This window comes from Rhamphochromis longiceps, linkage group LG23 (assembly GCF_057381845.1).
Source record: "Rhamphochromis longiceps isolate RC_006_pf linkage group LG23, R_longiceps_female_GT1.1, whole genome shotgun sequence".
Lineage (NCBI taxonomy): Eukaryota > Metazoa > Chordata > Actinopteri > Cichliformes > Cichlidae > Rhamphochromis > Rhamphochromis longiceps.
The window spans coordinates 42,314,004-42,378,302 of NC_140578.1; the positions used below are offsets into that span (position 1 = coordinate 42,314,004).

The 64,299-nt window shown below is 41.4% G+C and overlaps 2 protein-coding genes across 2 annotated transcripts; one reads left to right on the forward strand and one right to left on the reverse strand.

Annotated features, from left to right (window-relative positions):
- Nucleotides 1-3,797: 3,797 nt before the first annotated feature.
- On the forward strand, nt 3,798-4,690 carry LOC146642691 (gamma-crystallin S-like). The gene is made up of 3 exons (XM_085399246.1): nt 3,798-3,806; nt 3,881-4,123; nt 4,418-4,690. The coding sequence occupies exons 1-3, from the start codon at nt 3,798-3,800 to the stop codon at nt 4,688-4,690; spliced, it is 525 nt and encodes a 174-aa protein (XP_085255372.1).
- Nucleotides 4,691-5,365: 675 nt separating this feature from the next.
- On the reverse strand, nt 5,366-60,678 carry LOC146642692 (voltage-gated delayed rectifier potassium channel KCNH8-like). The gene is made up of 15 exons (XM_085397606.1): nt 60,366-60,678; nt 35,830-36,063; nt 35,589-35,720; nt 34,056-34,201; nt 33,108-33,366; nt 31,167-31,324; nt 28,678-28,885; nt 26,109-26,486; nt 25,392-25,591; nt 24,347-24,596; nt 19,290-19,504; nt 14,703-14,977; nt 8,315-8,424; nt 8,008-8,054; nt 5,366-6,240 (listed from the first exon to the last, which is right to left on the reverse strand). The coding sequence occupies exons 1-15, from the start codon at nt 60,439-60,441 to the stop codon at nt 5,491-5,493; spliced, it is 3,438 nt and encodes a 1,145-aa protein (XP_085253732.1). The 5' UTR covers nt 60,442-60,678; the 3' UTR covers nt 5,366-5,490.
- Between the last annotated feature and the right edge of the window lie 3,621 nt (nt 60,679-64,299).

Here is a 64,299-nt window from a genome sequence, read left to right on the forward strand (position 1 = left end):
TAAACTTGGCTACCGTGATTGATATAATTTGGATATAATTTGATATTTTTATACATACAATGGGTGATCATCTTTATCGGTATCATATTCTTCCAAAATCAGTTTTCGAAGTATTTTCATGAACTTACTCATTCCTGAGCATTGCTGTAGATCTATAGTAAAACTATTCCACAGTTTTACCCCATAAATAGTGACGCAAAAGGTTTTAACCTTTGACCGTGCTTTAAGAATCCTTAGATTCAATTTCCCCCTCAATTCATAGTCTCCTTCTCTGTCATAGAACATCCTCTGTATATTTCCTGGTAACATATTGTATCATGAAGCGGACAATTCAAAATTCAGCGGAGAATACTGGTGTCCAGCCGTCTTCCTGTGTTTTTCTCACAGTGTAAAAACAAGTCGTTTTCTTGAGTTTGTGGTCCCTGATTATAAAAACCCGGGACAGCTTCACGGGGAGCTTGCTGTACTCTGTGTGTAACATGTTAATGCTATTGGATTATAGCTCATTGTGTTTCCATTGTCTTTACAAGATGATAAATGGGGAATATTATCTCCCTTGCTTTTAAGGAAAGCAATAAAACCCTGGACTTTCCCCATTATTTATTTCACATATATACACCGTCCATCCATCGGTTATATGTTTGTTTGTGTGTGCGTCCAAATAGCAGGCCTGGGTTTTCCCAACAGTGTGGTCAGCATGTCTTGATTTATTCTAGATGGAAGAATAGTCACCTATCATTACCACTCAGCCCGTCTGCCTTCCTGTCGCACCTCCTCTGTGGTTTTGCTCTCTCTCTCTCCCTGTGTGCTGTGTGTGTGTATATGTATGTGTATATGTGTGTGCATGTGCCCGCACTGACAACACTTGTCTGTCCTACATCATCTTAAGTATCTTTGACAGCTCACCACAGGTCACTCACCATGAGCATAAGGTGTGTGTGTGTGTGTGCGTGTGTGTGTGTGTAGGTATGTGCAGCAGTTAAAGGGTGCTTTCAGAAGGCTCCAGCGGGAACAAGCCGGCTCTCATAACCTGTAATGGCAAATATTGATGTTACACGTGCTTTAACGTGCTTAAAAGACCACGCGGTGTGTTCTTGATTGACTTATATGGCATAAAGTGAGATGTCTGCAATCTGTTTTAAAGCAGAACAAAGTTTCAGTGCGGCCGACTGAACGCCTCAAAGTTACTGCAGAACAAACCATTACATCACAAATAAGAATCAAGTCTCTTTTTTTCTCTTTTTTTTTTTTTTTTTTGCTTTGCGCATTTTAAGAAGACACTTGTCAGATCAGTCACATACAAATTATAATCGTCAATAATAATCAATAGTCACTCTTTGGCTTCTCTATTAAATGGATTAATCTTGAAAGAGATGCAAAACTTTTCATATGTAACTCACAGAGGCTACGTTTTACTCACAGGCCCACAAGATAAAGATATTTCTATAACTTAATATCTAATATGATAAAAAGAAAATGAAACAAAGCCAATTGGAAATGTTTAATATTAACATTCAAAATCAGTTATTAAAATAAAGACATGTACTGTCCGTCTGTTTGGTGACACTTGTCACTGGCGCAGGAGCACTGCTCTAAAAAAAATGAGAGACTGTACATAAACTGGACCTGTCATAAGCTTGTGCTTTTCTGTGCAAATGCTGCCTCACTGTGGTGCCAAGGGGGAAATTATATGTTTGCTACTGAGGGTGTGTACACTAGTCCAGAGCTTAAGCTTTAGGTAATTATCAGGTAATAAAACTAAATACAAAACTAAAAGAAGATGTTTGTTTTTTTTACCTAATTGAAATAAAAATACAATAAGAAAATGTGTGTTAAACAAAATTAAACAGATGGAATATACTGTATATAATAAAAATAATGACTCAATCAATCAATACATACATGTACAGGAAATGTCTACCAAAGCCACCTGTAGTTCCTTTGTCTGTCTTCCGTGGTTCACTGTGGCTTTGACAGAAATATAGATAAATTAAATTGTGTCACCTGTACAGAGCACAAGAATAAAGAACTCATTTCAAATGTTTTTAAATGGCCTATGTAACTATTACTGAGCTATCATGAATTTAAACAAATAAATTTACATTGCTTGTTTTGATTCCCAAAAACCACAAACACAAGTAAGAAGAGGAGCAAGGAGAAGACCCATCATGGAAAGGCAGGTTTCTGCACGCACCACAGGCAGATAAAAGAAATGGATGGCATCCAGAAATCCTACCAGTGGCTGGACAAAGCTGGACTGAAAGACAGCACAGAGGCACTAATCATGGCAGCACAAGAACAAGCTCTGAGCACAAGATCCATAGAGGCTGGGGTCTATCACACCAGGCAAGACCCCAGGTGCAGGCTGTGTAAAGTTGCCTCTGAGCCAATCCAGCACATAACAGCAGGGTGCTAACAGGAAGGGCATACACGGAACGCCATAACCAAGTGGCTGACATAGTATACAGAAACATCTATGCCGAATATGGCCTGGAAGTCCCGAGGTTCTGGTGATGGCTTTCCAATGGACATAGTAGTGGTGGACAAGCAGAAGAAGACGGCCGTAGTGAGAGACGTAACGATACTGAATGACAGCAACATCAGGAAGAAGGAACACGAGCTGAAGAAGTACCAAGGGCTCAGAGAAGAGCTCAAGAAGATGTGGAGAATGAAGGTAACAGTGGTCCCGGTGGTAAACAGAGAGCTCAGTGCAGTGATTCCCGAGCTAGGCGATTGGCTCCAGCAGATCCCTGGAACAACATCCAAGAGCGCCGTCCTAGGATAAGCAAAGTTACTGTGCAAGAACCTTAAGCTCCCAGGTCTCTGGTAGAGGACCTGACCTTGAAGGATAAAGACCCCCCGCAGGGCAAGGGTGTAATTTGATATAAATATAGATTTCATAATCTCTATATAAAATATGACAAAATCACAAATCAGGGGAAAAAAACAACAACTGTGCTTTAGTTGGTTTAAGTTCTTTAACAACCTTTGTTGAGTGATATCACCAAAAACCAGCTGTTAAGCCAGCCTTGTTCATGCCTATGTAAAGCCTGTGTAAATGCTTCTGCTTTGATGTGAGCACAGCGTGTATGTGTTAAGTCTGAAAAGTGAGTACTGACTGCAGAGATGAGGAACTGCTGCCATCTCTGCACTGAGATGAAAAGAAAACAGATTATCCACAGAAATATGCAACTAAGTGAGCAGACTAACCAGTGGATTTCCAGTGTGAAAAGTTTACAGCCCGAACCGTGAGCTGAAGTTGGGAGATTTTATGCTACACAGCAAGAAGTGCATCATCTTACTTCTAATATGAAATTCAGAACTGAAGTATTGAAGCTCTGGATGACAGTGCAGCATTTTGGACTGAAGAGGAAGAAGTATCACACTGACTGGATGGCAATACACCTCAGCAGTTCAGCTAATGGGAGTTCTACTTTAGCTTAGAGTTGCTATGATTAAGTGCAGTTTAATATTTATGCAATCATCCATCAGTGTGTTATTTGTAACTGTGTGCGTGTGTGTAGTTCGCACTGTGTGCAGTATGTTTACAGTTTTCTGTAAAGAGTTGGTCAGTGCCTGAGGTCTTTATGTGGTCTAATCCCACAGCCTCTTTCTGGAAAACACGAGTAGCAGTGGAACCACTGACTCAAATTTTGGATCTCATTCTCATGACCAAGCAATTGTGTGAGTTTCAGAGGGCTCTGAAGCTATAAAAGAGGGCAATATGAGCACATACACGTTACATTATTGTAGCTATTTCAAGGGAGGCTAAACAGTGAAGCACAGTCGGTCCCAAGATGGGCAGGGTGAGTAGAACAACATTTAGATCTGGCATGTAAAATCATTAATACCAGGTTATCACTCACATACAATCCCCCAGATCATCTTCTACGAGGACAAGAACTTCCAGGGTCGCAGGTACGAATGCGACAGCGACTGCACCGACTTCCACTCCTATCTGAGTTGCTGCAACTCGGCCCGTGTGGAGAGCGGGACCTGGGTCATCTACGAGAGACCAAACTACTTGGGTTACCAGTACGTCCTGAAGAGAGGGGAATACCCCAACTACCACAGCTGGAACGGCCTCAATGACAGAGTCAGCTCTTGCAAGATGATTCACTTTGTAAGCCATCTCAACACATCAGGTGCCTCGTACCAAGAGGTCAAAGACACTGTGGTTAGTGGGAAAGTGGCTGTGTAAGATCCTACACATCTCAGGGGACATTGGGGAATTTTATAGCATTTTAAAAACGCCACTTCATTTTCACATAAATGAATCTTGAAATCTGGATCGGTGGAATAAATCCATGATAAGAAACAACGTATTTTGTAGTGACATCAATCAAACCTAGCTTCATTGTTTTCCCAACCCCCTCCCCTCTACCTACCATCTTCTTCTGTATCCCGCTTCACTCAGGCCCCTGGAGACCCCTACAAGATCCAGCTGTATGGCAAAGCCGATTTCTCCGGTCAGGTGTTTGAAGCGAGCGAGGACTGCGCCTCTGTGCTGGAGACGTTTCACTGGAGAGAGGTGCACTCCTGCAGGGTCCTGGGAGGCTGGTGGGTCTTCTACGAGCACCCCAACTACAAGGGCCGCCAGTACCTACTGGAGAAAGGCGAGTACCGCAGGCCTGTGGACTGGGGCGCTGTCTGCCCCACTGTGCAGTCGTTCAGACGGCTGACTGAGTAAAAGAATTCCAATTATTATTATTTTTTTAACCTTTTCTTTGGCTTTCGATTAGCTAATAATTTGCATCAATGCAGCTGCTAAATAGCTAAAATAAAAACTGAATGATGAGGCATTGCGAAGTTGTTTCATCCCTGTGTGTTAGTGTGGTGCTTTAAAGTGTGGAGATAAAAAAGTCTACCCTGTGTGACCACAGCTAAATTATTTAAAGCTGTATTAAAGAAGTTATTAAAAGGGACTCGGGGGTCTAGTTGAGGGGGTTGTGGGTGCTGTAACACCATTTAACGGATTTTATGTTCACAGATTTTCCCAAATTAAAAACATAAGGCACCACTTCGGTGTTTATGCAAAATTCAAGCTATTTTAAATCAGGGCTAAACTTGGCAAAGTATGCTCATGTCCTTTAGAAAGCTCCAATCATTGCTTTTGCATGAGTTGTGTAAGAGCTGCATTCATTTTCAGTCAGTCTAACATTACTGCTGTGTGTTGCACACCTTTCAAATCATTTTACAGACTGGTATCCTAACAGAAACCAGTGCTAGCACAGTAAAAGGAGAAAAAACATGCTTTTAGTATACACTTAGAAGTCTTTCCTTTATATGATTGACTGTAAATAAATCAAATGAAACTGTAAAACAAACGTTTATTCTCAGATCTTCTTGAAGGTGCTCATGATAACAGTTTCCAACAGTTTAAAATCAACATATTTACATTGTAACCCGCATGCCAAACTTTGTCATGCAGTAGGATGTGTGGCATGCTGCTCCTGTCTCTTAGTCGAGTGTCCCAGTCTTCCTGTGTGCTCACATCGAGGACTGTCCCTCATCTACGAGGCTAAGCTGGGTGGTGTGCTCCCCCCACTCCACCCTCTGCAGGTCCAGGAGGGGCTCTCGGGAACGTGACGCCATGCTGGAGGTTTGGAGAGAAATCTGAGGCTGGATGTCAGACTGGGAAAGGGAATGAGGATAAGACTGGGACATGAAGTGGGTCTCTGACTGGAGGTGGGACTCAGAATGGGATTGGAGTGGGAAGTGGAGCCGAAGCCGTGATTGCGGCTCTGATAAATCCACCAGAAGGGAAGTGATGGATAATGGGTGGCTTGATGAAGAAAGAGAAGGGATGGAGGTGGAAGAGGAGGGATGTGGCACGATTGTGTGCTCGTGGGGAGAGCTGTTGAGCGAAGGGGGAGCCGAGCGGTGAGAGACCGGGGGAGTGGTACTGGTTTGGTGAGAGAATGGAGGACTATGGGGGGAAGGAGAAGAAGAAAGTGGATCGAACTCTCCTTGAAACACCTTGGTCATGCTCAGCTGTGGAGAGGGCGGTTCATGCATCATGGACGACGGAGGATTTTGATCATCAGGACAGTGCACAGGTGCATGCTGGGTATTGAGGTGTAGGGCCAGAGAGCAGCTGAGTGGGGACACGCTGGGCGAGGGAGTCACGGCACTGGGAGTCAGCAGTGCGGACGGGTTGTGAAAGAGAGGCCTGAGAAGTCGCGTCATTTCCTGCAGCTCCTGACTCACAATGGATACTTGATGGGAGAGGACAGACATCTAGAGGACGAGATGAAAGGATGTGAAAGCAAAAATAATATTACTGGTAATCCCATATAAATACAGCATTTCTCAGTAACACATAATTACAAGAAGCTTTTATCCCAGACACTCGTGTCGAGATAACCCTGCAGGGATTTGTGTCTCCTCCTTGAAGGGAACCGAGGATCTCATGCTCACTGGCCAAACGTGTAAGCTCCTCTAAAATGGCTTATAACTGTTTCTTAATATATTCATTGGTCAGTGTCACAAATAATTATGAAGAATGATGTCATTCATTCATTCATTTGTTCTTTCATTTGGTCTAATTAACTCCCTGCCCTAATGAGTCTTATTAAAACCAGTAGCAAGTGATTAATTTTTACTGTCATCATGCAACACAAGTTACACCAAATTATATACAGATGAAGTCTCTTTATGTCTCTAACAAATCATAAATAATAAAGCAAATAACAAATAAAAAGAGCTGATGAATTCCATCATCTCACCGCCCGAGAAAAGAAACTCTTCTCCAAATCCAAATCCACACTGTCAAAGTCTATTTATTTAAAATTGTGAAAGTACACAAATAATTAGGCAAACAGGAAAAAACCTTATGCCTCAAGCTTAAAAACAAGTACTGAAATATCCATATTCATACGTGTTTCACATTTTGAAATCCCTGAAGCGCACAAAGGTGCTTAAAGTAAGTAAAGTTGTAGAGCTAGCTTACTTTTTTTTAAACAAACCAATCTCAACCTGGGGCTATGGTAGGTATTTGGTGGGGTGGGGGTGGGGGAATGATTTGGCCCAGATTTTTGCTGGATGTACTCCCTCTAGGAGTACACTAGCTTGTGCCCCAGGGACCATTCACATGTCAGGGGACTGTGGTTTGATCACATAATGTAGTGTATTTAAAAATAACAAGGAAAAACGACACACATGCAGTGCATGAAATGTACCTTTCTAGCATTTGGAGTCATCGACTGGATTGATCCCTTTAATTATCACAGAACTGCTTCTTTGTTAAAGCCACAAAGAAACTGAATAAAGTTTTGATGGACAATTTTTTTGCCCTGAAGTAATAAACAAAATCTCTTGACAAACAGCTACATCTTAGGCCCCTGAAGGTTCTTATCTACATCACGTTATGACATCATCACGTTGTTTGTCGACCACCTACCAACGACCTGTTCTTAACCTTTAAGCACCTAATATCTAATGAAAGAATTACATAACTTTCATGTAATGGCAGTCAAATCTGTTGAAGCTGAATTATACAAGATATATTATAATGTCACCATGTTACCTAGCAACTGCCTAGCAACAGGCTTAAATCATCAATTTTTAGGATTTGGTGCACCTAGAACACTTTATCGAAGAATTGCATTATTTTCATGGGGATGTACTACTACTACTACAACTACTACTACTACTACTTCTACTACTACTAATACTACTACTACTACTACTACTAATAATAATAATAATATTAATTACTAACTTCATGCAGTTCTTAGCATTAATAGATTCATATCTTAAAGTGTTGGCAAAGTCTGAACCTGAACCAACTGAGCCACTTTACATGCATTTTGTTGAGACTGTCCTTAGAAACAACAAGTTAGACAGAAAGTTAAACTCTTACAGCTGCACAACCGTGTTCTACATGGTTGTGTAATAAATCATTAGCTGCCACAAGTGCCCAGTAAAATAATGTGGATGTAACCACAGATTAAGAGCCTGCTGAAAAAAATGTTTTGTTTTTCATGACACTATAACAAGCCTTACCTCATATTTAAGCTTTGTAATGGTTTGCATGGTTTCATCGCGGGCCCCTGTGGACACACAGATATACACACTTACACACAATGCATTAATTCTGAGTGAATCAGGACTTTGGAAGCTGGTATGAAGGATGATGTAAAAATGTGGCCTTCAGAAGTCTGATACCCACTGAGCTGGACACAATAACAAAAACATCCACCATATAAACGAATGTTGTTCAGTAGCAACATAATATTCACAAAGGCTCTATCCATCAAAAAACTTCAGTATTACTGTGCATTAGTTTTTACCGGCTCTTCCTGCTCTTTACCTGAGGTGGCTGAATCCGGGCCGGGCAGAAAGCTCTGGGTTGCACTGGGAGAAAAATCAAATCTCGGAATTGAACCGCTCTGGTTTTCTGTCTCGATCCCATCCACAAACCTGAGGGAAGACGGGGAGGCGGTGAGAGTGCATTTCACGCAAGACAACAAGATAACACAATAAAATTGGATTTACCATTTACAGATAATTGCCAGTTAGTATAATAAGAGACTCCAGAAAAAAAGGGGGCAGTTTGGGGAACTATTTTATCTGAATGTGAGAATTCAGCTATCAAAACCTGCTGGTTAATGACACAGAGACACCACATGGTGGCAGCAGACTCTGCCAACAAACTGCAATACTGGGTAAAAATGACACATTAAAAGCTGCAGTTATACATCCAGGCAGGTATACTGGAAATGACTTTTACTTGTTTAAGACAACATACGAGATCCCTCCTTCCTTACGTAAATTGACATTATACATAATGTCAATTTACATGAGCAAGTTCCAACAAAATAAATCATTCGTTGAGTCCAGAAAATCTTTTATTATATCACACAGAACTCCTTTAGAGTTTCCAGGAGTGTGATTAAGGCACTCCCCAAAACCTTTCAGTTATTTTATATTCTTAACAGCAAACACTTTCTTTTCAGAGTAGAGTAGTCGACAAGATTCATTAGCCTGGGAGGCACGAACCTGCTCAATAAAAAGTTGTTATTATTTTCCTATTAGGATCTAAAATATGCATGAAAGTGGTGCATGAGAAAAGATCGAGCTGTGCCCTGTCCTCTGAGGTGCGTGCATTTGCTCAGTGAATTTCAAAGTGAGTGGAACCTGGATGACAAACCAAAAATCCGTAGGCAGCATGCAAAAATAAGTATAAATGTAATAAGCGCCATCGATTTAAAGTCTATAGTTTTGTAGTTGAGTTCTTTTATGGGAAACTTACAACCAATCAAAAATGATCAAAGCGTCCTCGCTCCACACTGCTGTCTGTTCTGAGAGTGCTTCAGCTCTGAGAGGAAAGTCTCTCGGATCTATTATCTGCTAGACTCCTGCAGATCCCAGACCTCCATCTGCTTTCTACAAAGCCCGCAAAATTCACAGAGATGTCAAAGGCTCACCACGCCTCTCCAAGAACTCATCATTATAAAGAGGGTTTATGGAAAGGCTGCCCAGCTGTCAACAGTCAGTGGGTCAAAGGTCGTGCTCAGTGTGAGCAGATGACGGAGAGAGGCTGCGCACCTGTGTACTAATTACACTCCTGCTCACGCACAATCATACACAGAGTGTGTGACTGTAAGCGCTCCCTCATTCACTCATCTGCTATTTACTCCTGCTAGGAATTTGAGTTTTTGGACGCTAATGAGTCACCACCGACAGATGTAGTATTGCATAACGCTAATGTGCGTGCCTATTATCTCACGAGGTAGGAGGAAAGTAGCGTTACATTGTGGGATCTTTAGCAAAATGAGGTGTAAGGTGAAACTTACTTTTTTTTTTAGGACTTTATGTAGAAATTGGACACAAACTACCAAAAACAGAAGCGTGGATTGAATCAAAATAAGGTTTTTTATGTGGATATAATGTAAGCAGTCCGAGAGCGCAAACCACCATGGTGGCTCATTCTCCGGGGAGCATTTACTTTTAAGGGGATAGTGTGTAAATAAACATTATGTATGAGTAGCTAATGGATACTGACTTGTAAATAAGGGCGTTAATAACGTGAGATTATTATATAACGTTATACTACAGTATATTTCTAAGTAAGTAAGCGGCTCATTTTTTCTCTTGACAATACTTTAAAGATACGACACACTTTGAGGCCAACTTGAAAAAACGTAAAGGTTCGGTCAAATATGACTTGATGCAAACTATTAAGTGATATTTAGAATGCTCATTCACCACAACACGTTCTCATCCCAACAAAATTGTCAGTATGTTACGTGTTTGGAGCTGGTTGAATCTATACATGTAAATGTGTTTTGGGGAATGAGAATGCTCTTTTCACCAGTGTCATTTCCTAAATGTTGCCAATACAAACAAAGGCAGTAGAATTTTAAGTTTTAAAGATAAAAGACATATTACATTTGACCTTATTTGACCTTGAAGAAGAGGTCAGAGTTTAAAAAATAACATGATATTTTAAACTATATACAGTACTTTGTATATGTTGACACACACCACACTTGCAAGAATCATAGTTTCTAAATTCTAAGTAATTCAATGATTTATTGGTCAATTTTTGACCAATAAATCATTGAGTTGACCTTGAAGACCTTGGTAGATGTGAACCAATTTTAATGGACTGTTAACACGACCCCGCTCTACACCCCTACAAAGTTTCATCAGAATTCATTCAAAAGCTTTCCAGCTATCACGGTTACAAACAGAAAGACATTCAAATGCTACCAAAAACATAACCTCCTCCTCGACAAGTTTGCGACAGTTGCTTAGACATGATCTTACTTCCTGTTCAACAGCTTCGTCCTTTCTATAAAAACCTCAAATCCATCTGCCAGCTTTTTGTGAGACATAGTCGAAAGATTAACAGCGCCCATTCTGGTGAAGATTAAAAAAAAAAACAAAACATCCTTTGAAGTAATTTGGTGAAGTTACATTGGACATGACACATCTCAGCTTTGGGACTTCCCATAGCATTACCAGACACTTCAGTCCCCAAATCCAATTACCATGTTCTTCCTCTAAGCATGTGGTGTTATTTATTCATCTAATTTTGGTGAGTTTCCCAGTTTTGAAGATATTGGCTGTAGAGATGTCTGCCTTCTCTTGAATATAATTAAACTAAACAGCGCTTAGATGGAATTGAAAGGATGAAAAAGGATGACTGGGAAAAAAAAATCAGCAGCAGCATCTCATTTCAGAAATCATGACCCACTTATTCAAAATAAAATATGCGAACTTTGTTGGGAGCAGTTTCATATAAGAACTATTCTCTTTGCTACGTCCACCAGTCATATTGCTCTGCAGTGCAGACCCGTGAAGAGAGCTGCGTGCTTGTAATAGGATGTATTAAAGGCAAGAATTGAAACCCGCCTCAGTTGGACTGTAATGTTAGGTAGAGTATATACGCCAAAACATAGAGAATTCCTCCAAAAAACAAGAGCACGCATAGAGAGATTGTGTGATTTCATTCTTGGATAAGTCTCTACTTTATGAAAGCCATTTCTGAAACCACTCTGAGACTCTGCCTTTATATAAAACACAGAGGGACAACTAGACTTTTTCCTCTTCGATATTAAAAAAAAAAAATCTTCTGAAAGAAAGCATTTTGAGAATCTGCATACATTTAAAATTTGTAACATCATTTTAGCTACACACAAACGACTTTTAAAGCAGTAATATACAACACCACCGTAGCGTCACTGACAAAAGAGAGGGGGGAAATTTTTCAACCCCTTATTTTAAGAAACCCATATGAAATGAAGACAGAAACATTTTGAAAGGAAATGCTTAGATGCAGAAAATGAACAAATGCAAGTATGTAGTGTAGCTCTAATGACAGCTGGGGTACCCCACCATCCTTTCTGTGGTCGGGATCCAACCACAAAATTTCATCAACATCACAAAGGATTTTATTCCCTCACCAGGCAGCATGGGAAATATGCCCTGGTGTGTCTAATCCAGCCTTGAATATCCTCTATGGAAGCATCCCTATCGGCCTCTTTCATGGAATTTAAGAGGTTTTCTATTGAGGGATTTCTGTCAGAAATCTTCCACTGCTATGATGAGAAAAATTCCACTACTCTGCAGTGAGGTGCAAAGGATGTGAGGGTCAGGGCAAAAAAGATTTGTCAATGTGAGGTGGTCATAGAACCAAGCAAAACCCGAGCAGACTGACGGAAACCAACATCTTAACACATGATAATGTACTTTTCACTGCTTTTGTCGTCTTCTATTTTCTTGACAGAAAGTGTGGACAGTCCATGGAACAGTGAAGGCACTTAAAGTGTAGATGCACTGTTTGTCCACCTTCCTCATTTTCTTTACTTCTTTCACTTTCAGTTTATTTATTTATACAGTTCCAAATCACAGCAACAGTCACCTCAAGTCGCTTAATATTGCAAGGTAGACCCTACAATAATACAACAGAGAAACCCCAACAATCATATGACCCCCTGTGAGCAAGCATTTTGGCAACAGTTGGAAGGAAAAACTCCCTTTTAACAGGAAGAAACCTCCAGCAGAACCAGGCTCAGGGAGAGGTGCACATCTTCTACTGGCAGACCTTCCTTCCTCATTCTCACTGGCCCATCATTCACCATCATCTGTAAACAAATGCCCCAATTTATAGGGATCTAATTCATGTGGCTTTTTTTTCACATGATTAAAGGTGAATTCTTTGACCTGTATACCATGTGTGCTTTCTGAAGGAACACAGGAGGATATGTTGCAGTGAATGATTTATCAAATTTTAAGTGGATAAAGCAGGATAATTAAGCCTTGCCAATGCCCCAAACTTATCCGTATTGAAAATTGATGCCTACCATCAATAAACTTTCAACCAAATTGTTAGTATGGAATGTATTAATATATATGAGGCTGTATGCATACTTTTGGCCCTGTTTGCATTGGAGAAAACCCCAAATAAATCCAAGCTCATGCACCGAATTCTTGTTTTTAAAGTCATTAAAGATGTATGCTGTGCAATCATTCCACCCAGGAAAAAAGAAAGGTTCAAAGAATTCATTAAAAGCCTTAATTTATCATGCTGTTCATGCAAACTTCTGACCACAACTGCATGTGTGCAAAAAGGGTTTAACACACAGAAACTAGTGAATATGTTTTGAAGTTTATAGAATGATGAACATCATTTGAGATGTGAGGTACGCCTAATAGCTTTTTAGCTTCTTGTACTGTGTTGGCCGTTTGGAAAAACTTACAAAAAATGTTGAAATTGTTCTTAAAACCACTGAATGCTTGTTGTGTTTGTACATCACTCCCTTGTATGTTCCCTGAAAATGGTTGAAAGTGTATTTACCATGTTTAACAAGTTTCAGTCGATCAAAAGTTGCTAAATTACAACTTCACTTCCTGTTCGGCAGCTTTACCGGTGGTTTGTCTTTAATGGACAAACACTGTTGAAAAAAATATCTATAAGATAACCTTTGAAAGGCTTGATTTTAAGATTGGTAAGCAAGGCCGACAGGGTGCCTGACTGCTGCTCAAGCCAAAGTGCATTGAACCCCTATGGTGCTTTCTCCGAGTGGTAGACCTCATTTATGCTAGGCCTGGCTGGGCTCGAGAATGAGCAAAGGCCCAACCAAATGGTGCTTGTTCTCGAGCCCCTACCCAGGGCCTGGCTCCAGGATGAAGCTCCAGTGATTATGTCTTGGTCAGGGTGAACTATTCCCTTGATCTTGTCAGCATCTAAGGGGTTTTCTGAATCTCTCTTAATCTGGACCCTCACATAGGACCAATTTGTCCCGAATAAAGGGCCAAACTTCTCAGGCTGAATGGTTGCTATCCCAACATGGGCAAGCAAACCCCTCCACCATGGTAAGATAGCAATTCATGGAACAACGTCCTACTGGGAGACCGGGTGCACACTTCTGATATGCCAGAGCATGTCTGTGATCTGCCTGTCAGCCAGCATGGCATTACCTTTGTATCCACCCTGAAGAGCTGTAGGTGGTAGGAGAAAAAGGGTCTGGGTTTCTCAGCTTAGCCTGCTGACTAATCCAGACATGGATACGAAGTAGAAAATGGATTTAAGACTATTTTTACCAACTTTGGTGAACATTAGAAAAAAAATGTGTTTTTAAACAATTTTAACAGTTTCATTTAAAAAAAAATCCAACAAGACAGTAATTCATATGTTTGTGTGCTTTGAACTCAACTTTATTGAAGAAATCTGTGCCATTTTTTTTTTTTGAATGAAACGTGATTAAAAAGCCATGTGCCAAGAATCACCCTCCATCTGCGACCCAGTGCTGGCATTTGGGTATAAGGCATTAGATGAAGAAAAGGTAGAGACAGTGTGGGTGTCTGAGCTGCTTTACTGGTTGTGCCCAGTTTACTAAAACCAATCATTAAAGGTAGGTGACTTTTTTTCTTTTTAAAAAAAAACACAACTGTAATCCTGCTTTTACATGTTTTTTTGTAAAACTGACACAGTGGCACAATTTATGCTCGTCTGCGCCCTCACACAGCTGAGCCAAAATAAATTGATTCCCCAAGCCCAGAGTCTGCTGCCACCTCTCTAGGGACTCCATGCAAATTAGCCTGTGGATGGTTTGTGTTTATGAATAATGTCACAAGTGACAAGCAATTCAGGCCAAATTCCCACTGAGGATTATTTACCAGTGAATGAACTCCTCCAGGCGAATCTAATGCTAAGTACCGAGTCAATAAATCCGTGAATGGCTCCCTACCGAGGGCTGAGGTCCGGCTGCAGGCAGCTGAAGCTCACAACAGGGATCTGCAGGCTGGAGGGCCGGACGGGATCACTTGCTGGCCGGAAGGGCCTCGGCGGCAGAAGCGGGGAGCGAAGAGGGGAGCGGAGGGGGGAACGCAGGCCGCGGCCCAGCCTGCCAAGGGATGACATCTTGGGCAGAGGGGAGCGTTCGCCCTCGGACCCTGAGCCCTCCTCATCTTCCTTAATGGAAGGAAGCTTTTTCATGATTCCTCCATTACTCTCACAGTCTCCCTGATGGGGCAGAAGTTAAGATAGGAGGTTAGAAAACATCATCAATTTTCAGCAAGACTGAAATAAATACTGAAATATTATTCTTTTTTTCCTGCAGATTACCTTTTTTAGTCTTTAAAGTGAAAACACAAAAAAATCTGAAAAGCTTTTTGAGAGAAATCAGGAATGGTGTCATGTCACTCGCTGATCAGTAGGGGGAGCTGCTGAGTTACTCAAAGCACTGATCAGAGTGAAGACTCGCCATTCACAACAGCTGCATCGGCTCTCATCTCCATTCATTTTATGAGCAGACCTGCAAAGAAGCATTCTCATTCAAAGCAAACGCTCCAGTCGCTGACAGTCAGTCTGTGTGAGGTGAACCAACTGAACTAAACAGAGAGTTTAATTCCTGCACTCAGCGTGTTGTAGGCGGTAGATGCATTGTATTAAAAGGTTGTTGGTTGTATATCCTGCGCTTTTTCTCTTTTTGCATTTATGCATTCTCACATGCTCCAGTTCAAAAGCTGATTAAAAAAGCTGGCATGCAACCCCATTTTCTCTTTCCCCTCTATTCTCCCTTGTCCTCAATTTTTGTTTCCCCCTGTCACCACCACCAACACCACCCTTCCCCTCCTCTCTCCTCTGCTTGTTGTCTTCTTCATCCAGTCTTGGGCTCACGTGCCTGCTTGGTATTTTTAGATCACAGAGGTTTAATTTTAGCAGAGGTTTGCCTGGAGGGAACTAAGCGGAGAAGGGACTGTTTGGAGTTTCAGTGTGTGTGGGTCTGTGTGTAGTATGTGAGCAGCACGTGCAGTCTTGATATGCAGCGTGCCACAAAAGGGCCACCGGGAAGTTATTAGTGTTGGGTTTGCAGGTGTGTAAAACGGTGTATGTATGAACACTGGGCTGGAGTGTGACCAGTAACATGTTGTGTGTGTGTGTGTGAGTTTCTACATCTTTTAGCAAGTGCAAATATGTTGTGTTATGTTAGTCCGCTATCTGCATTGTGTTTGCACTTAGAGGGCATAAATGTGCTGACACAATCACATCACTGTGAAGTATGGAAATATGACTGTGCGTGTGGATTTCTTTGTGTGTTGGCACGTGAATGCAAATATCAGCAAGGTTCTTCCTCCTTCTTCCCCTGCAGCTTCCCCTTCATCCTGATGTTTTCCTCGTCTCGTCTCCATCTGGATATCGCTCTATTTTTATCCATCTGGGGATGACCCTGCCCCTCCCACACACATCTGACAGCACTATTTTTAGTCCCACGCTGCGCCCACTTAAGGATGCACCGCTGCTTTCGCTGCACGTGCATATATATAAACTCCATATGTGGGTTTGTGACTGTAAGATGCTGACAAGTTTGGTGCAGTGAGCTTGAGATTCATTCTTATCCTTTCATGCTGGATCTGCATCCATCTTGATTCGAAACTGCCTGTTAATGCAAATACCTAATCAGCCAATCACATGACAGCAAGTCAGCGCATTTAGAATGGGGAAGAAAGGTGATTTAAGTGACTTGGAGCATGAATCTGCCCAAACAAGCATCTCTAGGTTTTCCAGAGAACAATCTTAAAAAAAGAGAGAAACTATCCAGTGAGTGGTTTTACTTCTTTCATTTGAGACCAGGAAACTGACACTACATTTCACAAAGGATCTCCATAACTGGAAAACAGAAGATAGGAAAAACATTTTCCAGTCTGGCGAGTCTGGATTTCTGGGTACGCAACACAAAAGCATGGCTCCATCATATCTTTTAATAGATCCCCCTGTTGGTGGTGTAATGGTGTGGAGGATATCTTTTTGACACATTTTGAGCCTCTTAAGTACCAGCTGAGCTACATTTAAACATCATGTGTGAATGTGTGTGTGAACGGGTGGATGACTGGATGTGTAAAGCGCTTTGGGGTCCTTAGGGACTAGTAAAGCGCTATACAAATACAGACCATTTACCATTTACCACAACCTGTCTGAGTATTGTTGCTGACCATGTCCACGTGTACCATCTTCTGATGGCAGCACAAAGTTGGACAACTCACAAAGCTCAAATCATCTCAAACTGGTGTCTTTTCAATGCACCAATTTAATTATTCTTGTTGACAGAATTAAGCCCATATTTTTCCAAAACTGTTCTTGGCTTTGAAAACTTGTTTTGATACAACTTTCGAGTAAAATTCAGCTGGAACAGAGTTGAATTTTAACTGTGTTTGCTTAACCTGTTTGAAAACATGACCACATTTATCTTGTAAGGCTTAAAGATTTAATTTTATCTTCTAAATTATTAAATTCCAGAATTTGAAACTAGGTTATTTTCAGGCAGAATGAATTTAGCAATAAATGTTAAGTGAAATGTTTATGGCAAAATCTAATATTTAGTAAGAAATTGCTGCAATCATTTCATACCAGGTGAAATCTAACTTTATTATACTACACTTAAAAATGGGACAAGGTTAGGATTTCTAACAGCAGTGATGTTTTTATACAAGAACAACAACAAAAAACCATTATTTCGGTTTTATTTACATATTTTTCTGTCTTTTTTTGTTATACTATATGAATGTCAAACTCATTTTACATTGTGGACCACACAGGGCCCAGTTTACATGACTTTGGCCTTAAATTGTAAAACTGTAACATTATAGCCCACTGGTGAACCCACTGTAAAAATCATCAATTTTTACAGTAGATAGTGAAAAACCTGCAACCTTCTATCATCTAATTGTTTATCTATTACTTATTTACTGTGGTACAGATTGAATGGTTATGGGTGAGGTCTTTATCAATGGGAAACGCTGTAAAAAAAAAGTATTAAAATACAGTTAAAAGTCTAAAATTCATGCCATTCTTTATGTTTTTCCAGGGGACCAGATTGGAGACTTTGGAGGGCTAATTATGGCCCCTGGGCCTTATGTTTGACTGTCTTTGCCCCCTTGATGGTTTCTCTTGCCTCTGTGCTCATTAGCAAGCTTACTCACAGTAAAAATGTGACTTATTTCTAGTGTAAGCTGGTTTTTCATGTGCATGCTACAGCTGAGATCCATCTGTAAAGCCCTGGCATGTGAATCCTCGTGTTTAGATCGTGTCTTTATCCGCTGGCTGCGTCTCAAGCAGAAGTCGCGGGTTCCTCCTCAGTCCCGGTCCAGATGGCTAATCCTTTTCAAGTGCAAAGCCATCGCCGTGGCGTAAAAAAAAAAATGGGTGGAGGAGATCATTGCACAACTGAGACTAAGACACAGACAAACTACTTCCGTGGCTGTTACATTTAAAATGTATTATTAGCATGAGTCAGGTTTTACACTTGATCAAGGCAATGAAAACTAATTGAAATAACTAGAATTTGGTTCGTGATTAGGGGTACTTTAATCTTTTTTCTTTTTTAGCCAATTAGAGGAGGTGTGTATTGATATCAGTGGAAATGAGTTTTCGCCCTTTGTGAAGCAAAATAAGCTTGGTTAAGGAACACATGTCACAGGTGAATTGGTGACGCTTTTACTAATGCAGGTAATGACATAGCCGTAGTTCTGCACATAAGTTATGTGGACTATAAAATGAGTTTGCCATGACTTTGGATGTTTTTGTTAAGTAATTGTTCAGTTTTTAGTGATATTTTATTTTGGCATTTGCGTTTCCTTCTGCGCCTCTTGTTGATTTACTTCCTGCCTTTGCCTTTTCCCCTCAACTTTTATGATTTTTTCCGCCACCTTCATTTCTTTTGCCTTTTGTTCTGTGTTTAATTTTCCTGCTTTCTCCCTGTACCCTGTCCTTCCATCTCCTTGGTCACCTCTGCTCGTTCTCAGTGTTCCTCTCACTTTTTTCCTTATTCACATTTTTGCCGTTTAGGATTTCAGGGCTTCGTGTTTCTGGCTTGTTGCTTTTTCTTCTGCCTATTTCACATTGCATTGGGGTCCACATTTAAAAGAAAAAATAATAATAATAAATCTTAAAGCTAGGGTAAGAAGGACCCATAACATTCATAATGGCTCTCCAGTGGAAGGGTGTTTTTTTGGGGTGGCATCTGCTCTGTCCCTTAAATCAACCCAGAGCATAATGGAGGGATTATACATCCCATCTGGCTGTAAACATGTTGATAGGATATGTGGCTGTGGAGAACAATCCAAGTGCTTTACCTCCTTCTACCAACCACCAGTCACTGCTGGCACCTTGAGTTTATTTGTTCTTCCTCTTATTGCATTGAACATCACTGATAAAATATCACCACTGGATTTATAATGTGTGTTGCTTCAAAAATAATGTTTAGCCTGAAACTAAAATTAATGTGGTAAAATTGCTACAACAAAGGTAATGTAGTGATGTTTGGCAGTTGTTGTACCTCAGTGTTGTGCCCTTCTCGTAGATTGTACGTCAGATCGTTCCGGATTTCCGTGATGAACTTCTGAGCGTAATCGGGATAGAGGCAGAGCACCTCACGCAGCCCTTTGAGGCTGATGTACTGCAGATCACAGTAGGTTAATGCTTTCACACAGGCGTTGGTCTTTATAACTTCCTCCTGTGTCAGACAGTCAGAGCCAATCAAGTCACCGCGACCTGGAAAGCAGAGACACAATAGATAGTAAACAGTGTGTGTGAGGTGTTAAGAAGTAGCCCGGCACTTGATAGAGGACACCTTATCACATCTGGCATCTGTTTTTTTTTGTTTGTTTTTTTTTCATAAGATGATCAAAAAACCGAGCTATGGTTTAGACTTCTCTTGGCAAAAAATGGTGACTTAAAAATACTTTAAACTACAGCAGTGGCAATGTAAAAGGTTTGTAATAACAATGAATAACAAAATGAAACAAAAGAATGAAAGCCACCAAGTGAAAATGGAGAGGATCCTTCTGGGAGTGAGAAAGAAAGAAAGAAAGAAAGAAAGAAAATCAAGTCAGTGTTGAGCGGATTAAATAACAATAAAAAGTAATGCAAAATAAGTAACTGCTTCTAGTCAAGCCTTAACTGTGGGGGAGAAACACTTGACCAACACAACTTCCACTAGCATCACATTACTTCTTTTGACATTTAACATCAGTTAACTAAACTACCACAGCAGCCTGGTGAGTACAGCTCCTGGCTGTGATGTGACTCAATTGAATGCACTTGGCTTGGGACTCATGCATCTAACTTGCTAGCATAGCTAGCTTGCTATGGTAGCTGGGAAGCTAGTAGTTAAATTTTAACACTTCACAAAAATCAGTTTGCTCTTGGGCCTCGTTACCAGAGCATTAAATGCAAAGTAAACGTGGGTGTTACTAATGTCTACTTTAGTGGTTCAGCTCTTTTTGGATGTGAGCTTTTTGTGACTAGTTTCACCTGTGTTTACCCACTGTTTCATGTCATACTGTGGAAATTTTATTTTAGCAAAAGAAAAGCTCGACTTCAGATATGTTTTATTGTTACTAAGAAAAAAAAAATCTGTACTCAGATGAGTGAAATTCTAGTATTATTTTATGTCTGTGTTCGCACCAATCAGTGGGCATCAGTTAAAACAGTAGATAAAACTTGCTAACCAAACTAACTAGTCACATCTGGCTGTACTGACAAGTATGGCAGTATGGCCATATCAAGACTTCAGTACAACCCGTTGGGTAATATCACAGTAAGTATGTTCACATCTGTTTATCTATGTTATGGTTCCCAGGAGAGGGCCTAAATCCCTAGGCTGAAAACTACTGAACTAAACTACCAAATAAAACTAAATAATTAAAACTAGCTTAATAAACTAGCTTGCACACTGAAGAGTCAATATCAACATTCTGATGTTATCATACATAACATCAAATGCAAATATACATTTTGCCCTACAACCACCATTTTCCTTTGATTCTCTAAATGTATTTAGCTGATTTATTGTGGACCATTCCCCAAAATACTAATATGCAAGCATTTGCCATGCTACAAGCAGCACATGCTGGCAGAGCTGGCAAAGTGCTCCCACTGGAAATAAACTCTGAGGTGAGAGCATGTGCCATGTATTTCAAGATAAGAACCCAAATGCAGACACAGAGAGATAGCCTGATAGCTTATCAGGAGGATGAGAGACAGCTGGTGAGACAAGGTACAGTTTAAACTAATTAATGAAAATTTGTCAAGTGAAGCAAAACTAGGGACAAATTACAAGGGACAAAAGACTACCAAAATAAAACAGGAAGTAACTAGGAAAGCTAGCCTAAATAAATAACAAATCTAATATATGACTTTAGAAAACTGATAGAAACTCGAGTTCTAAAACACCAAGAAACTCATAATATCAGAATAATCGTGGAAATGCACAGAAATCAAGATATGCCTCAGAAAACTATGAACAAAGAAACAACCATAAAATCACAGAAGCCTTTACAATATTTATAGACACTGTGCGCTGTCGATATTACGTGCTGCACAATAATGGTTAATATTTAGTATTTGCTGTTATATTCCCATATATCATCGTGATGTTGTTTATTGTATTGCTCTTGTTTTCTTCTGCTTGTTTTCTTTTTTCTTTCTCAACAGGTGATCCAGATGATTGATATATGTATGTTTTTTGTCTGCTCATTTAGTTGGTTTTTGTTTTTTTGCCCTTTATCCCCGTCCCTCTTCTCCGCTGTTTTTCCCCCCTCTTCCTTTCTCCCTTTTCTTTTCCTCATTCAAGTCTGTCCCGTATCTAGCAAGTGAAAATAAATAAAATAAACAATAAAAGGTGAATCAAATAGATCATTACGGCAAGGCTGGGATGGTCAGTTTGGTAAAGTAAATTGGGCATCTTTCTTCGCCTTTAGACAATAATTCTGATGGCAAAAGAACCAAACGGGACAGGCAAAAAAAAGAAAAGAAAAAACAATATTTATAGAAATAAGGAAAACCTTAGAACACCTACAACAAGACTCACAGACCATGACAAGGTGACATGTATTGTTAGACTGTGAAGTACAAATAAACAGCTATGAATTGGAATAGAAGGTCAGCATTTCCTTCTTCTGCTTCCCCTCTTTACCACACTGTCGTCTCCTGAGCTGTAAATCCAAAGTGGCAATGCCACACCAATTTGTGCGCATGTGTGTGTGAGAGAAAGAGCAGACAGGAATACTGTGATAAGAAAAAAAGCACTGTTTGCTCACCTCTATATGTATAAGAAAGCAAGAAATGCATGCTTTTAGGCCTGCATGTGTGCACCCAATAACACATGCAGGTCAGACATACTAACGAGTTTGCTGTCTCTCCTCTGTAGGCAGCAGTCACTTTATTATTTACACCAGTTAGCTCATTAAAATGAAAAACATTGTTGCTAATTTGCTACCTCCACTTCATGTGGACCTGAACTGATTCCAGTGCTGTTTGCGAGTGTGCTTATGATTCTGTATTCTGTTTTATCCACGTCGGAATGGAAAGCGTGTCGATGTACGTGTTGTAGGACAAGACCCTGGAGAGGCTCTTATTGTGGCAGTATGACATTGACCCAGGTTGGTGATTTCAGCTGTTTAACAAGCTGCTTGCGGTGCAATTTAAAGGTGAAACTGCAGGAATATTCTCAGTGGTGGTTTGATGTTGTTAGCCATTACCCGCTCTCAAGTGAAGCTGCTGTCTCTGTGCTTCTTTTTTGCATTGAAATTGGCTCAAACATCCTGAACCCACAGATTATCTCCCATATCCCAGAGCTTTTTAGCCTCTTTTTTTCTTTCAGACAAACAGCCCTCACTTCAATAAAATACTTGCGGTATAGGACGAGTCTCGCTCCGCAACAGCTGGATGTCTGACACTGTTTACGTATAGTGCAAAGTGTCTGACAGCATGTCAACATGTCTACAACTTGTTCCACCACAGCTAAGTGGAGAAATGAATAATTCATTAATTCACACATTAATGTTGTTTATAGGTTTGCTTTAGGGGTTATGGGTGCTCCCAAACGGTCTCATCAATCCCTGGGTCACACTCCATCTTCCATCTGATGGGGTGTTTATTGTTGCCCACAGGGACGGTTTAATATGGCTGCAGTTTTATAAGCTCTGGGCCGCTCTTCTTAATTATGTTCGTCTCCATAAAAGCCGGCTATTAAATCTTGAAAACCTAATAACGACCTTAGTGTTAAACAGCCTTTTTCCATCTTTGCACACAGCACTGAGACCAGACAAAACATATTTGCTTGCAAGCAGATGAGATTAAAAAGGAAGATTCCTTATCTTCTATTTTGTCTTCCTGTCGTTGATTTCCCGTGTGTTTTAAAAGCAACCTTATATGCCACCATCACAACTCTAGAAATAATTTTTCCAGCATTTTGAAATATTATTACTTCATAGGGGCAACCCTACATTTGTGCTTGTGCACAAATGTCATACCGGAGCTGGCAAAGTGCCGCCACTGTTTAACTAACAGCTGACGTAAGCTTCTGCAACTAAACTGTTAGTTTCACCTGGATCACCTTTGGGTCATCTTTCTGTGCAAACATTTCACTCAATTTCCAATTCTCACTGCAGCACAAAGAGAGACCGTGCAACGGTAATGGCCACGAATGAAGAGCGGAAAGAGGTTTCGATGACTCGACTCGAGAGCAAACCTCCCATGACGGCTATCTGGCACTCAATGAAGGCAATAATGACAGCGCTCTTTTCCTCTGAAGCTCACTGAACTCTATTAATCATACAAAGAAATGACTGTAGGCCTCTTTAGCTCCATCCTCGTGCACTCTCAGATAAATGCTGGTTTTTAAGCCTGTTTCCTGCCAAAATCAAGGAGAGCTTCTATGGTCTAGAGCACAGGTGTCGAGGGCTGGTGTCCTGCAGGTTTTAGATGTGTCCTTGATCCAACACGGTTTATCTAAATGGCTAAATGGCCTCTTATGCCTATATTTAACTCTTTCATTCTTGGACTCTTGGACATTAAAGACTTTGCATATGACTGGGTAGCATTAGCTGTTTATTGCCAATCGCCTGTGCCATTTATGTTCTTTTTTGCAGACATTTCAAGGAAATACATCACTTTTTGATCAGATTAGTATTTTGATAAGAGTTTGATTATTGGGTGGCCCCATTGGATTGCCTGGTTCTTAAGGGTCTTGCAGACTTTTTGACTTTGGGAATGGGTGCACTACATAAAGAACTGTCAGTACTCCTTTAGTCTCTCACAAACAGGGGGTCTGAACAGCAGGTGGGCAGACTGGGCTGTATGCTTGAGGTGACCATATTAAAAATCACCCTTCTCTATGACTTAAGACAGAGCCAAGGGTATAAACGTAAGCTTTTGGGTCACAGGGATAACTTGTGTGGACACCGACCTCATGGTTTAAAATTTTGGTCATGTTTAATATGAGCGTCTCTCATAGTAACAGTGTATATATGACAGAAAATAAGGAAACGTAATTTATGATTGAACTGTTTGGGTTTGTAGTCAAAATGAGCTGATTTTGTTTTTCTTTACCTAAAATGGCCAGCACAGTGTTGTCCTTCAGGACTTCCATGGAGCCGGAGCATACAAAGTAGATAGCCTGGAGCGCGTCACCCTGGCGGATGAGGAACTCCCCCGGAGCGCAAAAGGAGGTCTTGATGATCAGGGAGAGGGAGCGCAGACACCCCCTGCTGGCCGATTCAAAGAGCGGCAGCTGCAGCAGCTCTTTATTCAAGTGCATCGCGATGTCGGCTCTGAGCTCATCCGGGAAGTCCTTCAGCAGCTGAAGACGGAACGAGAACATGGCTCAATCTCTGCCTCAACTTCTGCTGCTGTTAGAGGCTTCTCAACTTTCTCTACCATCCTCTGAATGTAATGTGTGGGAAGGTGAAGGTAACAGCCAAAATAAAACCTTTTCACCTTCCCACATAGTCACAAGCAGCTGATACATGCATGTTCAGCAAGAGGTTTAAAGGCTTAAAATGTTTTTGCATATTTACTCACTCGCACGATCTCGCTGGTTTCTAAAGGGAAAGGCCTAATGTGGAAAAGGGGAAAACTTTGCAAGGAGGAAAGTTGCTGGTAGTCATGTCAAAAGTAAGAGCGTCTGTCCTCCATGATGTTATTTCTTTAAAAAAAAGACAGGATTATCTAGATTTAAAACCAACTGGTGGCAAAACACACCAGGAGTGAGTTTAGAGTCTGTGAGGCCATTAAGCCGTTAAATTAAGATGGCTGCTCCAGCGTGAGAGAAACCAAACAAAAACCAAATCCTCTCAATGACTGGGAGCCGTGTTTTTTTTATATATATATTTATTTATTTTCTAGTCTGCCTGGAGGACAAGTCACCTCATCTGCACTTTCACTCCACTTTATCCCATTGTGGCTAATCCATGCTACAGAGGCCACATGTCCGTTTGAGAACGTTAAAGGATCAGTCTCACATTTGTTTCCATCTAGAATTCACTGAATTGGATGCACAAACACTCCTATGAGTTTTACTTTTGCCTCAGGGCAGCAGTACCTGAGATCTATCTTAGATTCCTGCACTATCAAGACCAAATGTCATCCTTCCTACCTCACTGACATCAATACCGTTGTTGACAGACCAGGTTGTCTGGAAACACTCCATCATGCGTTGCTCCAGCACCTTGGGTAACCTGTGCACACGAATAAAGTCCTTCAGGTCCTTGGTGCGGGTGTGGTAGAGGGAGCGACGTGAGTACATCCTCTGGATGATGGCGGTCACGTTACCAAAAACCACAGCATGCATTAATGCTGCAGAGGAGACAGAAAAACAGGTAAGAACACCTGAAAAGCTGCTCAGTGTGATGTTTTTTGCTGTACTTGAGGTACTTGTGTGAGTTCGCTTAACGTCCAGCATGAAATGTGCAGTGTGAGGTTTAAATAACTTGGGATTACTGGGCAAAAGTGGTATATATATATATATATATATATATATATATATATATATATATATATAAATTTCCCCTTGTGGGACTAATAAAGGTATATCATATCATATGATATGTATATATATTTGTTTTAACAGATTTTTTTTCCATATTTTGAAAACCAAGCATTAAATTTTACCACTTACACAGTTACTCATTTGCATAAAAAAGCAAAAAACAAACAAACAATGAGGTTTTGTATTTTAACGGAAAATTTTTTCCTACATAATATTTTTGGTTGTTGAAAAAACCCAACAGACAGACAGACAGACAGATATTTTTTATGGCTCAGGCTGTAAAGGGTTAAGAACATCTGATTTTGATGTTGAGGTTTTGCCCACCTCCGATCAGCATGGTGCAGATGGAGAAGATCTTCTCAGAGTCCGTGTTGGCCGAAACGTTGCCAAAGCCCACACTGGTCAGACTGCTCAGGGCAAAGTAGAGTGATGTCACGTAGGAGCTCCTGACAGACGGTCCGCCGCTCACTGTCATCCCTGAGCCATTCGGTGCCCTCACTCTGGTCTTGCTGCCATTCCACTGGCCTGAATCCAACATGCTCGCCCCGTTCAGTGGCTCCAAACTAGAGCCGTTCCACTGGCTGTAATTGCTTAGTCCTGCTGTCACAGTGTCTTGAGGCGATTCAGAGACTCCCAGCAGGGAGGTCAGCGGTGCCATAAAGTATGGCGTTCCCAAGCGTTTGGCCAGTTCATGGAGCCAGCCTGGTGGGGGAAGTGGGACAGTCCAGAAGAGTTTGTCAGTTTAATGAGAGTGCAACCGTGTTTGTTTGATGACCTTTACTAGAAGGCTTCATTAGCGGCGGTAACAAGCCTGGAAGGGTAGAGTCATTCCTTCAGCTTTGGTGTATGTGCATTTGGGAGTACACGTCTGACACAGCATGCAAGCATTTTAATGTCAGATTGTATTTATGCACAGTGCAAATAATAAGTCTCATTATCTGTCAGCTTGTGGCTGTTTTAACATTTTGACAGGAAGTCAAAGTCTCTTAGAAATTACTTACATCACAAGGGACTTCTCATATTTGCTTCACACTACTACTTAATCAACCACAGTAACGGGCATCACTTATATAAGCAGAGGTCATTCCTTGAACCCTAAATGGCTTTAAAATGATTAGGCATCCTAGTGGCGCACAATACCGATATAACATACTCTTATAATGCTTAAAAAAGTTCAACTATTATCTAGTCATATATTCATTTCACAAAACAGAAAACAGATGCAAAAATGGACAAAAACCTATGACTAGATCTGGAACAGGCTGTTCTTTAGTAGCCAAAGATACAATTTAAAATGTGTTCTTTGCTAAGTTGTCTGTTATGTGTAGACACAACATCATCCCTATCCATCAGAAGATGGATGAGTACAGGGACTGTACAAAGCAGCCAAATAAGACTTTGAAAGACCTTCAGAAACCCTGGAGAACTATTGCTCAAGACCAATTTAACCTTCCTGCCTTCTTGGGACCTTTTTGTGCCACTGCTATGTGTTAAATGGCTGCCATTTCCACTGTGTTCAGTGGAATATAACCAAACTTGCCACAGGATAGTTTTTACCTGTCAATGTTAATATTCCAGTGTGAATTCCTTAAATCAGCCTAAAATGGCTGAGCAGCAGAAATCCCCACACCCATCACCCTGGGGACCATTTTCTGCCCATTGACTTCCATTATAAACGCTATTTTTCAACCCCAAATTATCATCATATGATTTTATTTTTTCTTCTTTTCTTGGATGTCAATGAAGACTTAGGGCCTTGAAGTTTTAATTTTTAAATTGCAAAAAAAATGCAAAGAAAATAATGGCAGGTCAAAATGTATGTTGGTGCCAATCTTTGGTCCATCTAAAGGCCTACTTATAATGACAATCACATATTACTTCAACTGGTTTTTTGTGGAAATATTTAGTTTCGTTTTTTGGTTTTTGGGGCTTATAACACAGGGCGCTCATGTAATAACACTGGGATTTGAAGGGTTAAAACAACGAAAATATAATTAAAACTTTACATGAATATTTCAGGGAGAAGAAGTTTTACAAGGTTGGCTAATTTAAAGTGGAATAAAATATGGATATATGGTCTTTTTATGGCGTGGCTGAGAATGGTCCCTAGGGTGATGGGTGTGAGTTTTTTAAAGGATGGCAGGAGGGTTAAACAACGTCCGTCTCCATGGACGCAAAATACAGAGACTTTTGTGCATTATTGTCTGCTCCCTTGTCTTCTTTCCTGCTGAGTCTCTATCAGAATATTGTAATTTCAAGAGTAAAACACAGCTTTTTGTCTGTAAACCCAGAGCTGACTTGTGTAGTGTTACATAAATAAACTGGTAAGAGAGCTTTTAAACCTCGTGTGCACAACTCTCATTAAGCCTGACTAGTGGAGAACAAGCCTGCTCATTGGAAGCAATTTGTGCAAGCTCAATTACCAACCCTATGATAAACGGCTGACCCACTTCTCCACCTTAGCCCACCCCACGTGTACATTTACATCCACGTGCATCTACAAATCAGAGAAAACCATATATCTTTAACCGCTGCTCACCATCGTCCTCCCTCTCTACTCTTTTGTCTCATTGCGCTTTGTTGCGTTAAATCGCTCAAACAGGATAAGCACCAGCACCACATGCACCTCGCAGTATTGTTGTTGTTTGGCACCGGTGAGCGCAGTAGGAGGGGAAACAGATCACCATAATTAGAAGTGTTTTCGCAGTGAAAGGACACACATACAAGCTGCACGTAGAAGAGTATCTTCATGCTTTGCTTCGGAGCATTTAAAATGACACGCACAATCTTTGATTGGGTCTGTCTCCCTGTCTCTTTGCTCTTTTGCTCCCCCATCTAATGAATCCCCGTAAATCTTTAAATTAAACCACAATACAGACACACAGACACGAACCTATATCCCAAGAGGTGAGGCTATTACTTTCGATCTCGCTGCGCCCAATGAAGTACCACACGCAGGCCATCCAGTGGGCCAGCAGTGCAAAGGTGGACATGAGCAGCGTGAGGACCACAGCGCTGTACTGGGAGTAACGATCCAGCTTCTGCAGGAGGCGTAAAAGGCGTAGCAGGCGCACCGTCTTCAGCATGTGAACGCCGAAGTTCTGGGAGTCAGAGACAGAAGGGAAGGCGAAAACTTGTAACGGGAAATATGACAAGTGGAGCTCATTAGGATGGGATTAGTTACTCTCAGATAGGTAGGGTAGAACATTTACCGTGACTTGAATTAGAAATAGTCAGGTTTAATCTTTTTCACATCTGGAGCTGGGGAAGGTTTGTAATTAGAAGTACTGGTGGACACTGACAGTCTTAATCAGTCACCTTGATAGTGAGCTATGTTACTGAGGGACCTGGTGCACAAACCTATTTACAGCACAGACAAACAGCAAAAACATGTCTCAGTATCCTTACAACACAGACGGAATTAAAATAGCCCAAGAAAATAAATTCAGAGCTGGTTCAAATTCAGTTGTAGCAGGCAGAGGAAGTCACTGATGTTATCATACTTTAGTGAAAACAGTCCTGATGCTCCCTCTTACCTCCTCAAACATGCTCACGATATTGATTTTTCTCATTCTGTGCAATTCCTTGCTCATTTCTGTGTCCAATTAGTAGCCTGTTCACTGGTTTCCACACATGCAAGATGGATTACACCACACAGAGACAAGAATTAATTCCAGAAACCTGGATGTGATTAAGAATCGGCAAAGAAGAAACAGGTGTGTGATTGCTCTGCTTTGCTCCTGTTTTAATCACAGGGGGGGGGGGGGAAGTTACAAAAATATGATGATGATAATCTAAAAAATAAATGATTAGAAAACAAACCAAAAAACCCCAACTCAGTGTCATGCTAATCACACACTGTACAGATCTGTCTTTAGTTGCATGGTTGTGTTGAACAAAAAACATCTGAAAAAAGTTAATTTTTTAAACAGGCACCTGTTATTATGATTTCCAGCTCCTCAGTTTTATTCTGGGACTTCACTAAAGTGGTGTTTGAATACCACATTTTTCTAATTTTGGTTCTGTACGTTACCACAATGAATTTTAAATGAAACAACTCAGATGCAGCTGAGGTGCAGACTTTCAGCTTTAATTTAGGAGGTTGAAAAAAAGGATTGCATAAAAGTCTAACACAATCCCATCATTTCAGGGGCTCAAAAGTAACCAGACAAATGAAATAACTGAAAATAGAGTCTTCATTTCTATGCGATGACAGCCTGAGGTCTTGAACTCATGGAAATCACCAGATGCTGGCTTTCCTCCTTTTTAATGCTATGCTAGGTCTTCACTGCAGCGGCTGTCAGTTGCTGTTTGTTTGTGAGGCTTTCTGTCTGAAGTCTAGTCTTCAACAAGTGACATGCATGCTCAATAGGGTTCAGATCAGGTGACTGACTTGACTGAGTAAGAATATTCCACTTCGTTGCTTTAATAAATCTCTGGGGGGTTTTTGGAGGACATACACTCTTCGATCTTTTGGGTCATCGCCCATCTGTATTATAAAATTTTAACTGCATTTTAGCTGAAAAAATAAAGTATATACACTCCACTTGTCACATCAGTACTTTAATTTTCTGTTTATAACATCAAGTGGTTAAGGATGCAACCAGGAAGCCTTAAAGAAGTGCCAGAAGTCTGGTCCTCCTTATCTAGAGTCCCACAGCCTTTTGGACTTGCAACCCCTGAAAGTACAGACATATCTCTTTATTAGAAACAGCACAATGGGGACATGAGCTGTAAATGCTCTATAAAAAAGTAGTAAAACAAAATAAATATTAGACCAAAGTAAAAAGTGTAGTGTAGCCTCATGTGCCAGTCGCAATGTTTTCTGCATGAACAGCTATCAGGATCTGCACTGAACATCATCTGGCTAATCTACTTGTCTCAAACGGTAATTTGTCCTCAGCGTACTCATTTATCAACTTAATTACCAGTTACCTAATAATGAGTTCTGGTTGATACTAACCCTCTCAGCTTTCCTCCTTTTTGAAGCCACTCTTGCAACAAATTTGCACAGGAAGAGCAACGTTTCAACAAAATATGGAACAAAAAGTTGTCAGTCACTTTTCAGTTTAGGTTTCTGTGAGTTTAAGTGCAGGCGTTGTCGTCTCGGTGACCACTGAGCATGTTCAGTTTAATTGCCTTATTAAATGAGCAGTGAAAGAGTTGAGCAGCAGGAGAGTGCTACTGATAAAAGAATGAGGTCTATGACCGCCAGCGGGGCCCTTAGAGCCACTACCTTCATGTCACGTGCACAAAAATGGATAAAAATCATAACTAAAGGATCACAAAAGCATAAGCAACAGTCAAGCAAGCAGGATTTATGCACCATGCCTCTATTCCAACCCTTGTGTAACCAACTAAAAGTCATTGCTGCAGACTCACCACACTGATATTGAAGGCATAGAGCAGGTCAAAGGGCAAGGCGGCAATCAGATCCACAGACAGCCAGGACGTGACGTAGTGAATATATATAGAACGGGCGTCGTAGACCACCTGACCCGACGTGCTCACGTAAGTTGTTCGGAAGTTCAACACGATATCTAGAACGAAGCACACGAAAGGCATCATTAAATCTGGAGATGACCCAGTTGGATGACCAAGACCAACCCAACTTCTATTGAAATAGAACTGGCTAGCAAAAAAAAAGGAACTCCACCTTCACCACAGACAAAACAAGAAAGAAAAAGAATGACATCACAAATGTAGGCTGAAATGCTTTAGCAGTGTGCCAAAACCTTAAAGTCTAATTGACTCTCCTTCTTGTGATTAATCAGTCACTTTCTTACCTAAAGCAACACTGTGTCAGTTTGGTAACTTTTACTTGCATTTTTTATGAGCAGTAGATGAGCAACTTGATACTGCAGCCATGCCTGTAGCATAAATATGAGGCTAAAGCCAGCAGCCAGTTACTCCGCAGAACCACAGGGACTGAGCTAGCACAACCAGTACCTGTAAATCAAACATGTATTGTGTTTGCTAAACCAGGGTTGTCAAACATAAGTCTCAGGGGCCAGAATCAACCCGCTTTTCTAAAGTCATTTGACGGCTATGGAAGGAAGCGCATGAAACTTAAATTATTTTAAAAATTATTTTTTGAAGGGTGGCATAAATTTTACTTTTATCTGTGTTTTCATAACTTAAAGGACCTTCTCCACGTTCATTCAAAATTCACCAGTAAATAAGTATAAGATAAACCATTAGATGACAGAAAGTTCCTGTTTTTTCACTGTTTAATTTTGAAATTTACAAAAAAAAAAAAAGAAAAAGAGGAGTTTCTGCCAATTTTCCATTTGATAATTACAGGACAGTGTGTGCAATGAGCTAACAGAACTTTTTCTGTAAGTTTATAGATTTATTTCTTAAGCCCATCATGCAGAAAAACTGAGATGTGTTGTTAAAATTTTCGGCAAAACTTACATTTTAACTACTGATTTTATCTACTGTTTTTTTTAATCGATTTTAAATCATGCTTTTTATTTGTTTTTGTTTTTTAATGTCTCTGTAAAGCACTTTGAATCACCTTGTTGTTGAATTGTTCTATATAAATAAACTTGCCTTGCCACAGTGGGCTGTACTTGGCCTACGATGTAAACTGAGTTTGACATTGCCGCTCTAAACAAAGCCAAATGGAAAAAAAAAAGAAAAAAGAAAACCCTGTCTTGCTTGTTTGTTTTTTCACTTTAACTTTTAAACAGGGCAAAACTTGCTGTTTCTTCCTGTTTAAAGTGTTTATGCTAACCAGCTGCTGGCAGCAGTTGTGCACTAGTTTCCTCAGTTTTAATGTTGCTCTCCCCAAAAAAAAGTCTGTATAAAAGAGATAAATGACACAGCTGCCTACACGAGTGACTAATGTGAGCTCCTGGTGGCTTTTAAAGCAGTCTGATCTTACAAGTTCCACTTCCAGACTGACCCAGATTACCTAAACACAAACTGTATTCATGTTTTGGTACAAATGGAACAAAACACAGGCCTGGGTGACAAGGTTGGTGCAGCTGCAATGGGAGATGTAGTCACATGGACACTAACAGCCGCTTTTGACTGAAGGGACTTTTCGAGAGGTCAGGAGAGTGGGTATCATTTGTCTCACAGACTGTTTAACGCAAACTTTTATGGGATTTGGGCCTTTGTAAATACTTTTGTGTGACTTCTATATGGATCCTTGATCATTTCAGGCTCATATTATATTCACCATTCATAGATGTTTCCACCAGAAAAAAAAGGTGCTCATTTTTAAGTATGGTTCATAAAATTGGATAGAAAATGATAGGAGTTAAAAGAGAAATGACTGGCAGAGAGAGGGGAAGCATCTTAAAACGGGCTTACCAATGATAAAAAGTATCTCCACCAAGATATCGCTGACACTCGGTGGGTTTCGCGCTGCCGAGCCGCCGTCCTCTCGTATTTCCACAGCTGTGAAGCAAACGTTATAGGGAACTGTGATGGCCACGTAGAAAGTGGCCAACAAGATCAGCCAATCCCAGCCGGCCTTGAATGCACCGTAGTGAAGGAGGATGAAACGGGATTTTTGGACATCGGCCACCTTATACTCGGGGACAGGGTTCGCATTGGCTCCGAGAACGCTCTTGATGTGTAGCATGGAAAAACACACATGAGAATTAATGGGCATAAATTAACAGTATTAGCATTATATATCTGCCAAGTTAACAATGGGGAGTGGCTTTTCATCTCCATTAAATATTTCATCTTTAGCACTAGATGTGAAGGTATAATTTATGGTTCCACTGGATTGGCGTGATTGAGACTTATATCGCCATCAAATCTAAATAAAATTGGCCAAGCTGAAGACAAATGGCTATTCCGACTGCTCCTCGCATGTTGGAGGCAGTTTGGCAGTCTTTATGTCATTAAAGGTTGCTTAAATTTACAAGCCTTCATCTTTTTGAATTGATATGCAGATCACAATCACAAGCAAAGCTCTTGAAACCATGACAACCCTCTTAATCAGTAAAGCCAGTAAACCCCTGACACCTTATATGGCGCTTCAGTTGCACTCTCCTGGAGGCTGCAGCTTTCCCTACAGACAAAACATGCTGATGACACTGCGACTTTTGGCCTTACTAAAGGCTTAGTCAGGGTTTGAAAGTCTGTGACGGGGTATTTATATTTAAAATGGCGCATCCTCTGTGCATATTTTATTGATACTTAGCAAAGGAGAATTGTGACTGTAGAGTAAAAGTCAGAGGTCACTGAACTTTAAAAAAAAGGCATTGGCTGTGAATAATTTAAACCACCAAACACAGCACATCTCACATTGTTGATCTTCAGCTTGCTCTTGGTTTTGTCCTGTTTCTGCAGGTGTCCCGACAGCTGATAGAGGACAGCCCGACTGCGCCGGCGCTCCATGTTACAGCCTGAGGGGCAGCTGATCTGGCGAATCTCCAGACCAGTTTCCTCATCTGAGAGCAAGGGCACACAATAGGAGAACAAAGCACTAATGTGGCAGAAACTCTCACCGTGCTAACCTGCACATGCCTATAACTGAATCTAAAAGGAGGCAAATGAGAGATAGCTTGAGGACGACTGTTGTCTGGTTTAATTGAGCAACATTATGAACATTGTAGTAGTTTGGCTCCACCGAGATCTGTAATCTAAAGCTAATATGTTTCACTTTAGGTCATGGCTGTTCACCATAGCTATGGAGAGCCATAATCTAAATGTCTGAGGTCGTGTAAAACACTACACTAATACGTGAGGTGATGACAGCATTAGATTAGTGGAGCGATGCTGTACATTTACTCCCTGCTGCTGTGGAGCTGGTTGTTATGTCTTTACATCCCTCAACCACACATACAGAAAAGTTTTCAGCACATAGCAAATCCCCTCCAGTTGAAACAAAACAGAAAAACTGGCGATGAATTCACTGTAAAGTAGGTCTGTCTGATATTCCCATGTTGGTGTTCGTCAGCGTTGCAACTGACCAGTCACGCTGTTGTGATGTCATAGCTTTGGAATATGGAGGAAAAGGAAAAACCAAATGCCTTTGTTTATATAAAACTCAGCATTTCAGGTGTTTTCTTTAAGAATTCATACAATATAATAAATATTTTATCAAGTCAGGTTTCTCACGTTGGGTTCCTCGTGACAGTAAGCTAACGTCTTGGCTAACGCTAACTGAATGCATCTGAATGCTAAGACAGTGTAAACAAGTCAGCTGCGATGCTGATTTTGGACCAACGTTGTCACCGACATAGGAATATTAGACCATGTGAAAATGTAAGTGTCCACTTTGGATATTTTCAGATAAACAGTCAAAGTGGCACAGAGGAATCTCGATATGTGCTTTAAGTATTTGATGTTAACAGTAAGTTTGCCCAAAATTTACTGCTTGGGAAAGCAGGAGAATCGACTTGTTTGTGTTCTGTGATAAGCTGCACTGATTCATTCATAAAGCTCCATCAGACCTTTAGATAGACAGCTGCAGCAGCTCTGCGTTTGCTCGAACCACTAGCATTATTTACAGCTCATCATGTGCAACGCGTTCACATGTCACTGTATGCTCACATCATGTTCTTTAAATGCAAAGTGTATTTGTTCAGTGAATATGTGCTGGCGCATTCATGCACAGCACTGTGCTTATGTGTTTTCTAAGTCCATGCACAATAGTCCAAAGGATGTTGTTTTTATTTGACCCCTTCTCTCTAAAGGAATCATATGAACTGATCGGCTCTTTGCCATCTTTCTCGACAGAACTGACAGCAGGTACGTGAAGTAGGTAGTTTGACTGATTCTCGTTAATGCCTTGCTCATTTCACGTGAATTGGACAGGGAGTGGATGGTGCTCACCAATGTCAGATTCATTGTCACGGTCCTGGTCCTTGTTTTCTGTGATGTCCTTATGTGAGACCAGGAACAGAACCACCTCGCCCTTCTCGTTCTTGATGGGAACAATGTCCAACAGACACCAGAACTTAGAGCCTTTTCAAGGAAAAGAGATCAGAACACAGACACATATTGGTTTGGAAAAAAGAAATACTGCACTAAACACTATTTAACTTGTCAGTCTGCTCCAGCAGCCGAGTCTTACCGCTCTTCTTGTACAGAATGATTTCAGTCTTGAACTCCCGGCGTTCATCCAGAGCTTTTTGCATCTGTGTGGTGAGAGGGTTGCTGGTCTCACTCCCGTACAGAAAGTGACACATGCAGCTCTTCTGCATCAGCTCGCCGCGGGCAAAGCCGGTCAGTTCGCAGAAGCCATCGGAGCAGTAGACAATGGGATAGAGAGACTGGACCTGAGCATTCCCCAGGACGAAGTTGCTGTCTGAGCGGAAGGAAGATGGGAAAGTGATGGAGCAAAGTCACAAGGGAGGAAAAAGGAGAAACATAATCAAGGTAAGAGTGTAAGAAAACTGGAGAGCAGTTAGAGGACAAAAGAACAAAACCAGAAAGCTCAAGTCGTTCTCTCTTGTTGTTAAATGCTGATAAAATACTTAATTACCACCAAACAACAGCTTAAACCAGCTGAGGCTGGGAGCTGTGCCTTTAAGGATTTGTTTTGCTGTGCATCCTGTCACATTTATGCACCACGTTGTGGGGTCAGCACCTACAGGTTCACCAAGATTATTCAAAAGGTATCGCATTAAAATTTCATCCACGGCTGTCTTTTCTTTTTTTCTTTCAGTACTCACTCTCGCTGCGTGTTTGGCTCTAAAAGGCTTCTTCTCACTTTGAAGAGCTGTCCTCAAGGAGAATTTAACATGCCTGCTGCTTTTCAATGAACTTCAAAAAAAATAATCATCTCCTTTACTTTGTTCGTCTTCTGCACCTCCCGTGCATTATCATTTTTTTCTTATTATCTTCAGCTGTTTTTTTGTTTTGTTTTTAATCACATATTTTATGATTTGGGGCCACATCAATTTATCCTTACTTAACCTTTAAATAGTTTCAGACTGAAATTAGCAACAGTATTTTCTTCTTTGTGTCGGCTTTGGCCAGTAGTTAACATTGTTAAGATTTTTATATTACTCTGTTAATTTGAAATCATCTCTTTACAGGTTTCTATATTCATTATAATTTTTTTTGAATCGTCATGTGGCTACAACATTCTACTCTGAGAAAATTTACATTGCACAGTCTTATTATGTGCCTGCCCTCCACCATTTATATGCTATCGTTGGGAGGTTTCAGTGATTTATTTATTTAATTTCTTTTCCCAAAAGTAGACATTTTGAGATTTTAAAGTAAGCTTTAGCTGTTATAATATCATAAAAACTAGTTACATAACACCTAACCATTTAGCTATTATATAAATACTGACATATCCAATTTTTAAAGCTATATAATATATTAATAGTTAGCCATAGCTCAGTTACTAAACTAAAATTAATTCTGTGTGATACATTTTTCTATAATTTCTTTTAATATATGCTCATATGAATTACTATGAGGAATTTAGACTGACTTGGATAAAGTCTACAGCTAGATAACATAAGGCAAGGCAAGGCAAGGCAAGGCAAGTTTATTTGTATAGCACAATTCAACAACAAGGTGATTCAAAGTGCTTTACAGAGACATTAGAAACAAGAACAAATAAAAAGCATGATTTAAAATTGAATAAAACAAGCAAATAAACTAACTAACTAATTAACAAACAAACAAACAACAGTATATAAAATCAAAACAGATAAAATCAGAACAGTAGATAAAATCAGTAGTTAAATGTAAGTTTTGAAATTTAAGCTTAAAGTGTGGATTTGGTGCTTTATTCAAATGCAGCTGAGAACAGGTGAGTCTTCAACCTGGATTTAAATAAACTGAGTGTTTCAGCTGATCTGAGGCTTTCTGGGAGTTTGTTCCAGATATAAGGAGCATAAAAGCTGAATGCAGCTTCTCCGTGTCTGGTTCTGACTCTGGGAACTGATAAAAGACCGGATCCAGATGACCTGAGGGATCTGGATGGTTCATACTGGGTCAGGAGGTCATTGATGTATTTTGGTCCTAAACCATTCAGAGCTTTATAGGCCAGCATCAGAACTTTAAAGTCTATCCTCTGACGGACAGGCAGCCAGTGTAAGGACCTCAGAGCTGGACTGATGTGGTCCACTTTTTTGGTCTTAGTGAGGACTCGAGCAGCAGAGTTCTGAATGAGCTGTAGTTGTCTGACTGATTTTTTAGGTAGACCTGTAAAGATGCTGTTACAGTAATCAAGCCTACTAAAGATGAATGCATGGACTAGTTTTTCCAGGTCCTGTTGAGACATCAGATCTTTTATCCTTGATATATTCTTGAGGTGATAGTAAGCTGACTTTGTTATTGTCTTAATGTGTTTTTCTAAGTTTAGGTCTGCATCCATCACTACACCCAAATTTCTCGCGTGGTTTGTGGTTTTTAGATGTATAGATTGAAGTTCTCTGGTGACCTGTAATCGTTTTTCTTTGGCGCCAAAGACTATTACCTCAGTTTTGTTTTTGTTTAGCTGGAGAAAATTGTGGCACAACCAGTCATTGATTTCCTCAATGCATTTACCAAGAGCCTGTACAGGGCCTCGGTCTCCTGGTGACATTGTGATATATATTTGTGTGTCATCTGCATAGCTGTGATAGTTTATTTTGTTGTTGTTTATAATCTGTGCCAGTGGGAGCATGTAGATGTTAAACAGAAGGGGTCCCAAGATGGAACCTTGGGGAACTCCACATGTGATACTTGTCTGCTCAGATGTGAAGTTACCTATTGATACAAAGTATTTCCTGTTTTCTACGTATGTTTTGAACCAGTTTAGTACAGTTCCTGAAAGACCTGTCCAGTTCTCCAGTCGTTTGAGTAATATGTTGTGGTCAACTGTATCAAATGCTGCACTGAGATCCAGTAAAACTAGGACTGACATTTTTCCACTGTCTGTATTCAGACATATGTCATTAAACACTTTTGTCAGAGCGGTTTCAGTGCTGTGGTTCTGTCTAAAACCTGACTGGAAGGCATCGTAGCAATTATTCTGTTTTAAGAAGTAACTGAGCTGTTGGGAAACTGCTTTTTCAATTATCTTACTTAAAAACGGGAGATTTGAGATCGGCCTGTAGTTGTTCATTTGTGTCTTGTCAAGATTGTCCTTTTTCAGTATAGGTTTGATTACAGCAGTTTTTAGTGATTCTGGAAACACACCTGATAATAAAGAAAAGTTGACGATCTGTAACAGGTCTGACTCTAAAGTCTTTGAGACCTTTTTGAAAAAACTTGTTGGCAGGACATCTAAACAGCAGGAGGAGGAGTTCAGTTGACCTAAGATGTCCTCCAGGTCTTTGCTGTTAATAGGTTGAAACTGTTTCATGGTGTTTAAACAGTTTTTTGGTGGACACAGTACATATCCTGGATCTGCTGTTGATGTACCAATTGCTTGTCTAATTTTTTGGATTTTTTCAGTGAAGAATTTGGCAAAGTCATTGCAGGCCATGGTCGAATGAAGTTCAGCTGCCACTGACACAGGAGGGTTTGTTAGCCTGTCAACTGTAGAAAATAAGACCCGAGCATTATGGCTGTTTTTAGTGATGATGTCAGAGAAGTAGGACCTCCTTGCATTCCTCAGTTGTAAATTATAATTGTGAAGTTTCTCTTTATAAATGTCACAATGAACCTGGAGGTTTGTTTTTCTCCATCTGCGCTCAGCTTTCCTACACTCTCTTTTTTCATTTTTCACCAGTGTGGAGTTTCTCCATGGAGACTTTTTCCTTCCAGAGATAACCTTCACCTTAATGGGAGCAATAGTGTCCATTACATTTAACATGTTAGCATTGAAGCTATTGACGAGCTCATTGACTGACCCTCTGGGCAGGTCAGGTGTTAATGGGAAGACCTGGTTAAAAATTGCACTACTGTGTTCAGTTATACACCGTTTTGTGATCACTGTTGTTGATATATTTATGTGGGCTGAGATTTTACTTTCAAAGAAAACACAGTAATGATCAGACACGCCCACATCAGACACAGTAACCTTTGAAATGCTCAGGCCTTTGGAGATCAGTAGGTCAAGAGTGTGTCCTCTATTATGTGTGGCCTCTGTTACATGCTGAGTCAGCCCAAAGTTGCCCAGAGTGTTACTCAGGTCTTTAGTCCCTTTGTCCTGAGGGTTGTCCACATGAATGTTAAAATCCCCAGCAATAATTACACAGTCAAAATCAACACAGATCACAGACAGCAGTTCACTGAGGTCATTAAAAAAGTCTGTGCAGTATTTGGGAGGCCTGTAAACATTAAGAAACACAACTTTGGATGGGGCCTTCAGCTGTAAAGCCACATATTCAAAAGACTGAAAACTTCCAGGAGATAGCTGCTTACATTGAAATGATTCATTAAATAAGACAGCAACCCCTCCTCCTCTCCTGCTCGCCCTGACCTCATTGATAAAACTGTAGTTAGGAGGGGTCGTCTCGATGAGAACAGCTCCACTGTTACTTTGGTCCAACCAAGTTTCAGTTAAAAACATAAAATCAAGGCTGTGCTCAGTGATTAAATCATTAATTAAAAATGTTTTCCCAGCTAGAGATCTAATGTTTAATAAAGCCAACTTAAGTGTTTTAGAGGTATTACTTGTCCCCTCATGTTTGGGAGCAGTCTGTGGCACACAAGGTATGTTTACTATGTTTAAAGATCTTTTAGAGTGCAGCTCTCTGTGTTTTGACCAGGCCACATGTCTCCTGTCACCTAAAAGTACAGAAATTTTAAAACCTTCTAGTAAACAGGGTCCCAGCTTCTCCTGGGAAAAGTCATCACTGCCATAATCCTCACAGCCCGGACCCTTCACACATCACGCATCAGACTGCGGAGACAGGGCATGAAGAGGAACTAAGGGGGGCGAGGCTGGGCAATGTGACTTCGATTGCTCTGTTGAGGGTGGGGCTCGATGGCGAACCTTTGGCCGCTCTGGTGGGGGGTTTATGGGGGACAAAAAGGGATTGGGACGGGGGGTAGATCTGAGCCCAGCATTGACCCGCTCCATCATCTCCTCAGTGAATTTCAGGTGTGGGGAGGAGGGAGAAAGGGAGGGGGAGGAGGGTGATGGCCTGTCAGGGGTTTGGGGGACTGGGGAAGGTCGTGGTCCCTTGTCCTGGTCGTTGGTGTTGTTGAGAGAGTTGGAGGCAAATAGGGACCCCTCTTCTTGCCTTAGATGTCTCTCCTTTCTGAGGCTCTTCCTCAGATGCCATGGATGTCTCTCCTTTCTGAGGCTCTTCCCGGGTGGGGGCAAATGGAGCTCCTCCTCAAGGTTTCTGCTGGGCTTTGTCTGTTCTTGGAGTACTGTTTGTTCCTCTTTATGAGATAACTCCTCGTTTATCTCAGCCTTGGCACCAAGCACGGATGGATGACGTATGGAATAAAACAAGTTGGAGGTGAACAGTTTCACCCCTGACTTGTTAAAATTAAATCCATTTGCTTTGAACAGATGCCTGCGTTCCCAAAAAGTATTAAAGTTGTCGATAAAATGCACTGAGTGGTCAGCACATGCTGATATAAGCCATTTATTCAGTGTAAACAACCTGCTGAATCTCTCGTCTCCTCCTCTGACTGGCGGTACAGGTCCACTGATGAATACAGCTGCATTCAGAGAGTTTACAGTATTTAATAATCCAGTAAAGTCCCGTTTCAGAACCTCCGACTGTTGTTTGGACACATCGTTTGACCCTGTATGCAGAACAATGTTTGTCACAGTTGGATATTCATCTGCAATTTGAAGAATTCTCTCCTTCAGGTTGTTGACCATATCGTTAGGAAAGCAGAGGACTTTAGTGTTCTTACCGCACATCCTTTGTACATCCTTTACGGCAGAGTCACCCACAATCAGAGTTTCAGGCCTAGCCTTTAGCTTTCCCTGTGGCCTTTCACTTTTCAACAGATTTTCAGACCTTATTTCGCTGCTTTTAGATGGATGGTTGTCCGATATAGATCCAGGGTCCTTTGATAGTGGAGCAAATCTGTTCTGCAGTTTCACATTCAGTTGTTTTGGAGGTTTGTTGTTAACCTTCCTATTCACGGTTGTCCAGTCCTGTTTCCTCCCGTATACAGGGGTAGAAGAGCTTCTCTGTCTCGTAGGAAGTGAAGGCCAGTCGGTTTCAGAGATTTCAGCTCGCTGTGCCCTGCCTGTGATACGTCCTCCCCCTTCCAGGAGACATGATTTATGTCTTGGTTTTGCACCAAGACAGTCTAAGGGGGGATTATCACTTGAGGATTTATAATAATGCACAGAGTCTACTTTCTTGGTCATGTTATCTGTGCTCCTTAGCTGTGTACTAGCTTGCTCATCGCCATTGTTTTGAATCAAAGGCAAGGTTGTTTCATTTCCACACAGTCCATTTACCTCCACGTTTACTTCTAAGCGATGAATTTTTGTCTCCAGTACTGCAATCTTCTGCAGGAGGCTGTGGTAGTCATCTGTGGAGAGGGAAGGCATCTTGTTGCTAGTTAGCCTAGCGGTTAGCACCTTTCCAGGCTATTGAGGCTGCTCGGTGCCCAGACGCTGTAATCAGGCTTCAGCTGTGTCTAGGCCACAGACACACGGAGCGCTGAGGATAAGGTAACCATAAAATGTTGCTGTTTCTGTTAAGAACACTCTAGTCCTAATGATCTACAAGTGTCCAGAAGTTATCGCAGGTAAGCTCACACGGAAAAAAGGGAAAAAATCAGCATAAAAATCAATAAAAATCAATATAAGAAGCAAAGCATTCAAGAGCAAAGAGATGAAGCGTCCACACTCACAAAGGGGAGGAGCAAAAAGTAAAACCACAGACTGTATATAAGTGATGGATGCAGTGGTGTCTTTGATTAAAATCCTATTTAATGGCCAGCAGGAAGTGACTCCAAAAAGATCCCAGAGATGCTGAGCACTTGTTGGCCCTTTTGCCTTCACTCTGTGGTCCATCTCATCCCAAACCATCTTGATTGGGTTTAGGTCAGGTGACTGTGGAGGCCAGCACTCACTCCCCTCATTGGTCAAATAGCCCTTACACACTTGACGTGTGTTTGGGGTCATTGTCCTGTTAAAAAATAAACAATGGCCCAACTAAACGCAAACTTGTTGGGATGGCATGTCGTTGCAGGATGCTGTGGTAGCCATGCTGGTTCAGTGTGCCTTCAGTTTTTAATAAATCACCAGCAAAGCACCCCCACACCTCCTCCTCCATGCTTCACGGTGGGAACCATGCATGTAGAGACCATCAGTTCACCTTTTCTGCATCGCATAAGACATGCCAGGTGGAAACAAAGATCTCAAATTTGGACTCATTAGGCCAAAGCAAAGATTTCCACTGGTCTAATCTCCATTCCTTGTGTTTCTTGTGACCAAACAAATCTCTTCTGCTTGTTGCTTTTCCTTAGTAGTTTTTTCTGACCACAAAGGCCTGATTTGTGTGAATCAGGCCTTTGTGGTCAAATGTGGTCTCCTCTGAACAGTGGATGTAGAGATGTGTCTGCTACTGGAACACTGTGTGGCATTTACAGTGGCTTGCAAAAGTATTCGGCCCCCTTGAACTTTTCCACATTTTGTCACATTACAGCCATAAACATGAATCAATTTTATTGGAATTCCACGTGAAAGACCAACACTAAGTGGTGCACACGTGAGAAGTGGAACGAAAATCATACATGATTCCAAACATTTTTTATAAATAAATAACTGCAAAGTGGGGTGTGCGTAATTATTCAGCCCCCTGAGTCAATACTTTGTAGAACCACCTTTTGCTGCAATTACAGCTGCCAGTCTTTTAAGGTCTGTCTCTACCAGCTTTGCACATCTACAGACTGAAATCTTTGCCCATTCTTCTTAGCAAAACAGCTCCAGCTCAGTCAGATTAGATGGGCAGCGTTTGTGAACAGCAGTTTTCAGATCTTGCCACAGAGTCTCGATTGGATTTAGATCTGGACTTTGACTGGGCCATTCTAACACATGGATATGTTTGCTTTTAATCCGTTCCATTGTTGCCCTGGCTTTATGTTTAGTGTCGTTGTCCTGCTGGAAGGTGAACCTCCGCCCCAGTCTCAAGTCTTTTGCAGACTCCAAGAGGTTTTCTTCCAAGATTGCCCTGTATTTGGCTCCATCCATCTTCCCATCAACTCTGACCAGCTTCCCTGTCCCTGCTGAAGAGAAGCACCCCCAGAGCATGATGCTGCCACCACCATATTTGACAGTGGGGATGGTGTGTTCAGACTGATGTGCAGTGTTAGTTTTCCACACATAGCGTTTTGCATTTTGGCCAAAAAGTTCCAATTTGGTCTCATCTGACCAGAGCACCTTCTTCCACATGTTTGCTGTGTCCCCCACATGGCTTGTGGCAAACTGCAAACGGGACTTCTTATGGTTTTCTGTTAACAATGGCTTTCTTCTTGCCATTCTTCTATAAAGACCAACTTTGTGCAGTGCACGACTAATAGTTGTCCTATGGACAGATTCCCCCACCTGAGCTGTAGATCTCTGCAGCTCGTCCAGAGTCACCATGGGCCTCTTGGCTGCATTTCTGATCAGCGCTCTCCTTGTTCGGCCTGTGAGTTTAGGTGGACGGCCTTGTCTTGGTAGGTTTACAGTTGTGCCATACTCCTTCAATTTCTGAATGATGGCTTGATCAGTGCTCCGTGGGATGTTCAAGGCTTGGGAAATCTTTTTGTAACCTAAGCCTGCTTTAAATTTCTCAATAACTTTATCCCTGACCTGTCTGGTGTGTTCTTTGGACTTCATGGTGTTGTTGCTCCCAATATTCTCTCAGACAACCTCTGAGGCCATCACAGAGCAGCTGTATTTGTACTGACATTAGATTACACACAGGTGCACTCTATTTAGTCATTAGCACTCATCAGGCAATGTCTATGTGCAACTGACTGCACTCAGACCAAAGGGGGCTGAATAATTACGCACACCCCACTTTGCAGTTATTTATTTGTAAAAAATGTTTGGATTCATGTATGATTTTCGTTCCACTTCTCACGTGTGCACCACTTTGTGTTGGTCTTTCACCTGGAATTCCAATAACATTGATTCATGTTTGTGGCTGTAATGTGACAAAATGTGGAAAAGTTCAAGGGGGCCGAATACTTTTGCAAGCCACTGTATCTGGGCTCTAATCTGAGGTCCTGTTAACTTGTGATTTCTGAGGCTGGTGACTCGGATGAATTTATCCTCAGCAGCAGAGGTGACTCTTGGTCTTCCTTTCCTGGGCCGGTCCTCATGTGAGCCAGTTTCATTGTAGCACTTGTAGCACCTGGTTTTTGCGACTGCACTTGAGGACACATTGAAAGTTTTAGCAATTTTCCAGACTGACTGAGCTTCAGCTCTTAAAGTAATGATGAACTGTTGTTTCTCTTTACTTAGCTGATTGGTTCTTAAGAAAGGCACACCTGTAAAGCGAAAACCATTTCAGGTAACTACATCATGAAGCTCATTGAGAGAAGGTCAAGGGTTTGCAGCGCTGTCAACAAAGCAAAGGGCTTTGTTGACAGCGCTACTTTGAGGAATCTAAAATATAAAACATATTTAGAGTTATTTATCAATTTTTATTTGCTACACAATTCCATATATCTTGCTTCATATATTTGATGTCTTCAGTGAGTATCTACAATGTGTGTCCAAACTTTTGACTGCTAGTGTGTGTGTATGTAAGCATACGTAACTTGACGAGCAGGCTATGATATAAGCCAGAGCTATGACAAATCTTTTGACAGCTTAAGTTATGCAGCCAGCCTTGAATAATTCATTATCAGACATTGGGTTAGGTATGATAACTGACTCACACTCTTAAGGCATTCATTCCATTGAGATCATTAAAGTCCATGCATGCATGAATCTGGGGGACTGGAGCAACCACTTTGAAGAATGTGAGCAATACAGGATGAGAGAGCCAATGATTGAATGAGATGAGCAGGAATAGATGGATCAATAGATGCATATAAAGGGAGATTGCTTAAATAACTGGGGACAATGACATTTTATAATTTGCACATTAATAAAGCATGCCCAATGTAAATGCTCTTGCCAGACCTTGAAGCACTACTCAGACATAAATACAAACTGCCTCTCAGTGCTAGAGGCTCATGGAAAGTCACATACTTCTCCGAGGCAGTACACTGAAGTTGTAAATCAGAATAATTAACTGACAAAAAAAACATATTTGTGCATATTGTGTCATCATTAAATATATGGCTCAATAAAATCTCATTTATTGTGACACAGACATGTGAAAAATAAAGTTTTCATAACATAATAAAAGAATAGCAGCCAAATCAGAATCAGAATCAGAATCAGAATGGGTTTATTGCCAGATGTTGAGGTTTACAACATTAGGAAATTGCTGCGGTGCTTCAGTGCAGACAATAAGAATTAAAGTGCTATGTAGAAAGAAAGATATGTGCATGAGATATACATGAGATATATACATGAGAATAAGAATTATGAGTGCTACGTAGAAAGATATATACATGAGTGCAGGTGGTGATCAGTGCCAAACATATATACATGAGAGTAAGAGTTATGAGTGCTACGTAGAAAGATATATACATGAGTGCAGGTGGTGATCAGTGCCAGACATGAAATGATGCAGTGACACAGCGTAGGGTCATGTGTTAGTGGCGGGGACAGTCATGTGGTTATTGTTCATGTGTCCAACAGCAGAGGGGAAGAAACTGTTCTTGTGGCGAGAGGTTCTGGTGCGAATGGACCGGAGCCTCCTGCCTGAGGGGAGCAGGTCAAACAGACTGTGTCCAGGGTGAGAAGGGTCAGCTGAGATCCGGGCTGCACGCCGCAGAGTCCTGGAGGTGTACAGGTCCTGCAGAGATGGGAGTCTGCAGCCAATCACCTTCTCAGCAGAGCGCACAACACGCTGCAGTCTCTGTTTGTCCCTGATAGTGGCTCCAGCGTACCACACGGTGATGGAGGAGGAGAGGATGGACTCGATGATTGCAGTGTAGAATTGCATCATCGTCCGTGTTGGCAGGTTGAATTTCTTCAGCTGCCTCAGGAAGTACATCCTCTGCTGGGCTTTCTTGATGACGGAGGTGATGGTGGGCTCCCACTTCAGGTCCTGGGTGATGGTGGTACCCAGGAAGCGGAATGAGTCCACAGAGGTGATGGGGGTGTCAGTCAGGATGATGGGGGGGAGTGGGGCTGTGTGCTTCCTGAAGTCCACAATAATCTCCACTGTCTTCTGGGCATTCAGCACCAGGTTGTTGTGGCTGCACCAAGACACCAGACGTTCAACCTCCCTCCTGTAGGCAGACTCATCCCCGTCAGAGATGAGCCCAATGACGGTGGTGTCATCTGCGAACTTGATTAGCTTGACAGACTGGTGGGTGGAGGTGCAGCAGTTGGTGTACAGGGAGAAGAGCAGAGGAGAAAGAACACAGCCCTGAGGGGAGCCGGTGCTGATGGTCCGGGAGTCCGAGACATTCTTTCCCAGCCTCACGTGCTGCTTCCTGTCCGTCAGGAAGTCAGTGATCCACCGGCAGATGGGATCAGGCACATTCATCTGGGAAAGCTTGCCTCGGAGATGGTCTGGAAGGATGGTGTTGAAGGCAGAGCTGAAGTCCACAAACAGGATCCTGGCGTAGGTTCCTGGGGAGTCCAGATGCTGCAGGATGAAGTGTAGGGCCATGTTGATGGCGTCGTCTACAGACCTGTTGGCTCTATATGCAAACTGCAGGGGGTCCAGGAGGGGGGCCGTGAGGGTCTTGAGATGGGAGAGAACTAGGCGCTCAAATGACTTCATGACCACAGATGTCAGAGCCACGGGTCTGTAGTCATTTAGTCCAGTGATCCTAGGTTTCTTGGGGACAGGGATTATGGTAGAGGACTTGAAGCAGGCAGGCACATGACATGCCTGCAGTGAGGAGTTGAAGATGCCAGAAAACACTGGGGCCAGCTCGTTTGCACAGTGTCTGAGGGTGGCAGGAGACACACCGTCTGGGCCGGGAGCTTTCCGAGCATTCAGACTCCTAAACTGCTTCCTCACATCTGCTTCATGAATATGAAGAGTTGTGGTCGGAGGAGGTGGTGTGAAATCCTCTTTTGTGTGGGGTGAGGGGGCGGGTGTTGCAGGTAAACAGTTTGAAGGTGGTGATGGCTCTATGGAGGGGGGAGAGGTGGGGGAATGAGTGTCCAAAGTGCCTCTATTGTTGGGGTCGTTGGAGGTGTGAAGGCTGCCTGATGGCTCATCAAAACGACAGTAGAAGTCGTTAAGGGTGTTGGCTAAGAGCAAGTCATCAGTGGAGTGGGGGGTTTTAGGCTTGTAGTTTGTAATATTCCTAAAACCTTTCCACACAGAGGCCGAGTCATTCTCTGAGATCTGCTGCTGCATCTTCTCAGAGTGCTGATGTTTGGCAATGTCCACTTCTTTAGTGAACCTGTACTTGGCCTCTCTGTAGCAGTCCCTGTCTCCGCTTCTGCTACTAATGCTACTAATCAACTGCGTTTGATTGGCTGATAACCAGCCAGTGTGAGCATCTCTTAAAAAAAACTAAAGTTTTGGCAGTTTGCTGGTCTGGAGCATTCAGGTGTGTTAACACAATGTCTCAGTCTCCTCAGGCGTGGATACCCAGTCAATTCCACCAAAGGTCAGGCTATGCAATGCTCAGAGAAACTACAAAAACAAAACAAAGAGCTACAGCTACAGTTAGCATGTTAAATGTTAAAGTTCATGACAGTACAATTAGAAAAAAATGGTGCCAGGAGAAAGTTTCTTCTCTTCAAAAAGTTCATGCCATTATGGCTTAAGCTTATAAAACTGCATCTGAACAAGCCAAAAGACCTCTGGAACAATGTCCTCTGGAGAGATGAGATCAAAGTGAAGATGCCTGGTCATAACAGAGAAAACTAAACATATCAGCACAAACACTTGATCGAAACTGTTGAGCACGGTGGTGGCGTAGTGATGAGTTGACCTTGTTGGAGCCACAGGACCTTTACACCTTGCAGTCACTGAGTCAACCATGAACTCCTCTGCATACGAAAGTATTCTAGAGTCAAATGTGAGGCTAAATGTGGGGACAGTTAAAGTCTGACCCAAACTAGAACGTGCAACAGGACAATGATCCCTAAACACAGCAACAATGGCCGAAAAAGAAAAGAATCAAGGTGTTTCCTGTGATCCAGTCAAAGTCGAGACCTCAACTCAAATCCTGAGGCAGTTGTCAGCACACACCGCACACCCATTCTTCATAAAAGAATGAAGATAAAAACACTGTAAATAAACATTGAACGGCATTGCAAGATGGTTGCAAAGAGGAGTGGCAATAACAACAAAATAAAGAAAGCAATAACAATTGCTGACAAGGTGGTTCTAAAAGCCACTAAATCGTGGGGTGTTCTTAGCTTTTCGGATGCAATGAGTCCTGTGAAAACTTTTTTTTTCACTTTGCTGTATGAGAAAGCCACAATTTCTGCGAGTTAGATGAGAAGATGAATGCTGCTTTACTTTTTTGCACCCTAAGTCGTGCAGCTACACAGCAAAACGCTGACTAAAGGGAGGATAATAAGGTGATAACGTCAAGTTGTATTATTTATTGGTCTCCTGGAATACACCATGCACAGCAAAGGAACTATACTCTTATAAAAATGGAGCTTCCTGTTCAGAAAAAGTGTTACAAATTATTTCCAAATTTAATTTAATTTAAATGAGGATGTTCTGGGTTAGCTGGGAGCTGAGTCCAAACCGGCTACAGCACTGAATTAGAGAAAGGGAAGAAAATGGATGGACTTCCAGCAACTGTTAAAAGACTTTATGATATATAAAAGTTTAATTTGCTTGCTGCTGGTAGTGGGGAAACACATTTCTTCCTAGCAACCTGTAATTGTCACGTGGTTGCCGACCTGTCTCGAGGCCTGAGTCACCTGGGATTCAATAGTATCAAACTTCTGATCTAACTGATGGCAAAACAGTGATGTTTATTTCCCCAAATGCTGGCAATTCTTTTAAAGAGCTTGTTTCTTTTATTTTTTATGATTGCTGGGAGGCAAAACTGTAAATATAAGCTTTGGTTATTGGCTGAAAGAAAAAGTTGCTGAGTGAAGTCGTGCATTCATTTCTTTCACTCCAAATTTAGTTCGCCGCCACCTACAAACAAACATTGTAAGTAAATCAGTTCAAACATTATTTTCACTCACCCATCCATCATGGCCATTATTTTTCCACAATATGTAGGAGGAAATGTATGTTTCTGTATAAAGGCCATATGGTGCTGCTGACTGCAGAAGGGCATATCAATCAGTGAAGTGTAATTTTGTGGCTGTGCTTAGCTAAAGGCAGCTGCGAAGCCGGCGAAAGCATGTTTTTGCTGACTATGAGCTCAGAAAAGCCCAGCATGACAGACTCATGTTCCCAGCAGCTGTTTTTTTCTGCGTTTGTTTTTTTCTCTCCTAATGTACAGCTTTATGAACAACGGACCACGGTGAAGCTTGAGATGTAACAAGTGTGAAGCCGCGTTACTCATACAAAGCCGGGTAGACGGGCACTGACAGCAGCCACGCTGGTGCTGTCTCCTTCTTGTCAGTTTTTACCAGGTGTGCTGCCGTAGAAACCAGCTGTAATAACACCTGATCATTCAAGCTGGTCTGTCAGGCAGCAGGAGAGGGAGAAGCTCAATAATTTCACATGTAAGAATCCGGCGATTCTGAAGAGTGTGACAGAATATAATGGGATTTGATGAATCACTTCACCCAGAAAAATAGCCTTGTACATTTGAAATGATTAAATGGAAGAATGAAGGAAAGAATATATTAATATTTAATAGCAGTGAGCCTATTTTGAAAAAGAACAAAGGTAGGGTTTCAAATGAGGCTACATTAGGAGATTGTACTGGGACTCTTAAACTTTCAGGGTGATGTGATAGAAAAATCCCACAATGGGTATTTTTGGAAAATGAAATAACAAAAATGGTTACCACATTTGTAATTACTGACAATGATGTTTTAAAACAAAGCAATCCAAATATCTGTTTGGATACAGCGCTGGTATTGACACCAGTGCTGGTATTGGTATCAGATCGATACTAACCCGATAGGATCAATATTTCTTTCTGTCCTCTAAGCTTAGTAAGTAAGCTCAGTCCTGTATTTACGTGGTATTGGACCAAAACTAAAATTTGCAGTATCGCTTAGCACTAAATAAAGGCACCCTGACAATTTTTATTCAAGCCTAGCAGTTCTTCTGTAGTGTTCTTCCAAGTTTAGCTCCTGTAAACTGTCAGTAGGAATGTGTAGGACTGTGTAGCATGTATGCATGAATGCATCTGAGTCCAAAGCAGCAACACCCAAGAGCTAAAAGATGGCACACTAGGGACAACAGGAGTTGGAGACCCAGGCATAACCACATGCATTTATTGCAACTGTGCGCCTTTGACATGGTTGCTTTGAAGATGGGTTAGGGTCCACAGCCACTCCCAGCCAGTTGTCATTGTCAAAGTGCCTTTGGCGCATCAAGGTGGAAATAAAACGACAACAAGATTCAGTCTGCTGTCCGTTTGAGATTGAGTGGAGTTGAGTGGCAATTGCATGCAATCTGTTTGTGATAATGCAGCAGTTAACTGTGAAAAGCCAGCAACAATCTGCTGCTGTCTATGATTCACATTAACTAACTTCCATTCCCAGTCCAGCCAGAACCTCATAGATTTAAAACAGAAATTAAGAAAGTCATCCACAAATAGTGAGGTAGCTGCTGCAAAATGACCAAATCACTTTGCAACCCTGCGTTTATATAGGAATAACCAGAATGCAACAAGTTGGCAACTAGCTGAGTCGAGTCATCTATTGCAAAGAGATGCATCACAGACAAACTGTGCTTGAGTAATGCTTTAATGAATGTGTTGTTTATTCTAGGTTTTATATAAAAGATGGATATAGCCACCATTATGTGGTGTTGGCAGTCTCTCTGCATTTATCAACTGGATGGAAAGTATTTGTGAGACTGCAATCAGTTGGATTGCAGAGTCAAACTTGTGATTGAAAGTCTTCACCCAGAAGTTTAGGGTGTTGCACACTGAATCTCTGGGTATCCAACTAGTTGTGCAACTACTTACATTTGACCTCCAACGGCTAAAAAGTAGCAAAACTAAATTCAGCCCAGTCAGCTGATCATATGGGCAGCCACTAATCTTTCCTTGTTACAGCAGTTTGCTGTCTTATTTTACTCTAGTGTGACTGAGCTTCAAAATAAGTTAGTTTCCATAGTCTTCCATGCTAAAAGCATAAAGATACACCTTGCTAACATAGCAAGCTTGCTAGCATTAGCTGATAACTCTACCTTCTCTTCCAAATTTGCTCACTAATGGCTCTAAACACAAACTAAACAAACAAACAAAAAAATGTAACCAAAAAGCTAAATTTGATAAGTGACATGATGGTGGCTTTATCCATCTTTTATACACAACCTAGAGTAAGTAACATGTTCATAAAAGCATTCCTCCAAAGCACTACTACTCGGTCAAAAACTCCACAGGGAACCCGTGGAGCATTTTAACAAAGAAAACAATGTATTAATTCAAGCGTTATTTCTTTGAGAACCCTGACAGCACATTATCTTCAGCCTTGGTTCTTGATTTTTTTGTAAGCATTTTTCTGTCTCTGTTTGTTATGGATGCAGTCATTTTCTAGAAGATGACATCCACATTCTTAATCCCACATCCAAAGCTGTGATTAGCTTGGTTGTTACCGAGCCAAGGAACCAGCATTCAGACTTCTCCTTAATGGGAACAAAAGAGCTTAATCCAAGCCATGGAAATACACCCTCACCAAATGTACAGAATGCTTGCGGACAATTTTACCCCACGCTGTACTCATCATTTTTTTGAAATACTGGGAATAGATATATTTTTGCGCTGTTAATACAAAGCAAAAGAGTAGTTGCACAAAACCAAAATATCACTGAGCCTCTTTGCACTTTTAATCTCATGAAAACATAAAAGAATGGAGTAGAAAGAGTTTCCTGCAAATGCTGAATCACATCTTTGCACCTAAACGTGCGATGCTTGTCATGGTCCTGGGTCGTTGACCCAGCGTTTTGTGTTTTGTGACTATTTCCCTCTGTTCTAGTTATTCTGTGTCCTCCCCCCTTGTGTCCGGTTCGGGTTCTAGATTTCCTGTTTTACTTTGTAGGTCTGTGTCTCGTTATGCCCATTAAGTTCCAGCTGTGTCCCCTCCTGTGTGCCATTTCCTCATTACCTGGTGTGTGTATTTATAGTTGGTGTCTGCCTGTGCTCCTCGTCGGCTCGTCTGCACTCATCCGTGTATTTCTGCGTATCTCTGCATTCATCTGTGTTTCTTGGTATCCTGGTCCTTGGTCTGCGTCTCTCTGCTCCGCTCTCCGTTTTGTAAGATTTCAGGTTTGCTCTTTAGTTTCTCCCAGTTTAGGTTTGTCATTACTCATGCTTCATTGCCTGTTTTTGCCACTGCCACCGTGTAAATAAACTTCACTCGTATCATCAGTTTGCTGCATTTTGGGTCCTCCTTTTCCTCCACTCCACACGGCTCACTCCGCCAGCCGTGACAATGCTTTCTGCTTCTGCACTGTGTGCAAGGTTACAGAACTCATTACACACACATGCGGCGGTCGGCCTCATAGTTACATGGACACTTTCCCTCAGAGACGTGATCTGCTTACAGAGGAAACGGTTTCCTGTGCCCCTCCATTTTCCTTTTGGCCTTATGCCGTGATAGTATTCTGTTTTTGTTTTATTTTCTGCTCATTCCCCAGGCGCTAGGCAGGCCTGTCACATCCCCACCACAATCCAGGTGTAATAACGTGTGAACTGCACAACAAAACCGCTCAGACTCAGCCCCTGAGCGGCTTAGGGAACCCCGATAAACCCTGCTACTGATAACACTGACAGCGACAGCCTGCCACAGCACATTCACGCACAATGTAAGCCTAACACACGCACACAGGCCGCAAACATTACATGTTTGTTTGCAGCACCCGTTTGGAGGCGTCTACTGAACCATAATTATTATAGTTCTAATATTATATAAGAATATAAAACAATCTCTCCTTTTTACCCTTTTAAATGTTTTCTCATATAATTTAAGTATCGTGTGTGACTTTGCCTCATATAGTAACACCTTTTTTTTTTGTGCAACTGACATTTAGCCAATCACAACCCAGCACACAGCACAACATGTTTGCTGAAGTCACTTTTGAAATACTGATAATTTTGAAGCATCAAGTGCAGAAACTGTAGACACACTGTTGACCAAAATTATTAATATGCGTTTAATCTGGCTTCCATTTATAGCTGAATTTGTCTGTGCGAGAGCCAATGAAATGAAAAGGGAACAAGCAAATAAAGACACGAGCACTGACAGCTGGACGATAGCAGTCGTTAAAGCCGCTCTCTGACGCGTTTCCTCGACTGTAACTGAAAACACGTTTTCATCTTCATCTTCTTTTCACCTTCAAAACTATTTAGCCCACAGCTTTACGTATGACGAAGCTCCAGTAACGCAAAGCAAGCAGATGTGTGAGCTAACTCAAAGCTACTGCATGGCCAACATTAATGCAAAGCAAACACTTAATTCTTACATATGTTGATAGTTACTTGGACAAAATGTGCTCAATGTTCTCTGCTCTGGTGAAGGGACTTCCATATTTGCTCAGTTAAAATGTTTTCCTGCTGTCATTGGGCAGTACTTGTGTGTGGGTTTTATAATGTTAGTCATTAAAGTGTCATTTTGAGTCTGAACTATTTTACTATCTGGGTTTTGGTCTTTTATCAACAGCGTGACCTGCAGTATACCCCTAAAATATCACCTGTTATTAACATCTGATCTGTATCTGACACATCGTCTGGATGCTGACAGCCGACGCATACATTTACATATATTCCCGCAGCTTTTGTTGGCCTCTCTGTTGACCTTTCAGCTGATGTTATTTATTCAGAACGTGGTCACGCTGCGAGCCTCAGGTGTCACAATAATGATGTATTGATGATAACTGTGATATTTAAAAAATGAGGCATCCATAAATTAAAAATGCACGTGTCATGGATAACTGTGTTAATTGTCTCGGTCTGCCAAGCACTTTTACATTTTGATTTTGTAAATTTTTGATAAATCTTCTATAAATTCTGAAATCAGACCAGCTTTAAATACTGCAGTTACACCAAGCTAAGAACCAAAAGCAAAGTGCTCCTGACTGTTGTTGGCCTCATTTACATCCACAATTGCTGTGACTTGTTTGAACCTTTCCCTACAAGTTATTTAAACAGAAATCTAAAGCTGTTACAAGACATGCACTCATCTGTCACTACCTGTTGAACTAATCAGCCAGTTACATGGCAGCAACCCAATCCCAGTTTAGGTGTGTATACATGGTCAAAACAACCTGCTGACATTTAAAGTGATCATCAGAGTAGGGATGGGAAAATATCCCGTGAGCCATAGCTCTCTGGATGAAAATGTTTTGTTGCTTTGAGAGGTCAGCAGGTATTTAAGAGACTATTTAGAGCTAATACGAAGGCAACAGTAAGTCAAACGTTCTTCTGTATACCTAGAGTATAATGAGGTATGCAGAAGAGCATTTCTAAATGCACAAAATGTTGAAGCTGGACAGCAGCAGAAGACCACACTGGGTGCCACTTCTGTCAGCTAAGAAACTAAGGCTACAATTCACACAGGTTCACCAAAACAAGCCAATAAAAGATTTGAACAACAGATCTTATCTGATGAGGCTTGAGTTCTGCTGCTACATTTGAACAATAGGGTCAGAATTCAGCCTAAGCAACATAAAAGCAACAAGCAATCCCACCTTGTACCAGTGGTTCAGGCTGGTGGTGTAACGGTACATAGGATATTTTCTGGGACCCCTTAGTACCACTTGTGCATTGTTGGTAATGCCACAGCGTATGTTCTTCTAGCACCTTGTTAAATTAGTTCTTCAAAGAGTTAAGAAAGATCTGAAGGCAAAAGAAGGTCCAACAACCTTGTCCGGGTATGTTAAAGTGTCCATTATTTCAAACTAGCAGACCTTCGTCAGAGCATCACACATACTGAACTCACTCCCAGCCAAAAGTTAAGACTGAATGAGGAGTCTATACTACATTTTCTAAAGTCAGAAACCATGAAATTAAAAAATACTGTTGAACAAAAGCCTAATTGTTAAAAATCTGTCGCCACAAAGCTGACAGCTACCTTCAACATTTTCCGAGATTTGCTATCAAACTGTTATTAAACGGCTGACTTTGTACGTTTAAATATGCATGATGTGGACTGAGGTATCTCTGGGTTAAAAGAGAGTTGATTTTTCATTTTAAGCTTTCTCCTAAAATGAACGAAAGGAAATCAAGAAATTCCCTGGAGTCTCCCTGCTTCGTCTTGCTCCATTAATGTTGTATGAAAAAAAGACAAGACGATCCAACCTAAAAATACTCTTCTGCTCGGCTGGTAACGGGCATTTGAGGAGTCACTGTGAGTCACAAAGAACAGGTCCCCTGTTCTGTCACCGAGCATAGGTAATGACAAATAAAACCAGTGAAGTGTGTGAAGATCACTGACATCTGAAGCAGCTTCACAAAGACAGACAAGTTCGCTCAAAGTTACCGAAGTCTCTAAATTCCTACCCTTTGACAGTTTCTTGACAGCACCCCCATTGACAGCATTGTACAGTTATACTGTTGTATGGTTGGAGAAGCCCCTCTTTAAAATTCCACCTCTGTGGTTTTACCAATGGCCTGTTAAAGGTTAGGAGCAGAGGGGAATTCATGAATGAGAAAGTCAACATTACCATCATCCCAGACATCATTCACATGCGGCTGTTCAAGCATGAAGAGCTTCTGCTTATCAAAAGTCAACATTCATCCAATCTATTCACGCGTTTATCCCCCGTAGCTGATTCCGTTTATGATTAATGCTTACACGTGTTTAATCATGCCTCATTGAAGCCACTTATTGAAATTCTGTCACTGTGATCTGCTCTTATTATCAGCTTTTTGTAGCAAGGAGCATCATTTTAGGTTGGTTCGAGTCAGTGTTAAATATATGCAACTCAAAGAACGGATAGATAAATGTGATAAGTCAAAAGTGGAATTATCACACACAGTATTTTTTTACATCAGTTATTTCCTGTTTAACTTCTGCACCAACACACATATTTATTTTACTTTTGTTGTAAATGTTTTTTCCGCTTGTGTTTGAATGTACGCCACACTCGTCTTATTTCACGCAGATTCTAATATTAAACAAACTCTGGAGTTTCCTCCTTTTTTGTTACTTTATGCATTATTTGTGCAGGATTAAAGTACGCAGAATCTCTCGAGAGCATGGGAGTTGAATAAATCTGTATAAATAAATCATCAGTTGGTTCATGATAGTCAGTGTTCACTATTTGTAATGCTCCTTTCTGTGGTATCAAAACTGATTTGTGTGTGTGTTGTTCCTCCAAACCTCAAGACAGTAGCTTATGTATATAAGGAAGGGAATTTGAATTTCCAATAACCTTTCCTGCAATAGTACAGCAGATATGTTTATATGTTTTACAGCAGTTTCCAGCCAATAACAGCGCCTCAAAATGTACTTGCATAAGTTGTTCCTAGGATTCTTTTTTTCCAGTAAACATGTCCAATATCATTGCAAGTATGCAATTTTGATCATCACTGCTAATGTTTTGCATGCAAGATCAGATGGAATCAGTTTGGAAGTGAGAGTGAATTTTTTCAAGACTGATATTGAAAAAGAAGCAAAAACTTTAAGCTGAGGAGAGAAAGGCATGGCACACTGTCCACCCCTGCTATAATTTGAGTAAATATATGAAATCAAAGGATTATTTATTCAAATAATCATTAAGGAAAATGTCCTTGGTATAAAATGAATATGTACCTATTGAGTACATTTTGTTTGGCCTTTTGGATCCCTCCTCCTGATGAAACACCAGGAGACACTGCATGCTTTCATGTGATGGTTACATGTGGAGGCAGCCTGTGGTTTATGTCCTAGAGTCTCAGACTGTCCACCAAACACCAGAAATGAACGGCGAACAGCAGACTAGCTCTTTAGGTCTGTGGTGATACATGCTGGAGGGCTAATGGAAGCTTTCCTGGTGCTCTGTGGACTCTGTCCCCCTGTGGCATCTTTTTGATGGGTACTAAAGCTGCTGCCTCGGACCTTCTGATTCCTGGATGATCCAAACTTTAATTCTGCAGAAAGCACAGATGCATACCCTTTCTTGTTAGCTGGGTTAAATAATTTTGAAATCCAGGGCCAGTTCCTAATGAAGGGTAAGCTTTATATTTCTTTTGATAAGAAAAGCAGGTGGACAACTCCTCAAGTCTTAATGAAGTGGGTGAAATCCCTGCTTACTCAAACAGTGTGTCTAATGGATTTCCTCCTGCCAGCCTGCGCACTGGGACCGCCGGGCGACTGGAAGAAGTGATCAGAAACAATCTGCTCTGCTCTCACTTTAGAGTTGAACTGATTGCTGTTGACACAAAATGAAAAAAAATATCTAATTGAATCAGTGCTATCTCATGAGACTTCAACTGCACGGGCCTCGCAGAAAACACTGCATACTGAATATTATTAGACTTTTGAGTTTTCCGTAGCACTTTGCAGCAGGAAACAAAAATCGACACAAATGACATTTATTTTGTGTATTTATTCAACTTAGAGCTCAGAAAACAGATCTTGCGGTTACAGTGCATCGGCTCTCAGTCCAGGCTTTTAATTTACACCTTCAGGTCTGTGTTATGTAACTCTCTTAAGCAACTGTATGTGCTGATTGACAGCAATATTTGTGAGCCTAATGCACAGTGCAGCAATTTTGCAGTGAATGTGAGAACAGGTGAATAATAATAAAAGGCTGGGTTTTAATTGGTTTGACAGTCCCAGTAAAACACTCTGACTGAATGTGCTTATTTTCTTTTAAAACAGTGTTACTCTGAAGATGTTTAGTTTAAAGGAAAATCGCATGTCAGAGCATTTTGAATGAGTTCAGGTGGCACCATTACTTTATGAATAGATCTATGGTGACTTTTATAGCAGATCTAACAATTTGAAATGTTTTTCTCGCAGAGCAAGATGTCAAGGCTCATTTCGAGAGGCAAAAACTCGAGATGGCCAAAATCTCCAGTATGAACAAACAAAAAAAGCATTAGCTGGGCAATACACTGGCTGCCTGTCCAGGTCCTTTCACCCTATAACTACTGGATAGGCTCCAACCCTTGTGAATCTGAATAAGATAAAGAGAGGAAAATGGACTGTTGGTTGGACTCAATATGTCCATCAAGATTGAAAATTCCCTCCACAGGTCCCAGATCCAGAAGGATATGATTTCACATTTCAAGTTTATTTGTGACATAACATGTCGAAACTGTTCCAAAAAGTCCCAGCTCTAGATCAGGATTGACTCCAAACTTTAATCACTTGTGAGTTGGGCTAAGCCTCATCTCTGCTAAAAAGTTTTCATGCCAATCCATGTGCAACTTTTTAAGTGATCCTGTTTACAAACAAACAAGCCGGGCCAGTCACATAACCTCCTTGGCAAATGTAAGAAGGATTTTAAATCAAGTCCTGATTTCCAAGACCTTCATAATTAGGTTATACACTCATAAATTTTAAAAACAACAACAACAACAATAACAACACAGCAAGCTAGCTGAGAAAAGATAAAAACATTGCACTGAGAGTGGAAGGACCAGGACGTTAATCGGGGTTTGACAGCATGTTTTTTGCCCCTCTGGGCTCCATCCGTCCATTTTCTTAACCGCTTATCCAAGTTGGGATCATGAAGATTATCCCAGCTATCATAGGGCCCAAGGCAGGGCACACCCTGGACAGGTCGCCAGTCCATCAGGGAGCTAACACAGAGAGACAGACAACCACACACTCTTACATCAACAGCCAATTTAGAATCCCCAAGCATGGTCTGTGGACTGTGGGAGGAAGCCGGAACAATCCAAACTGCACACAGAAAGGCCGGCTGACTGCGCAGCACCACTGTGCTGCCTGGAGTCCATTAGCAAGTTAATTCAACCGTGCTTGAATGAGATGACTGATAAAGGGTGTGGCATGGTAAACTGAAGCATTTTGAGCAGACTGACATGTATCAGATACAACCTTTCAAGTACTTACAACACATTATCTATATCTATTAGACATAGAAACTCTGGTGTGTTATATGAGGAATCAGTGCTGTAAAGCTCAACTTATCATGGATACAGTGATGTAATAATAAATTGGCACCGGGAAAGCTATGATCCAATACGACTAATTTGGGTTTTAATGCATTGTAAACTTACAATAAGAGCCATGTACTCAGTGCATTAAACTCCTTTGGCCAAGTCTGAATTATCAAGTAGCCTATGCAAAATTATCTCTATATGCTGGCGTCTCAGGTAGGCGCTTGATGAATTTTTCATATGTTAAACAATAGTCTGGGCTTTGTTTCATTCATCATTGCTCATTCATTAAAGAATCGGCAAGCTTCAAGTGTCCTAGATCCCCATCAAGCACTTTGCATGTCCCCGGAGGAGCACTCTGTACAGTTTGGATATTTTAATCTTTTATTTTAAAAAATGTTTTCATAGATCCGAGTAAGTAAATAAGTCAGTGATATATAAAGTGCTGTAAATGTCCATTGCGCACAATAAAATTTAGAGGCTTCGGGGAAGGCATGTACTCACGGGTGCCATCAAAACGAGTGGCGATAGTATCCAAAAAGGTGTTCTGTGGCGCGATCAGACCCCGCATCACGGGCATCCGGGAGCGGGTCGAGCCTCGTCTTTCCCGGCGCTCTGAGCCATGGCTCTCGCTGGCGGTTGACACGAAGCCCGGCAGAAACCTCGAGGATGCCCCCGGCGCTCCTCCTAACCCCTGGAGGAGGGCGCCGAGCCGAGAAACCCGGGACTCCACGGTCCAAAGCTGACCACCGACCACCGAGCAGGTGATCTGGGCTTATAGGAGGAGAGAGGAGCCGCTGGAGGCTACAGGGGTGAGGACGGAGGGATGAAGGGGGGATGGAAGGACCACGGCGCGGATGGTCACATTTACGCACGGATGTACTGCATAGCCATCCCTCTTTCCTCCTCCCCTTCCCGCTCGCTCTTTCTCTCTGCCTCTCTAACACAAACACTTTATTCCTTTCCAGACACTCTCCTCTCAGGCTAAATGACCATTTCCACTCACAGTTTTCTTTTTTTCACCCAATTTTGGCCCCTCTACCATCGCACCCCTCCCTTTACCTCCTGTCTTTGAAATTCTATCAATCTGTCTTCACCGTCCCTGCTTTGATGTTCTGATGGAGTGTCTATTTAAAGCTGGTAAATTAAAGTGTCATATTGTCCTTACTGTTTACACTGCGTGATTAACTATTACCAGCATTGTCTGCCACGTTTCACACTTGAAGCTGCAACATTTGTCACTCAAAGAACAAATGAATAATTTAGTCAGGATGGACACGAAAACTGTTAAAAACTCCCATCAGTATGATTATATATATTAGAATCCACAATCCACTCAAATATACAAAAGCCATGTGCTTATGTGTGCAGTTAGATCAGTGGGAACACATTATACTTCTCCGTATTTTCTGTCATTTGCATACTTTTACAATAATAGATGCTAAGGTTAAACATGGCATGAGGTCTATTATGTTTGGTTTGCTAGTTGTTTGTTTATTTGGTTGGTTGTTGACATGGAAGGGAGGAGATATACCTAATATGGTCATTTCATGCAGCAGCTTTAGCTGTGAGCACAAAGTCCCACCCATCTACTGTTCACATCTTTTGTTTGCAAGGGGCAGCCAATCAGAAAACAGCTGGCTTAAGTGAGTGAAAAGGAAGTCAAAATAGTTTGTTTTCAGACAGAGGATGAACTGAACTGTGAATGATACAAGCTTAATCTGGTACAGTCCAGAATATGGAGCTGAAAGTGAGCGTGATAATAATACTGTTTTTTATGCATTTTTCTAATATAAACATATCAAATAATATGCAGTGTGATACAGATGTGGTTTGCCAAATGAGATGATGACATTATGTGGCATTTGCATTTTCTCTCTGTGCAGGCTTCCTGTCACTGGGCTAGTTTTCTCCATCAGTCAAAAGATTAGACTGCCACTTACACCCTGGTTCTGTGAGTCTTAATGGATCCCCGTCTATATGTCAGCGCTGTGAGTGGCAGCACATCCAGAGTGCAGCCCTCTTTTCGTTCGACATTAGCTGGGATGGTGCAGATAGTGCCAGGATGTGGATGGAGGCCCACCCTCTGCATTTGCTGATGTGACAGGTTTTCCTTATGTTGAAGTGCTTGGGATTGGAAATGTGGTTGAAAACCAAAACCAATACTAAACACTGCCAACACAAGTTAGCTTTAATGGCCTTTAAAAAAAATGACATGTCTGAAAGTTGTTAGAGTTTAAAGCTTTAAAAGAGGCTCTACCCAACCATCTCTTAAATGTGGTTAAAGCTGATGTCCCACTGCAACACTGCAAAACTAGAGAAAAGGGATGATGTCACTGAAGTTCTGCATCTTTTATTTATTGCTGCCACACAGTTAGGACACACTTTTGGTCAGTCAGTGGAAAGTGGTTTGGCCCGAAGAACAGATTAAAGATGTTAAACACTGTCCAAGAGTGAGACTTCTAAGCTCAGAAATCCCATCTTCTGCACTTGGGCTTTTCTTAGTGGCCTAAGGTGTGAAACAGTTATGATGTAGCACAGACGATGGTGTTTCTTACACCACATCTATTCGGTACATACAAATGGTTTAATTTTAAACATTCTATAAGCCTGCCCTGTAGGACCATGATGGTACTCGTGTTCCTCTTTAACTAATGTTTTCTTATGATATAACTGAAATTAAATTAAATGTAAGACACTTTACATACGCATCTTTGCTATTCTGGTTTTAAGCAACATGCACCATCCCACAGACTGAAGACAGCATGGTCCTGACCCCAAGCTGAAAACCTGCAGCATTTTTTTTAAAATATTTGTTTTGCATATTAAAATTCTACTTTCAAGGCCTTCGTTCTGCACATCCTGCCCTTTGGGTGCAGTCTCATCAGACTGCAGCTGGCTTGCAGCTAGAGTCTCCCTGGCTTCTCTTTTAAGGAGATCTTACAGAGAAAGACTCAAATATCCTGAAATGTCAGAGACAAGCAAAGCTCCAACGTTTTCACACTTATTGCACTTTGTCTGCATCGGGACCCCCAAAGGTCTTAACGCTCCTGGAACTGCAAAGTAAGTATGCCTCTACTCTAATACCCTTTAGAGAAATTCACTGCAAATGCTTTGCACAGCACACATGAAAACATACAAACATACCTATGTATATAAGTATTCTAGACCTCAGTATTTCTTAGCAAGAGATTTCAATTCAGTTGGGTTGACGTTGAATCCCAAGCACATGTTACACAGCGCAGCGGCTTTTAACGAGGTAGATTCAATACAGGAAGCCCTGGCGAGTGTGGTCTGCAGATAAAACAAGGCTAAATTAAATCATCCACACCTGCGGCTGTCTGGAATTGCTGCAAAGACTAAAATAGGCTTAGAAGTTACTGTTAGACAAGATAACGGCATCTCGAGAGAAGAGGGGAGCTCCTCTCTGAACTGCTGCAGCAGAGACCTGTCAATCAAAGAGGAGGGGGTGCAGAGAAGAGGGCTGAGGGGAGGGTGGGGATGCAGTGGTGGGGAAAATTGACTGGGAGCTGGTTCGAACCAAAATGGACTCCTTCACTCTGGTTATGATATTGGGAGTATAAACCACAAGCACACTGTAACATTACAGCCCCATTCACAAACACTGAAAACCTGACCATCAGTGGTGTAAGTAAGGCAAGGGTGCCATCTACAGGAAAATCTGAACTATTCTCTAGGTCAAAAGTCAGCTCTTCACTTGCAATGGTGTGTTTCTTATCACAATCAAAGGGATTTTAATTAAAAGAAAAGAAGAAGAAAAAAAGGATATTGTACCACACAGAGATCAGTTGTCTGGATGACTTAAGGGTGATGATCAGGACTAAATTCGTAGCAATGATTTGCTTGTTTCCAGATTCGGAGGAAGCTCCCGTGAAGTCTGAAAATATGAAAGCGTGTAGAGTATCAAATCAGAAGCAGCAACAAAATCCGTACAACAGAACAGCTGTTCAGTGGTTTACCAGCTGGTTAACAGCTTGTGAGCGAGTCTGATTCTGTGCAGAACAGGTGGGTTAAGAATGTTCTCAAGTGTAACGGCCCACAAGAAACTCGCTGTGAGCTCTCTGAGGTCCCAGCTTGTAAAAGAAATCTGAATGTACAGTGCGAGTCTGCACTGCGGTATGTTATCTGTTTGGCAGCAGTGCTTGGTTTAGCAGCTTTGCATCATCGAGGCAGTGTGAGCGCGAGCGAGTGAGCCTCCTGCCCTGGTCTTGATTCGCTTATGACCGACTTATTTTGTCTTGTACTCAATCGCAGCCAAAGTTTAGTTAGATATCCACGAGATGATGAGGTCTGATACGCCATCTAATAATGATACTATCCCCAACATCCCTTAAGTAATATCACTGATTTGAAATTCACAGCTATGGCTTAAGTCAGATACAACTTCATAAAGTCAGCCTTGGTGAAGTGGACAGTT

Coding starts and splice junctions, on each gene's coding strand:
- LOC146642691 (XM_085399246.1), top strand. Junction 4,124..4,417: donor CTTGCAAGATGATTCACTTT/GTAAGCCATCTC, acceptor CGCTTCACTCAG/GCCCCTGGAGACCCCTACAA.
- LOC146642692 (XM_085397606.1), bottom strand. CDS start 60,441: ATGCCCGTGATGCGGGGTCTGATCGCGCCACAGAACACCTTTTTGGAT. Junction 35,721..35,829: donor CATTCTGTACAAGAAGAGCG/GTAAGACTCGGC, acceptor TTCCTTGAAAAG/GCTCTAAGTTCTGGTGTCTG. Junction 28,886..31,166: donor ATGCCTTCAATATCAGTGTG/GTGAGTCTGCAG, acceptor TCTGACTCCCAG/AACTTCGGCGTTCACATGCT.